Source organism: Theropithecus gelada, chromosome 19, assembly GCF_003255815.1.
Source record: "Theropithecus gelada isolate Dixy chromosome 19, Tgel_1.0, whole genome shotgun sequence".
NCBI lineage: Eukaryota > Metazoa > Chordata > Mammalia > Primates > Cercopithecidae > Theropithecus > Theropithecus gelada.
In genome coordinates this window covers 10,004,631-10,071,498 of record NC_037687.1, presented here as the reverse complement: position 1 = coordinate 10,071,498, position 66,868 = coordinate 10,004,631, and the positions used below count along the sequence as shown (strand labels likewise).

Below are 66,868 nucleotides of genomic sequence, written 5' to 3'. Positions count from 1 at the left end.
TTCATTTTGGGGGGCTACTGGGGACAAGCTACGGATCCCCTCCGATGCTAATACCTTGTCTGCCCCGCAGCCTGCCCTGTAGTAGCCGCTCTCAGGAATCCCCTGCAGATGCTGTTGGGGGCCCTGCAGCCCACCCAAGAGGCACTGAGGCCCACTCAGCAGGCAGCGAGGCCCTGGGTGAGTCCTGAAAACCCGAGAGCTATAAATATTTTGGGGGCCAATTTCCTGTCTTCCCTGCCTTTTGCCCTGCCCCCCCTTCTCCATCTTGCTTCCCCATTTAGACCCTCCGGGAGGAGTTGCACCACCCCCCTCCACTTGGGCTGAGTCACCCCCACCCCCAGCTTCCTCCTCTGCGGAATGCTGCCATCTGTCTCCCTTCCTGGCTTTGCTGTGGCTTAGAGCTGGCAACTCCCAGGGCTGGTCCAGAGCCAGGTGGGGCCTTGACTGAGACCCCCACAAAATGCCCGACCCCGCACAGGCCTCCTGAGCTCATCTGCGTGGCTTCTGACCCCTGCCCTTTGACCTCTGACCCTTCAGAGCCCCGGCGCTGTGCTTCCTGTCAGACCCAGAGGACCCCGCTCTGGAGAGACGCCGAAGATGGGACCCCTCTTTGCAACGCCTGTGGGATCAGGTCCTTAGAATGGAGGAGGGAATTGAGGTGGGGGTCCCCAAATCAGTCCAGGTGTAACCAGCGTGGCATATGGGGAAAGCAAAAAGCAAAACACCTACTTCTTGGGAAAAGTGGTTTCCTTGTGGCAGTTTCTGGGCCCCCACTGCATCCTAAATGGCAGTTTCTTGTCCCCCAACCCTAGGTACAAGAAATATGGCACTCGCTGCTCCAGCTGCTGGCTGGTGCCCAGGAAAAATGTCCAGCCCAAGAGGCTATGTGGCAGATGTGGAGTGTCCCTGGACCCCATTCAGGAAGGTTAAACCCACCTTCACCCTGCTGAACCGCTTCTTCTGCCTCCGTTTCACCAGTGGGAGAATGGGCAGAAGCAGCTCTCCTAGGAGGATCGGGGAAAGAGCCAGCTTGCCTCCTCTCTGCCATCTCCAGATTCAAGGATCCCAGGGGAAGACCCAGGCCTCAGGTGGCAGAGCCTGCTAGGGGTCACTGGCTCCTTCTCCAGGCAGCCTTGGCTGAGGCCCCCTCAGGAGACACTCTCAGGAAGGATGAGCATTGTTACAGCAGGGACAATAAAGTACAGAGATACTCGGAGAGAAAAAGCCTGTGATTTGGGATCCTGTCTCCTGTGCCCCTCTGCCAGCCTGGTAAGGTGGACAGGTGTTTTCTCGTTGGGGTTGTGAGGGGCATGCGCACACATGTACATGCACAGAGACTCAGTCTTATCCACAAGCAGCAGCCCCCACACGGGGAATTAGCCACATTTACCACAATATCCCATGCATGGAAACAGCCACTACCCGCAGACACACACAACAGACACAGAAAAACACACACAAGCCGGGTTCAGTGGCTCACGCCTGTAATCCCAACACTTTAGGACGCTGAGGCAGGAGGATTGCTTGAGGCCAAGAGTTTGAGACCAGCCTGGGCAACATAGTGAGGCCCTGTTATCTACAGAAGGAAAAAAAAAAGACACATGTCTGGCTGGGCGCAGTGGCTCATTCCTGTAATCCCAGCACTTTGGGAGGCGGATGCAGGTGGATCCGGAGTTTGAGACCAGCCTGGCCAACATGGTGAAACCCCGTCTCTACTAAATATACAGAAATTAGCCGGGCGTGGTGGCATGTGCCTGTAATCCAAGCTACTTGAGGCAGGAGAATCGCTTGAACCCGGGAGGTAGAGGTTGCAATGAGCTGAGATGGTGCCACTGCACTCCAGCCAGGGTGACAGAGCGAGACTCCGTGTCAAAAAAGACGCATGCAAGACAGCCGTGCATGCTGATGGACATATCAGCAGACACACATCGACAGGGATGTGCTGACACGTAGCTGTGTCACAGATATAGCCCGCACAGGACACATGCACAAAACACACCTAAAACACACAAGTAGATGGCACACACTGGCAGCATATGCCAATGGATCCTTCATCTGTCACCCAACCCGTGCCTGCAGTGTGTCACTCTCCTTACCCCCTGCTGTGTCCCCTACCCCCTTCCAAGATCTCCCTAACCCAGCCAAAGGGTGTCTCCCAGGCCTGAAGTCAAAAGCCACAAGTCAGAGGCAGCCTTCAGCAGGCGTGACACACAGGCCACCAGCACTCACTGGGAGGGAGGGAGAAGGGAGAGTCAAGACTGGGTGGTGGGCTGGGTGTGGTGGCTCATGCCTGTAATCCCAACACTTCTGAAGGCCAAGGTGGGAGAATCACTTGAGCCCAGGAGTTCGAGACCAGCCTGGGTAACATAGTGAAACCCCATGTCTACCAAAAAAATCAAAAAATGAGCCAAGGGTGGTGGTGCACACCTTTACTGCCAGCTACTCGGGACACTGAGGTGGGAGGATCACTTGAGCCCCTGGAGGTCAAGACTGCAGTGAACTGTGATTGTACCACTGTGCTCCAGCGTGAGTAATAGAAGGAGACTCAGGAAAAAAAAAAAAAAAAAAAGGTGGGTAGGGTAGGCATGGTCCTGTGGGCATGAGTGAGCCACAAAGCCACACACCCTTATGAGATCCTCTTTATCTCTCCTGGGCAGCCCTGAATGGGAGAACTGGAGAGTCCAGATTCCTCTGCCCTCAGATCCCTGAATTATTTTATCTTTTTTTTTTTTTTTTTTTTTTTTTTGAGACGGAGTCTTGCTCTGTCGCCCAGGCTGGAGTGCAGTGGCCGGATCTCAGCTCACTGCAAGCTCCGCCTCCCGGGTTTACGCCATTCTCCTGCCTCAGCCTCCTGAGTAGCTGGGACTACAGGCGCCCGCCACCACGCCCGGCTAGTTTTTTGTATTTTTTAGTAGAGATGGGGTTTCACCGTGTTAGCCAGGATGGTCTCGATCTCCTGACCTCGTGATCCGCCCGTCTTGGCCTCCCAAAGTGCTGGGATTACAGGCTTGAGCCACCGCGCCCAGCTGAATTATTTTATCTTACCCTTCCTTGGCCTGGAACACCCTCCCTCCACATCTCCCCATGGCTGACACCTTCTAATTGTTTGCGGAGGCCTGGCCCAAACATCACCTCTTCAGAGAAGATTTCTTGACTGCTCAGTCTAAAATAGACACCTCCCACCACTCAGGCCGGGCATGGTGGCTCACACCTGTAATTCCAGCACTTCGGGAGGCCAAGGCAGGCAGATCACCTGAGGTCAGGAGTTAGAGACTGGCTAACATGGTGAAACCCCACCTCTACTAAAAAACCAAAAAAATAGCCGGGCGTGGTGGCAGGCGCTTGTAGTATCAGCTACTTGGGAGGCTGAGGGAGGAGAATCGCTTGTTATCAAGACCAGTCTGGCTAACATGGTGAAACCCTGTCTCTACTAACAATACAAAAAAAATTAGCCGGACGTGGTGGCACATCCCTATAATCTATGTTATAACATAGACTATAGATGTTAGATGTTTTCTGATAACATCCCTATGTTATCAGAAAGAAAAAAATAAGATGTATGCCCAACCAGGCACAGTGGCTCATTCCTGTAATCCCAGCACTTTGGGAAACCGAGGCAGGCAGATCACCGGAGGTCAGAAGTTTGAGACCAGGCTGGCCAACATGGGGAAACCCTGTCTCTACTAAAGATACAAAAATTACCAAATTACCCAGGCGTGGCATGTGCCTGTAATCCCAGCTACTTGGGAGGCAGAGTTTACAGTGAGCCGAGATCGTGCCACTGCACTCCAGCCTCGGAGACAGAGACTCCATCTGAAAACAAAAACAAAAACAAAAAATTAATTAAAAAATAAAATAAGTCGGGCACAGTGGCTCACACCTGTAATCCCAGCACTTTGGGAAGCCGAGGTGGGTGGATCAGGAATTCGAGACCAGGCTGGCAAACATGGTGAAACCCCATCTCTGCTAAAGATACAAAAATTAGCCAAGCATAGTGGTGGGTGCCTGTAATCCCATCGGGAGGCTGAAGCAGGACAGAATTGCTTGAACTTGGGGGGCAGAGGCTGCAGTAAGCCAAGATCGCACCACTGCACTCCAGCCTGGGCCACAGACTGAGACTCCGTCTCAAAAAAAAAAAGAAAAAAGAAAAAGTAATTGCAGTTTTTGCCATTACTTTTTTTTTTTCTCTGAGACAGTCTCACTCTGTGGCCCAGGCTGGAGTGCAGTGGCGTGATCTCGGCTCACTGCAGCCTCCACTTCAGGGTTCAAGCAATTCTCCTGCCTCAGCTTCCCAAGCGGCTGAGACTACAGGGATGTACCACCATGTCCGGCTAATTTTTTTTGTATTGTTAGTAGAGACAGGGTTTCACCATGTTAGCCAGATTGGTCTTGAACTCCTGACCTTGTGATCTGCCCGCCTCGGCTTCCCAAAGTGCTGGGATTACAGGCATGAGCCACCATGCCCGGCCTTTGCCATTACTTTCAATGGCAAAAACAGCAATTACTTTTGCACCAACCTACTAAAATAAATCATCTGAAGGCTCTGTTTTTGTTTTTGTTTTTGTTTTGAGACGGAGTCTCACTCTGTCGCCCAGGCCGGAGTGCAGTGGCCGGATCTCAGCTCACTGCAAGCTCCGCCTCCCAGGTTCACGCCATTCTCCTGCCTCAGCCTCCGGAGTAGCTGGGACTACAGGTGCCCGCCACCTCGCCTGGCTAGTTTTTTTTTTTTTTTTTTTTGTATTTTTTAGTAGAGATGGGGTTTCACCGTGTTAGCCAGGATGGTCTCGATCTCCTGACCTCGTGATCCGCCCGTCTCGGCCTCCCAAAGTGCTGGGATTACAGGCTTGAGCCACCGCGCCCGTCAGTAGGAGTGGAGGGAGATCATTCAGCAGGGAGGGCACAGGCAGAAAAGGTGAGGTGGTGTGAGTGGCTGGGGCTGCCCCTGGCTGGTGACTTTTTGGGTTTTGTACCTGGCCCCTGGCTCACCATCGAGCATGGGCCTGCCCTCTTGTGCCATTTCCCCGTCTTATCTTTGCTCATTACGTGTTTGCATGGGGTTGGCTTCCTTCTCTAGGGCTCCGTGTTCCTACTTTTGAGGGAGGAGGGGCAGAGGAGGAGGCTGTGGGGAGGAGGCCCAGCTGTTGTGCCTTATGCTGTTGGGGATGAGGGGGGAAGGTGCCGTGTAGTGGGGGTTGCAGCTGATACCCTGTGTGTGTCTGTTCTGAATCATGATGGGCTGAGTGGAAAGGTAAGGTGGGGATAAACTGAGGCACTGTGGATGGACACAGGATGAAGGAGGCATTGAGGGTGGGGCAGGGGTGCACCCTTTAACAGGCAGGACATGCTGAGGGCTGACACCCATAGCATCGGCCAGTGCCTGTCCAGGAAGGTCTCACCCAAGTCTCAGGGCAGAGGCGCGATGGAGAGGGCCTCCACCCATCCTGGCAAGGCGGCCTCAGCTCTGCCAGTAACCAGGCCTGGGGGAAGCACCTAGCTCCCACCTCCAAGAGTGACCCGGATCAGAGGGCAGTGCTGGACGGAAGAGATAAGTAGGAGGAAGGAGTGAGGCCCCCACCCCTCTTCAAGGGTGTGAAGAGAGCTGAAAACAGGCACTGAGAGACGACGAGCTCTAGGTCACACTGAGAAAAGATAGCTGGCCGGGTGCAGTGGCTCATGCCTGTAATCCCAGCACTTTGGGAGACCGAGGCGGGTGAATCACGAGGTCAGGAGTTTGAGACTAGCCTGACCAACATGGTGAAACCCCGTCTCTACTAAAAATACAAAACTTAGCCAGGCGTGGTGGCCTGCACCTGTAATCCCAGCTACTTGGGAGGCTGAGGCAGGAGAATCGTTTGAACCCGGGAGGTGGAGGTTGCAGTGAGCTGACATTACACCATTGCTCTCCAGCCTGGGCGACAGAGAGACTCCGTCTCAAAAAAAAAAAAAAAGACAACTTAGATTGTGCCTGACACATAGTAGGTGTTCAAAAAAAGTTTTTGGATTTTTTTTGTTTGTTTTTAGAGACAGGGTCTTGTTCTGTCACCTGGGCTGGAGCACAATGACAGTATCATAGCTGGAAGTGGCCTTGACCTCCTGGGCTCGAAGGATCCTCCTGCCTCAGCCTCCCAAGTAGCTGAAACTATAGGCATGCACCACCAAGTCTGGCTAATTTTTGAAAAATAGGCCGGTTGCGGTGGCTCACAGCTGTAATCCCAGCACTTTGTGAGACCGAGGCGGGTAGATCGCCTGAGGTCAGAAGTTCGAGACCAGCCTGGCCAACATGGTGAAACCCCATCTCTACTAAATTAGCTGGGCTAATTTAGCATCTCTACTAAATTAGCTGGGCTAATTTAGCATCTCTACTAAATCTCTACAAAAATTAGCTGGGCATGGTGGTGCATGCCTATAGTCCCAGCTATTCAGGAGGCCAAGGCAAGGCAGGAGAATTGCTTGAACCCAGGAGGCAGAGGTTGCAGTGAGCCAAGATCACACCACAGCGCTCCAGCCTGGGTGACAGAATAAGACTCCATTTAAAAAAAATTTTTTTTTGGAAACGTATTTTTTGTAGGGTCTCACTATGTTGCCCAGGCTGGTCTGAAACTCGTGGGCACAAGGGATCCTCCCATCTGGGCCTCCCAAGAGTCCTGAGATTACAGGCCAGAGCCACCATGCCCAGCCCCCTCAAAAAACACTTTTTTTTTTGTTTTTTGGAGGCAGAGTCTAGTTCTGTTGCCCAGGCTGGAGTGTAATGGCAATATCTCCACCTCCTGTGTTCTAGCAATTCTCCTGCCTCAGCCTCACGAGTAGCTGGGACTACAGGGCAGGTGCCACTACCGCCAGCTAATTTTTTTTTTTTTTTTTTTTTTTGGAGACAGAGTCTCCCCAGGTTGGAGTGCAGTGGTGCGATCTCAGCTCTCTGCAACCTCTGCCTCTGGGGTTAAAGCAATTCTCCTGCCTCAGCCTCCCAAGTAGCTGGGACTACAGGCATGTGCCGCCACGCCCAGCTAATTTTTTGTATTTTTAGTAGAGACGGTGTTTCACCATGTTAGCCAGGATGGTCTCTATCTCCTGACCCCATGATCCGCCTGCCTCAGCCTCCCAAAGTGCTGGGATTACAGACGTGAGCCACTGTGCCTGGCCTTAATTTTTTGTATTTTTAGGAGAGAACGGGTTTCACCCTGTTGGCCAGTGTGGTCTCGAACTCCTGACCTCAAGTGACCCACCTGCCTTAGCTTCCCAAAGTGCTGGGATTACAAGTGAGAGCCACGGTGCCCGGCCCTGTCTAATATATATATATATATATATATATTAGACACTGCACCTCGGTTCACTGCAACCTCTGCCTCTGGGGTTAAAGCGATTCTCCTGCCTCAGCCTCCCGAGTAGCTGGGATTACAGGCGTGTGCCACCACTCCCAGCTAATTTTTTGTATTTTTAGTAGGGATGGGGTTTCACCATATTGGCCAGGATGGTCTAGATCTCATGACCTCGTGATCTGCCCGCCTCAGCCTTTCAAAATCCTGGGATGACAGGCGTGAGCCACCGCGACCTGCCCTGTCCAATTTTTGAAAAAAATACTATTTTGTAGAATGTCCCTATGTTGCCCAGGCTGGTCTGAAACTCTTGGGTGCAAAGGATCCTCCCACCTGGGCTTCCCACAAGTCCTGAGATTACAGGCCTGAGCCATCATCCCCGGCCCCCTCAAAAATCGCTTTTGGAATGAATAACCCGGGAGGTCACGATTGGAACCCTGGGCTTGTTCCACCTTGCAGAAACAGAGGCGGAGACCGGGAGTTCCTTTATAAAAACTTTATTGGGGGAATGGGTAGAAAATGGGGGTGACACCCTTGGAGTTGAAATACATAAATAAATGAATAAGTAAATAAATAAAGCAATAAATAAGCCCCCGTGTGCGTCTGGGGGGGCATCCCCCGGCCCGCGGGGAGAGCGGATCCGGCTCACGCCGAGGTCAGCTGAATGGCGAAGACCTCGCCCTCCGCCGGCGACTCGGCCGCGCCCCCCGCCGCCTCGGGTCCGCCCTCCGCGCCCGCCGCCCCGCCAGCGCCGCCGCCTGCGCCGTTGAGACACACGGCCTCGCCCGAGCTCTCGGCCTCCTGCACGTTGTACTCGCCCTTCTTGCAGGCGGTGGACTGCACGTAGAAGGCCAGGCCGGCCCCCGCGGCCAGCAGCGCCGCGCCCCCCGCCGCGCCTCCCACGGCGACCCACAGCCACGGACCTGCGGGGTGGAGACCCTCGCGGAGGGTGACCAAGCTCCGGGGGGGCTTCCCCCACCGTCCCCCGCCCCCTCACAGGTACGAGGTCAGTCCTTATGCCCCGGGGAGCTCACTGGCTGGCCTTGGGAGAAGGGAGAGACCCCACGCAGGAAGGCCACTCCCAGTGCCAGGGCGACCCAAGACTCAATTTACATCGCACTTCAGCCCATGGTGACATAAAATGGTGACCACACTTAGCCCCTTAGCGACAAGTCAACTCTCCCCATCCCCCAGAAAACGAGGATTGGCAGGACCAGGTCAGGTTCTCCCCACCCCAGAGAGAATCCAGCCCCAGGAGCTTCAGGAAGTGAGAGAAGGCGATCTTGACCCTTCCCTCCATCATCCAATGACTTTGGTCCCTCCCCAGTCTTCCCCACAGTGGAAGGTGAATTGGGTCAAGTATCCACCACGCAGAATCCACTCCAAGTTTTTAAGTCCTTTCCTGCAGTACTGACAGCCCTGGAGGGTCCCTCCCCTTGAATTCAGTCCCCCCGCCACCTTCATCTCCCACCCTCCAAAGTGTGATCAACAGCTCCACCCTTGACTTCTACTCTGTCCCACTTACGTCTCATCTACCTGGACTGAGAGGGAGGCAGGCGGGGTCGGCCGCCTCAGTTCCCAGGTCACGCCCCCTCGCAGATACCTCGCCCCGCCCCTCCCCAGCTGCCACTTACCTGCTACGCGCACCGTGATGCGCCGCGCGTGGCGCCCGTGCGCGTTGGTGGCTGCGCACTCGTACTCGCCGCCGTGGCTTCCCATGGCGCCTGCCACGCTCAGTGTGCTGTTGTTGCTCGACAGGCCGATGTTGAGGGCACCCGGAGGCGCGCGCCAGCTGATCTGGGCTGGAGGCCAGGCCTCCGCGCGGCAGGTCAAGGTGAAGTTTCCGCCTGGGCGCACGCCTCCAGGGGGCGAGGCAGCAAGTTCGGCCACCACCGGCCGGTCTGAAGGGCACAGAAGGTGAAGTGGGGCTTAGCGCCGGCCCAGCCACTGATCAAATGCCCTGCTCCGGCCCACCACGATCGATGTGAGACCACCGCGCCTCTGATGGGCACAAAAGGATCCTGCCTCCTATCAGAGCCTCCTTCCCCGACAATCAGGCTGCTGTTGCGGCTAAAATTCCTCGCCCTTCTTCACTGAAAGGAAGGAGGTGAAGCCCAGGCCAGTGTTCTAATCCAGGATTGAGGAGGGCTGTGCTCCTATTCCCTAGAATTTTCTTTTGTTTTTTTTCTAAGAAAGAGTCTCACTCTGTCTCCCAAGCTGGAGTACAGTGGAGGGATCTCGGCTCCCTGCAACCTCCGCCTCCCAGGCTCAAGCGATTCTCCTGCCTCAGTCTCCCAAGTAGCTGGACTACAGGCGCCCGCCACCACGACTGGATTTTTGTAGAGAGGGGTTTTCGCCATGTTGGCCAGGCTGGTCTCCAACTCCTGGCCTCAAGTGATTCATCCGCCTCAACCTTCCAAAGTGTTGGGATTACAGGCCTGAGCCACCGCACCTGGCTAGAATTTTCATTACCCCTGGTTTAGGCTGGAATTCCCTGTCCCCGAGAATGGGACTGGGAAAGGTGCCCTTGAATGCTCCCACCGCTGCGAGTCATTCTTCCGAGGCCGTGTCCCCTCCATCCAGTGCTGCCCCCACTCACATTCCACGCCCACGGTGACGGTCCGGGAGTCCGTGCCATGCGCATTGGTGGCCACACAGTGGTAAATGCCCGCGTCCTCTCGGGACACGCGCTGCTGCTCAGGCCACGGGGTGCCTTCCCGAGAGCAGAGCACTCCTGGGGAAGGGCGACCCCGGGCGGCGCAGGCCAGTGCCGAAGCCTCAGCCCCTTCCAGCCACGTCTGGTGACTTGGGCAAGTGGATTCATCCATCTCCGGTGGCGCTGCAAAGCAGCCATGGGGGATGTCAGGGAGTGCCCGGACCGTGGGGCACCCCCGCTCCCCACCCGCCTGGGCCTAGCTCACACTCCGCGTTCACGACGACTGTTTTGGCCACGGAGCCGTGGCGGTTGGTGGCATTGCAGATGTAGATACCGGGTGCCAGGACTCTAGGGATTCTGGGAGCTCTGGGACTAGGGTCTGGGGGTGCCAGCGGCAGCAGCACCCCCTCAGTGGCGCCCCCGGAGCCCACGCACTTCACGCTTGGCTGTGGCTTCCCATCGACCTCACAGGGAAACAGGTGCCCAGATCCTTCAACCCATGTCCAATTGCTGGGGCAGCTCGGCTCCTCAAACCTGGGGCCATCTGGGAAACAGGATTGCAGGGGCTCACACGCGGGCCAGGAAGTCCAGCCGGGGTTGTCCCACAGATCCTGCCTCACTCCGCGGTGCCCCTACTCACATTCCACCGTGATAGCCACATTTTTGGCCGCAGAGCCCCGAGGGTTGGTGGCTTCGCAGCGGTAAGTGCCTGCATGCTCCCGGGTCACATGCAACAGCCCCTCGATGACTGCCGCGAGCTCTCCAGAGCGCATGCAGAGCACATCAGGAGGCGGTACCCCGTGCGCCACACAACTCAGCGAGGCTTCTGTTCCCTCCAGCCAAGTAATGCGTTCTGGGCAGCCCACACTGTCCAGCGCTGGTGCGTCTGGAGGAGGGAGCGTATTGTTGGCTTTGGGGTTTGGGGGCAAGTCTGACGTCCCTAGATCTTCCTTGGCCTTTCAAGGTTTCCACTAAGGGTTGTTCCTGCACAACCCTTGGACGCCAATCCAAGGGGGTGTCACGCTAGTCCATCCATGCACTCTGTCTGGGAGCTCCCTGAGCCACCAGGGGCGCCTTTTTCGGTCTAAAAATTTTAACGTTCTGGACCTCCCGCCTTTCCAAGACTCCGCCCACATACCACGCCCTGGGCTAGGGACACGCCCACCCGGTCTCTTCCATCCTCCAAGATCTTTCCCCAACCCCACTAACCAGCCTCTTCCCTTTCCCCAAACCCCACCCAAAGGGACACCTCATACCCTACTCCTACTCTTCCCTGGAAGCTGGCCACCTCCCAGATCCTGAACCAGATAGAGATGCACCCTGCGCACCCCAACTCACACTCCACCGTCAGCGTCACGTCCTTGACCGCCTCGCCCTGATCATTGGCCGCCTTGCAGCGGTAAGTGCCTGAGAGCGCCCGAGTGATCGGACCTAGCAGGCCCAGAGCCAGCACGGCCCCGCCGTCGGAGCGCGCACAGTGCACTGAGGGTTCTGGGTTCCCGCGGGCCTCGCAGCGCAGCGTCTGCTCTGGGCCCTCGGGCCACGTCCAGCTCCTGGGGCAGTCCGAATCGTCCAGCCGGGGGGCGTCTGCGGGCAGGGCGTGGGGTTACAGAGGCTTAGACGTGGACCGTGAGAAATGGCCCCGCCTCCACGACATGGCCAGGGAGCAGGCGGGTCCTTGGAAATTACCAGGAGGTGTGGGGCGAGGGGTTATCACCAACTCACATAGGACTCGAAGCTCTGCGCTCCTGTTCTTGATCAGGGTCTCCCCGTCCACGTCTAGGGTGGCGTCGCAGAAGAAGTTGCGCCTGTCGTCGTTCTCGGTGGCATTTAGGTGAAGTTGGGCGGGCTGCCCCGGGACCGCGGCTGGAACTCCCTCCAGTGTGACCAGGGCTTGGGCCACGGCTGTGCAGGTTACTGTCACCATCTGCCCCTCCGAGACGCTGGGTTCGCTCAGGGTCAGGAGTGGTGCCGGGAAGCCTGGGGGCGGAGCATTTAGTCGGAGTATACTGACCACGTCCCTCCCGCCGATCAAGGCCCGCCTCTTATCTGCCTGAATCCTGGGGTGCTGATATGGAACTAGGGTACCGCGCCCCGCCTCTCAGGCTGTACAGGCTCCTCCACCCCAATGATTACGTCTCCGCCCCCACCTGCCCCGCCCCCTCGGGACACTCGGGTCTCGCCTGTTCTGGTACTGAGGTCCCACCCACTCTTCGCCCCGCCTTCGCGTTCCTCTGGTCCCACCTCCGAGCCGCGGAGACCCCGCCTCCCTCCTTACTGTAGATGGTCACGTTCTCCCGGGTCTCCCGATCTTCGCCCCCCAGGGTGACGTTGCAGACCAGCTGCCTGGCACCCTCCTGCTCTGCACTAGCTGTGGCTGTGGCAGTGGCCACGAGTGCGTCCCCGTCGAGGGTGACATCAGGACTCAGATTCTGGTCCCCCAGTGCGAGGTAGACCCTGGCCTCTGAGGCTGGAAACAGTCCGTCCAGAGCGCAGCTCACCGGCCTTTCCGAGCCAACTTCCAAGAGCCGGGGAGCAGTGAGGCGCGGGGGATCCGGAGACAGGGCTAGGGGTCGAAGAACCAAGTTTGAACGAACTGTGTTCCGAGCGCTCAATATGTCCTAAACACTTGACATGCACTATCTTATCGTATTATCATCCTCAAGGCACGGAGGGGGCAACAGCTCAGTCGGTGAGGGTTGAAGTCACTACCAGCATTCAGATGTATCTGCCTCTAAACCTCCTAAACACCGACCCGATCCCACTTGGTCCCCATCTCCTCCCCACACCCACTCACAGAAGGTTCGGAGCTCTCTGGGGGCCGAGCTGTTTTCAAACAGTCCCAGGCCGTGAGGCCGCAGGTCCAGCTCCGCGCGACACGAGAAATTGGCCCCATGGTCCTCCCTCCGAGCCAGTACCGTGGCTGTGAGCACCGCGCCCCGCGCTCGGGGTGGTTCGCCAGCGAAACTGCGGCGGATCAGTTCCTGGGCGCCCCGCAGCAGGGTCAGAGTGAGGCTCGCACGGGGCCCGGCGCCGGGGACCCTACAGCTCAGGGTGAAGTTCTCGCCCACCGGCTGCCAGGGAGGCAGCGGCATCAGCTCTACGCGATCTGGTCGCTCTGCAAGAGGGAAGAGTCCTCCGCTCTTGGAATGCCGGAACTTGGAACCCAGGGGAGGGGGTGGGATACAGAAGGTGGGGCCTGAAGGGGAGGACCCTGGGACCCAGGGGGCGGGGCCTGGGAGGGAGGGAAAGTAGTGGAGTACGCGCGTGGCCACCCAGAACTCACGGAAAGTGCGAATGAGCCCACGCGCCTGTAGTGTGCGCCGCGCGCAGCGGAAGAAGCAGACGGGCTGGGTCTCCGGCTCGCGAATGTCCACCAGCTGCCGCGCCAACCAACGCAAACCCCTCTGGGTCCCGTTTCGGCGCAGCGAGGTCTCCAGGCCACCGCGCTCCGGCCGAGGGCAGTTGGTGCTGCAATTCAGCCACAGCGAGCCCCCGCGCTCCACGAACGCCACGCGGGGCTGCAGGTCCGCCCAGAAGGGCTCCTGCGAGACCGCTGCCCAGGGAAACGCGGGCTCAGCCTGGGGAGCCAACTCCCTGACATCTTAGCGCCCCTATGTCGAGTCAAGGATTCTCGGAGGGCGGGGAGAAGGAGGAGAGGCTGCAGCCGGGGAAAGAACCCAGGCGTCCCGCGTCCTGCCCAGGCCTCCGGTTTAAAGGCGCGCTCCCAGAGTCTAAACCTCGAGGGTGTCTCTGGGACGTGGTAGCAGAGAGCCCTGGCCTCCAAAGCACCGATGGAGCGGCGGGAAAGCATGGGGGAGGGGGTAGAGGAGAGGAAAGGTGGGGTCTCCGATGAACACAGCAAGGCTGAGAGAAGGGGACCCCGGGTGGGGGATGGGAGATGAACAGATTCTCAGGGTCCTGGCAGAATGCCGGGATACGAGGAGAGTGCGTTTGCGGCAAGGGCAAAGGAGAGACGAGGTTGGGTCAAGGATCAGGAAGGACCCTACACCTGGTGAAGAACACGGAGCCGGGACGCAGGGCTGGGCTCATGGAAGGAACCGCGGGAACAGCTGAGGGACCCGGTTGCCAGGGCTCTGGGTGGAGCGGGAACAGCGCCTCTGAGTCACGGTAGTTGGAGAGATGGAGTCTTCGCGGACCGCGAGTGGGGAAGATGCCAGTTCGTGGACCATGGTGCACAGCAGAGCGTGAGAAGGTACCCGGGGAGGGGACAGGAGAGACACTGGGTCTCCAGGGCGAAGGGTTGGGTGCGGAAGAACACCTAGGATCTCGAAGCGGGTAGGGGCGATCGAGGAGTCGGGAAGCTGGGACTCGGGTGTGTGTTGGGGAGGAGGGGGAAGGGGAGAAGACTCAGGCTCCAGGTGGGGGCAGAGGCGTGGGAGCGAGACGAGGGCGGAGCTAGGAGGGACAGGAGGCCGTTTCCCAGGTCCAGGGACTCCGCCCCCGCCCTGTCCACCCCAAGCCAGAGCGGGACTCTTACCTGAGAGGCCGAAGAGCCCCAGGCCCAGAGCAGCCCAGAGGCCGAGTAGCGCCCGGCGCAGCCCTGGCGAAGGCCCTGGCATCGCCGCGGCGGGGAAAGCACAGGAGGCGAGGGGAGCGCGAGCCGAGGAGCTGGGCTAGAGGACGGCTCCGCGCGGCGCGGCGGGTGGGGTGTGGGGGAGGCAGAGTTGCGCTCGGGGATTGGTTTAACGTTGGTAACTTGGTTTCCAAGGAGGGGGCGGTGGCAGAGGCGGTGGAGGGGCGGGAGGCGAGCTTGCGCTAAGCTCCTGGCCTTAGTGAAGGCGAGCTGGCAGGAGCGAGCGACCCCCGGGGTCTACGTGGAGGCCGGCATGATGGCCCGGAGCCTTCTGGGGGCGACCACGCTCTCCCGCGTCATCCCCGGCCGCGACTCTGGGATCGGGGGATGCTGGGTTGCCCTTTCCAAACCGCTACCCCAGCCCTGGCTGAGATGCCATGATAATGAGTTGGACTCCGAGCTCCGCCCCCACATGTAGCTCCTCCCACCAGCCCCCCTTAGGGCGGGGATGCATTTGGGGACTAAGAGAGATTTGGGGGGCACTGGCTAGGGAAAGGACAGTTCTAGGGGAGGGTGTGGGGATGCCTCTCTCACTGATCCTTTTCCTTTTGACCCCGCAGAGCCACACCCCTAAGCCCCCCTCCAGGTCAGCCCCGGCACGCGACGGAGGGGGCGGGACGAAAGTACCAGCGAGCCGAGGACACGTGTGCGTGCGCGCAGCGTTCGCGGGCGTCTAAATTAGAATCCGCTCGGCTCCGGATCTGTATTTACCCAGGGTGCAGCGGGCACGTGTCTACTCAGCGTGTGTGAGCTCGAGCCACCCTGGAGCGCCCCTGAGTCCGCCTTCTGCTCGGTGGGCGGGGGCCCTGGACCTCCATGCAAGAACGAGGGACCAAAGGTGAGGCTTTTGCTCCGCATCCGGGCCCCAAGCTTTGACACCCCCCAACTCCATGTGCTCATCTGGCCGGGTGACTACCAGGACATCTTCAGAATTCGAGTTTGTGATATTCCATGTAGACATCTGATCACCCCTTCCCGGCTGCCACTACATGGATACCTCTTCTGCGTATCCATGTCCCTCAATATGTCCACGGGACCCTCCCCTCCCCACCATTCGTGGTCTCACCCCAGCATGGTAAGTTATTTTGGAGATGAATTATCGCTCCACAGTTGTTTGGCCTCCAGGAAAGCACAGGGTCTGAAGGTGGGGCTAGGATAGGAAACTTAACATCCAATCAGAGCTGCCGCGTGGTGGCGGCGGCGCCAATCAGGAAAGCCATACCATGAACCCCACCCTGCCCCTGCCTGTGGCCCTCCCGGGCCCGCGCTGATCCCACTCGATGATGCCAGCAGAAGGGGAGGTTTCTGTGACACCTGCTGGGGATACACAAAGTCTGGGGCTTCGGGACCCCAGGTGGGCCCTGAGTGAGGAAACCTCAGGTGCCCTCAGGGAGACAAGGTACTTGGAGAAAGTGATCGCAAAAAAAAAAAAAAAAAAAGTTCCTCCGAAGAATGGCAGTAATGTGGACCCCTAGGTCACAGGACAGAGGCTGGTTAAGGAAGTCTTTATTGATTCTGGAGGGTCCCCCCGCCAATATTTATTTTTATTTTTATTTTATTTTTGGAGATAGGGTCTTGCTCTGTACCCCAGGCTGGAGTGCAGTGGCACCATCAAGGCTCACTGCAACCTCGACTTTCAGGGCTCAAGCGATCCTCCCAACTTAGCCTCCCGGGTAGCTGGGACCACAGGTGCGGGCCGCCACACCCGGCTAATTTTTGTATTTTTTGCGTAGACGGGGTCTCACTATGTTGTCCAGGCTGGTCTCGAACTCCTGGGCTCAAGCGATTCTCCTGCCTCAGCCTCCCAAAGTGCTGGGATTGCAGGCGTCAGCCACCATGTCTGGCCGATTCCCCAAATGGTTCCATATTCCTCTTTTGCCTTGCTCAGCCGGCATAGAACATCCCCCTTTATGCCTGGGATTTCATAGGTAGGCACTTGCACAGGTACACAGAGCCCACAGCGAGGAGGATTCCCACAAGGGCAGCGATGGAAACGGAGGCCAAAGCTGTGGGCGCGGGGCTCCAAGCTGGGAGCAGGAGGTGAGAATTAGGAACGGAACACAGGGAGGTCTGTCGACCTGCGTGGAGCTCACGCTTGGTCTGTGCGCCCTCTCGGGGTCATAACTCTCTCTGCCCCCTTCCTCCTAGTCCCCAGGGTTACAGGGGTGCCTCACCGAGCATCAGTGTAACGGGTGCCGAGCTGTTGCGGACCACCAGGCCTTCGAGATTGAGGCGCGTGTGGCAGATCACGGGCTGCCAGAAGTCGCGGGGTCCAGCAGGAAACTCGTAGGTCAAGGTCACGTTGGCCAGATCCTGGTGGGTGTAGCGCTCCAGGCTTTCGGAATAGATGACCCGGCCGCCAAGCCTCAGGGTCACCACCAAGTAGCCCACCGGGAACACGTGCGTCACGTGGCAGCGCAAAGTGTATTGCCTGCCCTTTAAGACCGGAGGCTCCAAAATCACGCTGTGGGGCGGTTCTAAGGCAAGGGGGAGCCTCTGCGTGAGGGCCGCGGTCGCTCCCTAAAGAGCCGACTGTCAACTACCCTCCCCCCACCTCTTCCAGCCCCCTCCCCTCACCCCAGCCGGGACCGAGCCCCTGTCCCTCACTGTAGGCGGTGATCCTGGTGGTGGCCCAGCGTGTTTTTCCTGCGCAGGTGACGAGGCAGTGCGCGTGGGAGCTCCAGGCCCTCACGTCGAGCAGCTGGTAATACACCCAACCCGGCCCTCTGAGCGTCTTGCCCTGCCGCAGCCGAGTGCGGAGGCTGGAATTCTGCGGCTGGGGACAGCTGTTGCTGCAATTGAGCCACACTGACCTCCCCGGCGGCACAGCCACAAACTCCGGGTTCATGCGCACCCAGAAGGGCACTGAGGTCCCCGAGGGCGCGAGAGGGCTACCCTTGGGGCCTTGCGCCCGCTTAATCCGGCGTCCCAGCGCACACCCAACTCCCGGGTAGGCGGCCGCCAAAAAAAGCAGCAGCGACAGGGGGAACAGCGACCCCATGGCAAAAAGCCCAGACTAAGGGGCCCCGTGCCAGAGAGCCAGGGCCGGCTCTAGAGATAAGAAGGCCCGCAGCCCCGCCTCCTCGACTCCACCCTAGAGAGAGAGGGGAGGCCCCAACGGAGGGCCGGGGAGTCCTGCAAAAATTGCCCTCCCTCGGTCAAGAATGAGATTCCAGGCCTCATTGAAAACCAAATTTTTTTTCTGGAGAGGAGTCTTTAGTTTTCACTAGAGACCAGAAGGTCATAGAATCGTCCCAGATTTGGACCAGAACCTCAGGGTATGGCCATTAACCCACAATGTTTTCTTGGGAGAGGAAGTGGGAGGATCTGGCTGTGGCTGCTTAGAAAGGACTCCAGCTGGATATGACACCTCCCCTCAACTCACACAAGGCTGAGGCAGATAAGAAAGCTTTATTAACACAAAGGAAGTCTGGGCAATGTTGCAAGACCCTGTCTCTTAAAAAAAAAAAAAAAAAAATCAAATTTGCCTTGTGTGGTGGTGTAAGCCTATGGTCCCAGCTACTCAGGAGGCTGAGATGGGAGGATCACTTGAGCCCAGGAGGTCAAGGCTGCAGTGAACCATGATTGCACCACTGCACTCCAGCCTGGGTGACAGGGAGACCTTGTCTACACACACATACACACACACACACGCATGAGGCTTCCAAAGCTGGAAGGGAGTCCTCCAATACCTTGGCCCCCTTCCCCACTGCTTGCAGGACCCTGATCACTGCAGGAAACTGGAGCTGCAGAGTGCAAGCTCCCAGTGAAATGCAAACAGGACAAGAGGACAAGGCATAGGTTGGGCATAGTCCCTGGGCACTCATGTCCAGGAATGACCACTGAGTGTCATTGTGAACACTGGCAGAAATGTATGTGGGTGGGGAGTTGGCTAACAAAGGTGTCAGTTCTGGGGGGAAGGGAGGAATAAGGCCTCACTGGGTAATCCCTGAACCTGTAACCACTACTAGTCTATACAGTGCTTTTGTGCGGATAGAAAAATCACTCCTTCTGGGGAAAGGCAGGTTGGCCAATGAGAAGTCCCAGCCCCATTTGATCTTTTCACCAGGCACCCTCCTGCAGTGTACAACCTGTACAACTGTACCTGGTGACCTTGAATGTGATTAGGACTGGGAGCTCCGTGAGGCCAGAGACCTATGTTCATTTAGCCTACATAAAAGACACTCAATAAATAGCTGGTAAAATAACAAATGAATAAATACATATCATCAAGGGTTGGGGTCAGTAGACAGCAGTGCCCAAGCTGGCATCCTTCAGGAAGCGTGGGCCTTTGTGTTTTGATGCTACACATGTCTGTGGAGGGCCACTTCTTCCGTAAGTCTGTGGGGTCTCAGCATACCCAGCAGGCAGCAAGTTTCAGCATTTCCCGGCTGTATGTCCTCATGGTGGGGGTATGTCTCCCCCACCACTTCCCCTCTCGTCAGGCTAGACTTTGACATCCATCAATCAGGTCTCGAGTCTTGCTCCTTCCTCTTGGCTTAGTCATGTGACTACAGATCAGATGCGTGGCCTAGTGTTTTAGGTGTGCAGGTACCATGGCCCCAAATGTTGTCTGCATCTGACTGAGGACAATGCCCTGTCCTCTGGCATCCCAGGGCCAGTGGGTGTAGCTGCATGGCATACATCTTCTACTCTGTTCAGTGTGGCACCACTGCCACCGATATGGGAGGGCCGAGGAAGAGGCCCTGTCCTGGGATAGGTTCAGGGAGGCGTGGCTTGCGTGTTTGGTTTCATGGGGGTGCCGTTTTGAGCCTGTTGTAGTCTGTATTTCCTGATCTTCCGCTGGCGGTTGTAGAGGTAGGTGGCGACGCCTGCAGTACCCAGGATGACTGCGGCTGCTACCACAGGGATGATGACCACCTCATACCGGGGGGCTGTGGGGAGGATACAATGGGGGGTGAGGATTGCATCGGGTTCATGGCCCCTTCCCCCACCCAGCTGTGCACGCCGGCTCACTCACAGAGCACATTCACGGTCACCTCGCGGGTGACCTCCCCTCGAGTGCTCCTGGCCTGACAGAGGTAGGTGCCCTCAAGATCCCGAGTGACAGTCACTGATTGCCCAATGGGCAGTGGGAAAGTGCCATCCTTTAGACACTTGAGCTGGGGCAAGGGGTTCCCCCAAGCCTGGCACATTGGAGTCTGCTGGGAATTTTCTGGCCACGTCCAGTTTCCCGGACAATCCTTCTCGTCCAGTCGGGGTCCATCTGGAAAAACACAACAAGATGCCATGGAGGTGGGTAGGGGCAGGACTTGGAGGGCAAGACCTGATGGGACTTCAGGGATTGGGCTTTGGGGGATAGGGGTCATTGACCAGAAGCCCCACTCACACAGGACACGGAGCTCCCGGGTCTGGTTCTTGTGTACAAGCTGGCCGGCTACCTCCAGGGTTGCAGAGCAGGAGAAGCTGCGCCCGTTGTCCTCTGGGGTGGCTTTCAGCAGGAACTGGGCCCTCGGGCCCGGTGGCTGGGCTGGAACCCCATTCAGCATCACCTTGGCTCTAGGGTGGGCTTCACACTCCACTATCACCTCGGTCCCTTCTGAGACCTCTGGCTTGGTCAGATTCACGTTGGGTGCCGGAAAGCCTGGGATGAGCACACAGTGAGCCCCGTCCCGGATTCAGGTCACACCCCCGAGAAGCCCCGCTCCACCCCTGCCTCTTCTTACTGTATATGGTCACTGTCTGCCGTGTCTCCTGGGTCTGGGTCCCCAGCATTACTGCACACAACAGCTGCTGGGTGCCCTCCTCCTCTGCGGTCACCTTGACTGAGGCCTTGGCCGAGAGGGAGTTGTCGCCATAGGTGATTGTGGGATTCAACTTCTGGTCCCCCAGTGCCAGGTAGACCTGAGCCTCTGAGACTGGGAACAGCCCGTCCAGGGAACAGACCACGGTCCCCTGCGTGTCCACCTCTAGGACCTGGGGGCTGACAAGTTGTGGGGGAGTCGCTGGCAGGTCTAGGGAGAGAAGGAAGGTGTGAGCAGATGGGGATGGACATCCTGAAACCCTTCTCTGGGGCATTTCATTCCCCCTCCTGTGAGATCCTCTTCCAGGGTGACTCAGCAGCCTAGAACACACGCATCCCTTAGCCGGGGCCACACCCGTCTCAAAAGATCCTGCGGCCACAGGCACCCCATTGCAGGATACCCCACCTCCACCCTCTCCCTGCTGGCTTCTTCAATCCTTACCAAAGGTTTGGAGCTGGTGAGGAGCTGAGGTGTTCTCAAACAGCTTCAGCACATAGGGCCGCAGGTCCAGTTCAGTGCGGCACGAGAAATTGGCTCCGTGGTCATCTCTGCCCACGGGCACTGTGGTTGTGACCTCGGCGGGCTCCCCCACCGCTGACTGCCGGCTCAGCTCCTTCTCCCCACGGAGCAGCACCACAGTGAGGTTGGCCCGGGGTGCCCCACCCTCCACCTGGCAGCGTAGGGTAAGGTTCTTGCCCACCGGCTGCCAAGGGGGAAGGGGTGCCAGTTCCACCCGTTCTGGAGTCCCTGCAGGAAAACAGAGGTGGGGGTGTCTGGTGAACTGGACCTTGCTGCCTGCCTAACAGACAAACCGCACCTGCCTGGGAGCCCCACCTCTTCGGTATCTCCCCCAAACACTCCCAGACACCTAAGCAGATAGGAATGTCAAGTGAAAGCTGGTAAAAGGGACCTGAGTGTTTGTGAAGGGGATCAAAAATTCCTTATTCATGACAGCAGCATCTTAGAGTGAAAAGTGGAAAAGAACTTCAAAGTCAATTGCTAGGTGTCTGGTCAAATAAATCCAGCAGCCCAATGCACTAGACTGGGCAAACAGTAGCTCGATCTCGACTCACTGCAACCTCCGCCTCTGGGGTTCAGGCGATTCTCCTGCTTCAGCCTCCTGAGTAGCTCAGATTACAGGCACATATCACCATACCTGGTTAATTTTTGTATTTTTATTTTTAACCAATTAATTAATTTTTTAAACTGAGTCTCCTTCTGTCGCCCAGGCTGGAGGGCGATAGCGCAATCTTGGCTCACTGCAACCTCTGCCTCCTGGGTTCAAGCGATTCTCCTGCCTCAGCCTCCTGAGTAGCTGGGATAACAGGCATGCGCCACCACACCCAGCTAATTTTTGTATTTTTAGTAGAAATGTGGTTTCAGCATGTTGCCCAGGCTGGTCTCCAATTCCTGACCTCAAATGATCTGCCCACCCTGGCCTCCCAAAGTGCTGGGATTACAGGTGAGAGCAAATACACCTGGTCTAGACATTCTTTAAAACAAAACAAAACAAAACAAAACAAAACAAAACAAAACAAAAAACCTGTTAGCCAGGTGTGATGGCTCAGGCCGTAATCCTAGCACTTTGTGAGGCCAAAGCAAGAGGCTCACTTGAGGCCAGGAGTTTAAGACAAGCCTGGGCAACATAGGGAGACCCCCATCTCAAAGAAAAATAAAAAATAAACAGGTTGGCAGGGCGCGGTGGCTCATGCCTTTAATCCCAGAATTTTGGGAGGCCAAGGCGGGTGGATCACGAGGCCAGGAGTTCGAGACCAGACTGACCAACATAGTGAAACCCCATCTAAGCGATGAATTTCATGGTATTCTAAATCATATCTCAAGAAAGCAAGGCTGGAGCATGGTGGCTCACACCTGTAATTCCAGTACTTTGGGAGGCCAAGGCGGGATCATTTGAGGCCAGGAGTTCAAGGCTAGCTTGGGCAACATTGCGAGACCTCATTTCTCAAAAAAAATAAAAAATAAAAAATAAGCTGTGCTTCAGCCGGGCGCGGTGGCTCATGCCTGTAATCCCAGCACTTTGGGAGGCTGGAGCGGATGGATCACCTGAAGTCAGGAGTTCAAGACCAGTCTGGCCAGGCCAGGCGTGGTGGCTCACATCTGTAATCCCAACTCTTTGGGAGGCTGAGGCGGGCGGATCACGAGGTCAGGAGATCAAGACCACCTTGGCTAACACGGTGAAACCCCATCTCTACTAAAAATACAAAAAATTAGCTGGGCGTGGTGGTGGGCGCCTGTAGTCCCAGCTACTCGGGAGGCTGAGACAGGAGAATAGTGTGAAGCCGAGAGGCGGAGCTTGCAGTGAGCTGAGATCGTGCCACTGTACTCCAGCCTGGGTGACAGAGGGAGACTCCATCTCAAAAAAAAAAAAAAAAAAAAGGGGCCACACAGTGGCTCATGCCTGTAATCCCAACACTTTGGGAGGCCGAGGTGGGTGGATCACCTGAGTTCGGGAGTTCGAGACCAGCCTGACCAAAATGGAGAAACACCATCTCTACTAAAACCACAAAGTTAGCCTTGCGTGGTGGCGCACGCCTGTAATCCCAGCTACTCAGGAGGCTGAGGCAGGAGAATTGCTTGAACCTGGGGGGCAGAGGTTGTGGTGAGCCAAGATCGTGCCATTGCACTCCAGCCTGGGCAACAAGAGTGAAACTCCGTCTCAAAACAAACACCAAAAAAAAAAAAAAAAAAAAACAAGCTGGGCTTTCTGGCGGCCCACACCTGTAGTCCCAGCTACTCAGGAGGCTAAGGGTGGGAGGAGAATTTCTTGAACCTGGGAGTTGGAGGCTGCAGTCAGCTATGATTGTACCACTGTACTCCAGCCTGGGTGACAAAGTGAGACCCTGTGTCTAAAAATAAAACAGAAAGCTGTTAAGCTGTTAAAAAATATATATATATATGGTCAAGAAAACTCTGACTTCCAGCTCTTCTTTCTTACCACCTCCTACAGACTCTTACAGAACTTCAGGTACCCTCAAACCTCAGCCCCTAGAGGAAACCCAGCTCAGCTGCCTGGTGCAGAGGGGAGGGAGTCTCTCCTGCTCTCACCTCTCCTGACTCTGACCTTCAGTCCTTTACCAAATCCTGGTCACTGAAGTATTCAAATACTTGTCTGTCCTTCCCTTCTTGGATACGGTCACTGCCCACAACATGGGCCGCGTGGACAAGGACCATAGCCAACTGCTGTTTGGCTTCCGGTAAATCCAGCCTTCAGCTATCTAATCCCTGGCCTGCTCACAAACCCTCCAAGACTCCCTATCACCCCGAGAAGGGAAGTCCCAGCTCCTCCACCTGGCATTCAAGGCACTGCCAACCTCACCCCTCCTCCCATCAATCAACTTTTTTTTTTTTAGGGGTAGGGTCTCTCTCTGTCATCCCGGCTGGAATGCAGTGGTGTAATCATAGCTGACTGTAACCTCACATTCCTGGGCTTGACCAGGCTCAGTGACTCACATCTGTAATCCCAGCACTTTGGGAAGCCGAGGCAGGAGGATCACTTGAGGTCAGGCGTTCAAGACTAGCCTGGCTAACATGGTAAAACCCTATCTCTACTAAAAATACAAAAAAATTAGCTGGGCATGATGGTGGGCACCTGTAATCCCAGCAACTCGGGAGGCTGAGGCAGGAGAATCGGTTGAACCCAGGAGGCGGAGGCTGCAGTGAGCCAAGATGGCACCACTGCACTCCAGCCTGGGCCACAGAGAGAGAATCCATCTCAAAAAAACAAAAACAAAAAAATACCTGGGCTCAAATGATCCTCTCACTTGAGCCTCCAGAGTAGTTGAGAGTCCAAGCATATGCCACTGTACGCTGCCAATTTTTTAATTTTTTCTTAGAGACAGGGTCTCACTATGTTGCCCAGACTGGTCTCGAACTCCTGGGCTCAATCAATCCTCTTGCTTTGGCCTCCCAAAGCACTGGGATTACAGGTGTGAGCCACTGCACCTGGCCCACACTAACCTAACCTACCTCCTCCTCCTCCTGCCCCCATCAAGATTCCTCCCTGCTCCAAACTTTTGCCCAGGCTATTCCCCCTGCCCAGAATGCCTGTCTTTATGAACTCCTACACATCCTTCAAAGCCCAGCTAGTGGTCACCTCCTCTAAGAATTACACCTCTAACCTATTTGGAGAAGATTGAGCCATCCAGGGAGGCTTCTTTATGTTTACACCAGGGGTGGTGCGAGACTAAGCTACAGTCTCTCTCAGGTAACACCCTCCCACACACCTTTTACTCCTTTGCTACCTGTGCCAGCCATCTGCTCCATTTCACAGAGGTAAAAACTCAGGCAAAGTGGGGCACCGACAGTCATAGAGGGAGAAATGTGGCAGAGCCAGGTCTCAAACCTGGAATTCTACGCTCTCAGCTATCAGGCAGAGGCAGGAGCGGTGGCTCAAGACTGTAATCCCAGCACTTTGGGAGGCTGAGGCGGGTGGATCACCAGAGATCTGGAATTCGAGACCAGTCTGGTCAACTTGGTGAAACCCTGTCTCTACTAAAAATACAAAAATTAGCCAGGCATGGTGGCGGGTGCCTGTAATCCCAGCTACTAGAGAGGATGAGGCAGGAGAATTGCTTGAACCTGGGAGATGGAGGTTGCAGTGATCCAGCCTGGGCAACATAGCAAGACTCTGTCTCAAATAAAAACAAAAACAAAAACAAAAAAACAACTTATCAGAGATGCAGAAAAGACCTTCAAAGAGGTTTCCCTGGGGGTTTCAGAAGCTGCTTGGAATGTTCAGGGACTTCCCTCACCTGGGAAGGTCAGCATCTGCTCACCCACCCTCCAAATCAGGAGCAAAGCTGATCATTTACCCAGAGGCTTCCTTGTCCTGACACAATGATAGGAGAATGTCCTTTGTCCCTCACCGTGTCATTTTACCCATCAGAGGAGGTCTCACCTGATTGCAAAGTAAACACAGAAGCCATGTCCCCCACACTGTTAAAGGCCTTGCTAGGACTAGAACCCAAGGCTAATCCCAAAGCCACTTGGCCAGTTTTTATTTTTTAGAGACAGGGTCTCTCTCAGTCACCCAGGCTGGAGTGCAGTGGTGTCATCACGGCTCACTGCAGCCTGGACATCCCGGGCTCAGGCGATCCTCCCACCTCAGCCTCCTGAGTATCTGGGACTACAAGTATGCCACCCACGCTTGGCTAGGTTTTTTATTTTTTGTAGCTATGGGGTCTTGCTGTGTTGCCCAGGCTGGTGTCCAACTCCTGGCCTCCAAGCAATCCTCCTACTTCGGCCTCCTAAATTGCTGGGATTATAGGCATATAGAGCCACTGTGCCTGGCCTGCCCAGTGCTCTTCTGTTTTTTCTTCTTTGATTTTTTTTTTTTTTTGAGACGGAGTCTCACTCTGTTGCCCAGGCTGGAGTGCAGTGGCCGGATCTCAGGTCACTGCAAGCTCCGCCTCCCGGGTTCACACCATTCTCCTGCCTCAGCCTCCTGAGTAGCTGGGACTACAGGCGCCCGTCACCACGCCCGGCTAGTTTTTTGTATTTTTTAGTAGAGACGGGGTTTCACCGTGTTAGCCAGGATGGTGTCGATCTCCTGACCTCGTGATCCGCCCGTCTCGGCCTCCCAAAGTGCTGAGATTACAGGCTTGAGCCACCGCGCCCGGCCCTTGTTTTGTTTTCATTTGAATTCCTTATTTTGGCCTTGGTAACTAATTCCCACCATTCAAAGTCCCCAAAGTAGGAAGAACGCAAAGAGAATTCTCAGCTGGGTGCGGTGGCTAATGCCTGTAATCCCAGCCTTTGGGAGGCCGAGGCAGGCAGATCACAAGGTCAGGAGATCGAGACCAGCCTGGCCAACATGATGAAACTCCGTCTCTACTAAAAATACAAAAATTAGCCAGGCGTGGTGGTGGGCGCCTGTAATTCCAGCTACTTGGGAGGCTGAGGCAGGAGAATCGCTTGAACCCAGGAGGGAGAGGTTGCAGTGAGCCGGGATCACGTCATTGCACTCCAGGCTGGGGACACTGCAAGACTCCGTCTCAAAAAGACAACAACAACAAAAAAGAATTCTCGATCGGGCGCAGTGGCTCACGTTGTAATCCCAGCACTTTGGGAGGCCGAGGCGGGTGGATCACCTGAGGTTGGGGTTCAAGACCAGCCTGACCAACATGGAGAAACCCTGTCTCTACTAAAATTACAAAATTTGCCAGGCGTGGTGGCTCGTGCCTATAATCCCAGCTACTTGGGAGGCTGAGGCAGGAGAATCACTTAAACTCGGGAGGCAGGGGTTGCAGTGAGCAGAGATCGTGCCATTGCACTCCAGCATGGGCAACAAGAGTGAAACTCTGTCTCAAAAAAAAAAAAAAATGAATTCTTCACACCCAAATCCTCTCCCACAGCCTCGCAGCCTGTCTTCTCATAGCCAACTAATATTGTCATTTCTCCCACTTCCTTTTAGGACTATTTTATACATAAATACAGCCACCCCGAAACTGCCCCTTTGCCACTCCCTAATGTGAGGGTGGCATGCCATTCATATTCAACATACCTTCTTTCGTTTCTTTTCTTTTTTTTTTTTGAGACAGAGTTTCACTCTTCTTGCCCAAGCTGGAGTGCAATGGCGCAATCTCGGCTCACCGCAACCTCTGCCTCCCAGGTTCAAGAGATTCTCCTGCCTCAGTCTCCCAAGTAGCTGGGATTACAAGTATGTGCCACCATGCCTGGCTAATTTTTTTTTTTGTATTTTTAGTAGAGACGGGGTTTCTCCATGTTGGTCAGGCTGGTCTCGAACTACTGACCTCAGGTGATCCGCCCATCTCAGCCTCCCAGAGTGCTGGGATTACAGGCATAAGCCACTGCGCCCAGCCACCTTCTTTCATTTTGACTTTACAATACACCCCAGAGCTTATTCTTTTTCGGTTCACAGGAACTTCCTGATTCTTCTACACGGTCGCATGCTATTCTGTGGTATGGCCAAGCCATGCTTTCTCTCTCTAGCCTTTCCCATTTGCCCTTTGTACAAAGTGGCGGTGAATAGTGCCATAACTCCCACCACTTCCCTTGTAGGTAGGGACACCTATAGACCTCTTTCCAGGACTGGGTTTTTTTTTTTTTTTTTTTTGCTGTTTTTTTGTTTTTGTTTTTGAGACAGGGTCTCACTCTGTCTTCCATGCTGGAGTGCAGTGGCATGATCATAGCTCACTGCAGCCTCCATCTCCCTGGGCTCAGGTGATCCTCCCACCTCAGCCTCAGGAGTACCTGGGATTACAGATTTATGCCACCATGCCTAGCTAATTTTTTTTTTTTTTTTGAGACACAGTCTCACTCTGTCACCCAGGCTGGCTAGAGTGCAGTGGCATGATCTCAGCTCACTGCAACCTCCGCCTCCTGGGTTCAAGTGATTCTCCTGCTTCAGCCTCCCGGGGATGGACTATAGGCACACTCCACCATGCCTGGCTGATTTTTTTGTTTTTTTGGTTTTTTGGTTTTTTTTTTTTGAGACAGAGTCTTGCTCTGTCGTCCAGGCTGGAGTGCAGTGGCCGGATCTTGGCTCACTGCAAGCTCCGCCTCCCTGGTTCACGCCATTCTCCTGCCTCAGCCTCCTGAGTAGCTGGGACTATAGGCGCCCGCCGCTTTGCCCGGCTAGTTTTTTTGTATTTTTGTTTTGTAGAGATGGGGTTTCACCGTGTTAGCCAGGATGGTCTCGATCTCCTGACCTCGTGATCCACCCACCTCAGCCTCCCAAAGTGCTGGGATTACAGGCATGAGCCACCGTGCCTGGCCTAAAGGGACTTTCTAAGGATGTCCCCACCTGCCCTTCAAGGAGCCCCCCTTGACCCTACCAGCAAGTAACAAAGATTCCCCCAGGCCACTGCAGGTGCCCCTCTACGTCTCTCCCACTCCAGTCTGCCTAGTCCAGCCCTCCGGGCTCAGTTACTCACAGTACACGGTGAGGAAGGTTTTAGCTGATGACTGCCCATCAGGGCAGTTTGAATAGCACATTGGTTGACTATCCTCCTGCACATTGCTCAGTTCATACATCTTCCAGTTGTTTCCACCTGGGAGTATCTCCTTTTTAGGCAACGGAGTCTCCATGCCCAACAAGATGGGCTGGTCACAGGAGGCACTGCAATTCACTTTCACGGAGCCTCCCCGGGGCAGGATGACTTCTGGGGGGAACACAGATGTCTGGGCATTGCTAGGTCCTAGAAGAAACGAGGTAAGAGGTGACAGGCATTACAAATCAGGTTCATCAATGGGAATGTGCGCCCAGCCTGCGCCGGGTGCTGGAGGCACAGCCTCAACAAGACAATACTTTGCCTTCGATGTGGAAGTTAAAGAGAAAATTCATGAGCAGGCCAGGCATGGTGGCTCACGCCTGTAATCCCAGCACTTTGGGAGCCAAGGTGGGCAGATCACTTGAGGTCAGGAATTTGAGATCAGCCTGGCCAACATGGCGAAACCTCGTCTCCACTAAAAATACAAAAATTAGCCGGTCATGGTGGGATGTGCCTGTAGTCCCAGCTATTTGGGAGGCTGAGGCACAAGAATCACTTGAACCCGGGAGGCGGAGGTTACAGTGAGCCAAGATTGTGCCACTGTACTCCAGACTGAGCAACAGAACGAGGCTCTGTCTCAAAAAAAAAAAAAAAATTATGAGCAAACAAGATAATTAATAACTGATGTTAATATGAGCTTTGACAAAAACAAAACAGGGTGATAGAATAGACAGTGCCTTGGTGACAGGGTAATATTTCAGCAGAGATCGAAATGATGAGAAAGGGCTGGCTGTCCAGAGAAAAGGGAAGTAAGTTCCAGGCAAGTACAGAGGTCCTCGGGCAGGGTGGCTGGAGCTAAGTGAGCAAGGATGAAGAGCGGGAGATCAATTAAGGAAGATCCCATGGGCACTGAAGGCCATGCTAAAGATGTGTGCTGGTATTTATTATTATTATTATTTTTGAGATGGAGTCTCGCTTTGTCACTCAGACTGGAGTGCAGTGGCGCGATATCAGCTCACTGCAACCTCCGCCTCCCAGGTTCAAGTGATTCTCCTGCCTCAGCCTCCAGAGTATCTGGCACTAAGGCAAGCACCACCACACCTGGCTAATTTTTGTATTTTTAGTAGAGACGGGGTTTCGCCACGTTGGCCAGGCTGCTTTCAAACTCCTGGCCTCAAGTGATCTGCCCACCTCAGCCTCCCAAAGTGCTGGGATTACAAGGTGTGAGACACCGTGCCCGGCCACATGTGTTCTTTATACTTAGGGCAATAGGGAGCCATAGGAGGATTTTAGCCATCGGTTTTTTTGTTTTTTTAACAGGTCTCCCTCTGTCACCCAGCCTGGAATACAGTGGTACAATCATAGCTCACTGTAACCTTGAACTCCTGGGCTCAAGTGATCCTCCCACCTCAGCCTCCCAAGTAGCTGGGACTACAGGACACCACCATACCTGGCTAATATTTGAAAAACATTTTTGTAGACATGGGGTCTCCCTATGTTGCTAAGGCTGATCTCAAACTCTTCGCCTCAAGCGATCCTCCAACCTAAGCCTCCCAAAATGCCAGGATTACAGGTGTGAGTCACTGTGTCCAACCAGATTTTAACGTGAAGTTGGTGCCCTCCTCCCTCCCAAGAAGTAAGGTGGAGAGAGTCAGCCCTCCAGGAATCAGACTGGCTCCTCACTCCCTGAGACACGTAGCTTCCCCCTCTTTGGGCCTCAATTTCCCCATCTGTAAGGTGTGTGAGTATAGCCACCCTGTTCCTTGCTAATACAAGTAACTCAGCACAGGGCAGGTAGCAACTGGCTACCTTGCAGGTAAGGGTAGGTAAGAAAGGGGCTGCCGGGAGTGGTGGCTCACACCTGTAATCCCAGCACTTTGGGAGGCCGAGGCGGGCGGATCACGAGGTCAGGAGATCAAGGCCATCCTGGCTAACACCGTGAAACCCTGTCTCTGCTAAAAATACAAAAAAATTAGCCGGGCGTGGTGGCGGGCGCCTGTAGTCCCAGCTACTCCGGAGGCTGAGACAGGAGAATGGCGTGAACCCAGGAGGCAGAGCTTGCAGTGAGCCGAGATAGTGCCACTGCACTCCAGCCTGCGGGATGAGCAAGACTCCATCTGAAAAAAAAGGAGAAAAGAAAGAGAGAAAGAGAAAGAAAGAAAGAAAGAAAGGAAGGAAGGAAGGAAGAAAGGGCTTACAGGGTGGGCACTGTGGCTCATGCATGTAATCCCAGCACTTTGGGAGGCTGAGGTGGGCAGATCATGAGGTCAGGAGATCAAGACCATCCTGGCTAACACAGTGTTTAGCCGGGCGTGGTGGCACACGCCTGTAGTCCCAGCTACTCAGGGAGGCTGAGGCAGAAGAATCGCTTGAACCTGAGAGGTAGAGGTTGCAGTGAGCCCAGACCGCGCCACTGCACTCCAGCCTAGGCGACAGAGTGAGACTCTGTTTCAAAAAAAGGAAGGAAGGAAGGAAAGAAGGAAGGGAGGGAGGGAGGGATGGATGGATGGAGGGATGGAGGGAGAGCAGGCGGCAGGGTGGGCCTATTTGGATTAGGTCCCTCAGATTCTGCTGCCTCCAAAGGTGGGAAAAAATGTCTGAGCCCAGCACTGCCCCACTTCAAAGATTCTTGTCTAGGATTTGTTCTATCTTGGATAGGGGTGTGAGAACATTGACTCCATATATTTTCCAAGGAAGATTCTGGGACCATTCCCATTTCATAAAGGGAAATGGTTACTCAGTTAGAAAGCAGTGCGATCTGAGTCTGAGTCTGGATCAGAACGCTTTGTTTTTTGAGACCAAATCTCTCTATGTCTCCCAGGCTGGAGTGCAGTGGCACCATCTCAGCTCACTGCAACCTCCGCCTCCTGGGTTTAAGGGATTTTCCTGCCTCAGCTTCCCGAGTAGCTGGGATCACGGGTGCCCACTGCCATGCCAGCTAATTTTTGTATTTTTAGTAGAGACCGGCTTTTGCCACGTTGGCCAGGCTGGTCTCCAACTCCTGACCTTAAGTGATTCACCCGTCTGGGCCTCCTAAAATGTCAGGATTACAGGCATGAACCACCACGCTGGCCTGGATCTGAGGCTTTGTTGAGCTGTTAACCAAGCTGTCAATCTCTCACCTTCCTGGTTCCCCAAACTTACACCACCTTGAAAGATCCTCTGACCCCTTCCCTCTGCCCTAGCTAGGCTGGAGCTGGGGGAGGGTGTGCTGGCGCCTCCCACTTCTCAGCCTTGGGCCACGGATAAGTCAGCTCTGGAATTCCCCTGAGTAGAAGCAGCCCTGGACTTCCCCAGGGGCAGAGAGGATGAGGAACAGAATATACATCTTGAAGTGGGTGGGGGTCCCTTAAGCCTTGTTGGGTTGGCACACAGCCAAGTTCCCAAACCATCATGATTGAGTCCTGGGGCCAGGTGCTGTGCTGGGCCAAGATACCCTGCCAGGTGGCTGCTATGACGTTTCCCGTTTTACAGCTGAGAAACTGAAGTTTAAGAGACCCAATCTAGCCAAGCAAGGCGGTGGCTCACCCTAGAGCCCAGGAGTTCAAGACCGGCCTGGGCAACAAAATGAGGTCTGCCCCTCCCCTCCATCTCCAACCCCCTTTTTCAAAGCTGCAATGTATAGCCCGAGGCCACACGTGGAGGTGATGCAGGGTCTGGATTCGAACCCACTGACTGTTGCCTTTCAATCGCTGTCTCTAGCCTGCCTTCCCATAAACAGCTACCTAAGTATGCATGACCTGACCTGGGAACCGGTCCTCCGGGAGTTTTGCGGAGCTGGCCCGATGGCAATCCCCACTCCTGACTCACCTAGGAGCAGAGCCCCGAGCAGGACCACGAGTGTGGGCAGCGCGGGCTGGGGGCCGCTGGGAGCCATAGCGAGGCCGAGGTTGCAGCTCTGAGTAGCAGAGGAGCTCAGCGTCGAGTGGGACGCAGTGGGGCGCGCGGTCCTTTATAGCGCTAGCCACCTGGGGGCTAAGGGGCGGTGCTGCTTTCCCGGAAACCTCGCGCCTTCCCCTCCGGAACAAATGCTGCTGTATTTCCGGACTGAGAGGGTGCCAGGGCCGAGCAGGGTCGTCCTCCCTCTTTGGCCGCTGCAGCTCCGGAATTTCCGAGCTAAAGCAATCGGGCGGCGGTGGCGGGGCGATGACCCCAGGGGCTGCTCCCGGTCCACAGGCCTCCCGTTCCCCCGCCAGGCTAAGCTTGAATCACGGTCTACACCGCGCTAAGCGGTTTATTAAGTACTGTTAAATACTGCCAACTACCCCGGAGAGTGGGGACTGTTACTGTGTCCATTTCACAAAGCAGTAAACTGAGACTCCAGGCTGCGAAGGGATCCGAACTCAAGTCCTCTCTCTCCAGTTTACGCAGGCCTCTTTAATCGAGTGGATGAGCCCCTTGCCTGGGTGGGGGACCAGGAATCTTCCCCGGGCTCCCTCCACTGAGGGGTGCCCCTCCCCCTAGGGTCACGTCCCCACCCAGCTGACACGGGCATTTCTCAAGAAGCGGCCAGAGCAGAGCCAGGCAACTCCCGGCTAACGCGAACCGTGGGAGTAACGATGCGCGGTCTCAACACGTCCGGGGAAATCGGTGTCCTCTCTCTACACCCGTGGGCACTCACACCCCCGCGGCCTCCTCGCTTCCCCTTTCGGCCTTGGCCGCGGGAGCGTCTTTACAGCTCCCAGAAAAAGGAAGGAAGCTGCGTGATCCCCACGCGCCAAGCCCTTCCGCTGGCGTCCCAGGCTCCGCGGGGAAACTGAGGCGGCTAGCTTGGATCTTGACGAGGGAGGAGAGGGGGGCGCTCGAAACCCCTGCCTGTCGCTGGGAAACTGAGGCAGCAGCCCCCAGGCGCCGAGGCGAGGCAGGGAGAAGGGGCGCTCGAACCCCTTCCTGCAGCTGGGAAACAAGGCAGCCCTCAGGCTCCGAGGTGAGGCAGGGAGAGGGGGTGCTCGAACCCCTGCCCTCCGCGCGAGGCTCCCGCAACCCAGGCGCGTGCATTAAATATGAGTGGGTGTTTGCTTGGCCACCGCCTGTGCGTGTGACCCCAAGACTCGACATCCACCACGTCGAGGCTGGGGACTCTGAAGTCTCCAAGCGCCGAGCCGCGCCGCCTAAGGCTTTCCTGTTGTGGGGCGCGCGCGGCGTCGCCGTGGAGATCTCAGAGGGGCCAGGGAGGTCGCGCAGCAGAAAGGGAAGCGAAGGGGCCCGGGACGCGCAGGCCCTTCCTATCGGGGAAGGGGGCTGCGAGTCACTGGCCATCCAGGGACGCATATTTTCCCCGCCTCGGTCATTCCCAAGGAATTTCCACGGGGATATTTTTTTCTTGGGGGGCTGAGGGGTACTGAATTCCCGCCCCGGAACGGCCTGAGCAAAGTCACAGAGTGGGACTGGGGACGTCCCTGGTCCTCAGACGGCCTGGGAAAATCCTGCGCCACGGGTTCTTCCTCGGGCGGGTTCTACGAACTCGCGCCCCAGCCCGAGGTGCGCGGGCGGCGAGCTCCCCCGCGCGGTCCAAGTCCCACTTGCAGCCACAATGGCGCCGTTCTTTTCTCAACATGTGGCTCAATGTTTATTAAGCGCCTACTGTGTGCTTGGCATCCTTTCAGGTACTGGGGACGCAAGAATGAACAGAGTCAGACAAAAATCCAGCTGGGCGCGGTGGCTCCCGTCTGTGATCCCAGCCTTTTGGGAGGCCGAGATGGGAGGATCCCTTGAGCCCAGGAGTTCAAGACCAGCCTGGGCAACATAGGGAGACCCCGTCTTTACACAAAATACAAAAATTAGCCGAGTGTGGTGGTGCACCCCTGTAATTCCACCTACTTGGGAGGCTGAGGCAGGAGAATCTCTTGAACCCGGCAGGCGGAGGTTGCAGTGAGCCAAGATCCATGCACTGCACTCCAGCCTGGGTGACAGAGTGAGACTCTGCCTCAAAAAAAAAAAAAAAAAAAAAAAAAAAGGAACATCCAGGAGACAAGCGTGGCTGGAGCAGGCTTAGCAAAGGAAGAGACTGGAGGAGAGGAGCAGGCAGGGAGATGACAGGGCAGATAAGTGAAAGTGCCTGTCACCTGGGGAGGACTTTGTTGTTTTGTCTGTTTCTGAACCCCAGTCTCATTCTGTCACCTGGGCTGGAGTGCAGTGGCGTGATCTCGGCTCACTGCAACCTCTGCCTCTCAGGTTCAAGTGATTCTCCCTCCTCAGCCTACCGACTAGCTGGGGCTACAGGGGTGCGTCACCATGCCTAATTTTTGTATTTTTAGTAGAGATGGGGTTTCGCCAGGTTGGTCTCTAGCTCCTGACCTCTGGTGATCCACCCACCTTGGCCTCCCAAAGTGCTGGGATAACAGACTTGAGCCACCATGCCCGGCCAGGACTTTGGTTTTTATGCCCAGTGAGGTGGGAGCTATGGAGGGTTGTGAGCGGAGGAAGGACCTTGCCCTGACTCAAGTGTTCACAGGGGCCCAGTTGAGGCTTCAAGAGCTGCAACTAGGAAATGGGAGAGGTGGTGACTGTTGTAGTCCAGATGAATAATGGGGCCTGGACTGGGCAGTGTGCTTGGAGAAAGGGCTGAATTTGACATCCGTTTTGGAGACTGGGCCAACTGGAGGTGCTGGGACAAGGGGGATAACTCCTTGATCAGGGTCCGAGCCTTTTTGAGATGGGAGTGGGATGGCCTTGGTGGGGGGCAGGCTGGCAGAGGGAGGAGGCACCTACCAGTCCTCTGCTCCTTTAAGCTTTTTCTCAGGGAAAACGGAAGCAGAGATTCCCCAGACCTTTGCTTCTATCTCCAGGAAGGGCAGGGCTTCCTCCCGGGTGCCAGGCAGTCTCAGGCAGGCCAAAGAATGGCCTCAGACCAGAGGCTGCCTACCGAGGGCAGAAGCCATCCCAGGGTGTCCCGTGCAACCGCCTTGCATTTCCCTCAGCCTGTAATGCTCTTCTCTTCATCCCCAACAAGGCTGGCTCCTCCTGTCTTGTGGCCTGAGCTTTCTGCTAAAATAATATCCCCCTACTCCATCCTGGGCCACATCCTGGGCGTTCCTTTACACTCACCTTAATATTTGAATTGCTGAACTCTTCACTTGCTGAATTTCTTTTTTATTTTTTTGAGACAGAGTCTCGCTCTGTCACCCTGGCTAGAGTGCAGTGACACGATCTTGGCTTGCCACAACCCCTGCCTCCTAGGTTTAAGTGATTCTCCTGCCTCAGCCTCCCAAGTAGCTGGGATTACAGGCGTATGCCACCAGGCCCAGCTAATTTTTGTGTTTTTAGTAGAGACAGAGTTACACCATGTTGGCCAGCCTGGTCTCGAACTCCTCACCTCAAGCGATCCACCCACCTTGGCCTCCCAAAGGGCTGGGCTGGGATTCCAGACATGAGTCACTGCTCCCGGCCTATTTAGATTTTTTTTTTTCTTTTTCTTTTCTTTTTTTTTTTTTTTTTTTTTTTGAGACGGAGTCTCACTCTGTCGCCCAGGCTGGAGCGCAGTGGCCGGATCTCAGCTCACTGCAAGCTCCGCCTCCCGGGTTTACGCCATTCTCCTGCCTCAGCCTCCCGAGTAGCTGGGACTACAGGCGCCCACCACCTCACCCGGCTAGTTTTTTGTATTTTTTAGTAGAGACAGGGTTTCACCATGTTAGCCAGGATGGTCTCGATCTCCTGACCTCGTGATCCGCCCGTCTCGGCCTCCCACAGTGCTGGGATTACAGGCTTGAGCCACCGCGCCCGGCCTTCTTTTTTTTTTTTTTTAGACAAAGTCTTGCTCTGTTGCCCAGGCTGGAGTGCAGAGGTGTGATCTTGGCTCGGCTCACTGCAACCTCCCAGGTTCGAGAAATTCTGCCTCAGCCTCCCAAGTAGCTGGGATTATAGCTGCCCACCACCATGCTATTTTTTTTTTTTTTTTTTTCTGAGATGGAGTCTTGCTCTGTGACCCAGGCTGGAGTGCAGTGGCACGATCTCGGCTCACTGCAATCTCCACCTCCCAGGTTCAAGTGATTCTCCTGCCTTAGCCTCCCAAGTAGCTGGGACTACAGGTGCGTGTCACCACGCACAGCTAATTTTTTGTATGTTTAGTAGAGACAGGGTTTCACCGTGTTAGCCAGGATGGTCTTGAACTTCTGATCTCATGATTTGCCCGCCTCAGCCTCCCGAAGTGCTGGGATTGCAGGCCTGAGTCACCGCACCCAACCAACTTTTGTATTTTTATTTTACTTTTTATTTTATTTATGTATATTTTTGCGACGCAGTCTTGCTCTGTCTGTCACCCAGGCTGGAGTGCAGTGGTGCAATCTTGGCTCACTGCAACCTCCACTTCCCAGGTTCAAGCAATTCTCTTGCCTCAGCCTCCCAGGTAGCTGAGATTACAGGTATGCGCCACCACAACCAGCTAATTTTTGTATTTTTAGTAGAGACGAGGTTTTACCATGTTGGCCTGGCAGGTCTAGAACTCCTGACCTCAGGTGATCCACCCACCTTGGCCTCCAGAACGCGTGAGCGCCACTGTGCCTGGCAGACCTTATCTTTGATTACAGATTTCTTCTGGGGAATAGCTTAGTCTGTGGTTTTGTTTTTCAAAACTCTGCTTCAGCAAAGATGTGGGGGGAAAAAAAGGCTACGGAAACTCATCTGATTCCGGTTATGATGATGGAAGACAGCCACCAGGAAACTCTCCCGGAAGAATGGGCCGGATCAATAATCTGAGTGGTCCCAGTCCTCCAATGGCTGATGAATGAGGAAGGTAAATATCTGTTCTAAGAAGCAGACAACTGGACATGCACATTCATAGCAGAAGGAAACCATCAAGAGGTAGAGGGAAGGTGGGGTGCAGTGGCTCACCCCTGTAATCCCAGCCCTTTTGGAGACCGAGGTGGGAAGATTACTTGAGGTCAGGAGTTCAAGACCAGCCTGGGCAACACAGCGAGAGCCCGTCTCTACAAAAAAAAATAAAAAATACAATTTAAGGCCGGGTGCAATGCCTCACACTTGTAATCCCAGCACTTTGGGAGGCCAAGGCAGGCAAATCACCTGAGGTCAGGAGTTCGAGACCAACCCGGCCAACATGGTGAAACCCCGTCTCTACTAAAAATACAAAAATTAGCCGGGCATGGGGACGCGCACCTGTAATCCCAGCTACTCAGGAAGCTGAGGCAGAAGAATTGCTCGAACCTGGGAAGCAGAGGTTGCAGTGAGTCAAAATCACGCCACGGGACTCCAACCTGGGCAACAGAGTGAGACTCTGTCTCAAAAAAAAAATAATAAAATAAAATTTAAAAAGTGGAGGGCTGATCATGCTGGACAAGCAAATAAAATGTGTATGTCTAAACAACAGTTGCTGACCAGGCAGCTGTCATCCCAGCACTTTGGGAGGCCGAGGTGGGTGGATCACTTGAGGTCAGGAGTTTGAGACCAGCCTGCCCAAACTGGTGAAACCTCATCTCTAGTAAAAATACAAAAATTAGCTGGTCATGGAGGCACAAGCCTGTAATCTCAGCTACTTGGGAGGCTGGGGCATGAGAATCTCTTGAACCCAGAGGTGGCAGAGAGCTGAGATCATGCCATTGTACTCCAGTCTGGGCAACAGAGCGAGATCCATCTCAAACAAATAAAACACACAAGGATTGCTCTGTCTTCACAAATGAATGAGGTCATGCTGGAAATTTCTTCTGCAGGGACTGGCCTGACTCACATTCAGTTCTCTAAATAAATGCACATTTATCTCATTATCATTTTCGTGTAGTTAAGCATTAACAGGTTGTTGTTGTTTTTGTTTTGTTTTGAGATGGAGTCTCGCTCTGTCACCCAGGCTGGAGTGCAGTGGCACAATCTTGGCTCACTGCAGCCTCCGCCTCCTGGGTTCATGCCATTCTCCTGCCTCAGCCTCCCGAGTAGCTGAGACTACGGGCACCCACCACCACACCCAGCTAATTTTTTGTATTTTTAGTGCAGACGGGGTTTCAACGTGTTAGACAGGATGGTCTTGATCTCCTGACCTCGTGATCCACCCGCCTCGGCCTCCCAGAGTGCTGGGATTACAGGCGTGAGCCACCGTGCCCAGCCAGCATTAACATAGTTTTAATAAATATTTTTTGGAGCCAGGCTTGGTGGCTCATGCCTGTAATCCCAGCACTTTGGGAGGCCGAGGTGGGCGGATCATGAGGTCAAGAGTTCGAGATCAGCCTGACCAACATGATGAAACCCCGTCTCTACTAAAAATACAAAAATTAGCCAGGAGTGGTGGCAGACACCTATGATCCCAGCTACTCGGGAGGTTGAGGCAGGAGACTTGCTTGAATCGGGGAGGCAGAGATTGCAGTGAGCTGAGATTGCACCACTGCACTCCAGCCTGGGTGACAGAGCGAGATTCTGTCTCAAAACAACAACAACAACAACAACAAACAGAAAAACAAACAAACAAAAGCTGTGTATTCTGTACTCTTAGTGTCACCTTCTCCAAATTCTGAAATACAGCTCCTTATTTATTTATTTATTTATTTATTTAGAGATGGAGTCTCGCTCTGTTGCCCAGGCTGGAGTGCAGTGGCCCAATATCACCTTGCTGCAACCTCCGCCTCCAGGGTTTAAACGATTCTCCTGCCTCAGCCTCCCGTAGCTGAGAATACAGGCACCCAGCACCACGCCCAGCTAATTCTTTTGTATTTTTAGTAGAGATGGGGTTTCACTGTGTTGGTCAGGCTGTTCTCAAACTCTTGACCTCAAGTGTTCCACCTGCCTCGGCCTTCCAAAGTGCTGGGATTACAGGCGTGAGCCACTGCTCCCAGCCACAAAAAAAGATTTTAAAAATAGAAAGGAGAGGGCCAGGCTCAGTGGCTCATGCCTGTAATCTCAGCACTTTGGGAGGCTGAGGCGGGCAGATCACCTGAGGTTGGGAATCCGAGACCAGCCTGACCAACATGGTGAAACCCTGTCTCTGCTAACAATACAAAATTAGCAAGGTATTGTGGAGCATGCCTGTAATCCCAGCCAGAAGAATTGCCTGAACCCGGGAGGCGGAGGTTGAGATTAGCCGAGATTGCGCCGTTGCACTCCAGCCTGGGCAAGAAGAGCAAAACTCTGTCAAAAAAAAAAAAAAAAAAAAATAGGCCAGGTTCGGTGGCTCACGCTTGTAATCCCAGCACTTTGGGGGGCTGAGGCGGGCGGATCACCTGAGGTCAGGAGTTCGAGACCAGCCTGACCAATATGGTGAAACCCTGTCTCTACTAAAAACACAAAAATTAGCCAGGTGTAGTGGTGGCTGCCTGTAATCCCAGCTACTCTGGAGGCTGAGGCAGGAGAATCACTTGAATCCAGGAGGCGGAAGTTGCAAGTGTGCCAAGATCGAGCCACTGCACTCCAGCCTGGGCAAGAGAGTGAGACTCTGTCTGGAAAAAAAAAAAAAAAGAAAAAGAAAAAAATGAAAAAAATGAAAAAAAAGGAGAAATTTGGACACAGAAACAGACACATACCGACAGGGACAACGTCATGTAAAGATGAAGGTGGAGACTGAAGCAGTGTGGCTACAAGCCAAGGAATGTCAAAGATTGTCAGCAAAGCAAACCGCCAGAGGCTAGGAGAGGGATCTGGAAGAGACTCCCTTAGAAGGAGCTAATCCTGTTCTTCATCTTGGATTTCCAACCTCCAGAAACAGGAGAGAATAAATTTCTGTTGACTAACCCCCCCAACCCCCACAGTTTGTGGCACTCCTACAGCAGCCCTAACAAACTCGTATACCCCACCTATTTAATTAACTAATTAGTTCTAATTAATTCATTAATTCCTTCATTCATTATTCATTTTTTTTCGAGACCAAGTCTTGCACTGTCACCCCAGGCTTGAGGGCAGTGGTGTGACCTCGGCTCACTGCAACCTTCGCCTCCCAGGTTCAAGTGATTCTCCTGCCTCAGCCTCCCAAGTAGCTGGGATTATAGACACCTGCCTCCATGTCCCATCAATTTTTGTATTTTTAGTAGAGACGGGGTTTAACCATATTGGCCAGGCCTGTCTTGAACTCCTGTCCTCTAGTGATCCACCTGCCTTGGCCTCCCAAAGTGCTGGGATTACAGGCATGAGCCACTGCTCCCGGCCTATTTTTTATAGAGACGAGGTCTTGCTGTGTTGCCCAGGCTGGTCTCAAACTCCTGGCCACAGCCTTCCAAGTAGCTGGGACTGCAGGTGCATGCCACCATGTCCAACTATGCCAATTATTTTAAAGCACATTCTAGGCAGTGTGTGATATTTGTCTTTTCTTTTCTTTCTTCTTTTTTTTGAGTCAGGGTCTTGATCTATTGCCCAGGCTGGATTGCAGTGGTGCGATCTCAGCTCACTGCAGCCTCCACCCCCAGGGCTCAAGCGATCCTCCTGCCTCAGCCTCCAAAGTAGCTGGGACCACAGGCACACCACCATACCCAGCTAACTGTTCTATTTTTAGTAGAGATAGGGTCTCACTATGTTGCCCAGGCTGGTCTCAAACTCCTGTGCTCCCGCCTCAACCTCCCAAAAGTGCTGGGATTACAGGCATGAGCCACCAGGCCCGTCTGTATCATTTTTTTTCTGATGCCTGTTTTTATCCTCAATCTGGCTGAGGGATTCCGGTGTGGGGGAATACGTTCTGACCCACTTCTTTTGAAAATCTGTCTGGGCAGCAGTTGGTGTCACCATGTTTCCTGACAGGTATGACGCAGACTGAACCACATTTATACTCCTGGCTGCAACTCTCCAGGCTGGGCCAGGCACTGTCAGGCCAACAGCTGGGTGTTACTCTAGGCCTTGATGCCCCAACAAGACTGGCAAGAGGAACAGTAGTGAGGCGGCATTTTCTGCTGAGCTTCGGCACGCCTTTAACTGTGTGGGTTTTTTTTTTTTTTTTTTGAGACAGTCTTGCTCTGTCGCCAGGCTGGAGTGCAGTGGTACGGTCTCGGCTCCTGCAACCTCCGCCTCCCGGGTTTAAGTGATTCTCCTGCCTCAGCCTCCTGAGTAGCTGGGACTACAGGCGCCCACTACCACGCCCAGCTAATGTTTTGTACTTTTAGTAGAGACTGGGTTTCACCATGTTGGCCAGGATGGTCTTGATCTCTTGACGTCGTGATCCACCCACCTAGGCCTTCCAAAGTGCTGGGATTATAGGCGTGAGCCACTGCACCTGGCCTTAATTGTTTTTTTTTTTTTTTGTGCTGTTGTTTTTGAGACTGAATCTCACTCTGTCACCCAGGCTGGAGTGTAGTGGCGTGATCTTGGCTCACTGCAAGCTCTGCCTCCCGGGTTCATGCCATTCTCCTGCCTCAACCTCCTGAGTAGCTGGGACTACAGGTGCCCGCCACCACGCCCGACTAATTTTTTGTATTTTTAGTACAGACAGGGTTTTACCATGTTAGCCGGGATGGTCTCGATCTCCTGACCTCGTGATCCACCAGCCTCAGCCTCCCAAAGTGCTGGGATTACAGGCGTGAGACACCACGCTCGGCCAACTGGTTTTAATAGCTTTTTCTTTTTTATTTAGTCAAATCTGCTGCTTCAAGGATCAAAGTCTATGTCCACTGAGGGTGTTTGGAGAATGTGTTGCAATCTCCGAAGGCAATCTCAAGAGAGGAATTCCAGAGATGTTTTCAGTCAGGGGTGGCCCAGCAGCTAGGGATGGCTGTGTGGCCGCTTAGCCTGGCCGGGCCCACACAGGCAGAAGGCAGTCCTGATTGACTTTATTTTATTTATAGATGGAGTCTCCCTCTGTCATCCAGGCTGGAGCACAGTGGCACTATCTTGGCTCACTGCAACCTCTGCCTCCTGGATTCCAGTAATTCTCCTGCCTCAGCCTCCTGAGTAGCTGGGATTACAGGCGCCCACCACCACTCCCGGCTTGGCCAGGGTGGTCTCAAACTCCTGACCTCCGGTGATCCACCTGGCTGAGCCTCCCAAAGTTCTGGGATTATAGGCGTGAGTCACCGCACCCAGCTGGTTGACTTTAAATAAATCGATCACATTGTCTGCATTATAGTCTGTTATGGCTGTTAAGAAAAATTAACTTGGCAGGCAAACAACCTCAGTAAAATCAAAAATTGGGATGCTGTTTTTTTTTTTTATGACAGTGTCTCACTTTGTCACCCATGCTGGAGTGTGGTGGCTCGATCTCTGCTCACTGCAACCTCTGCTTCCTGGGCTCAGGTGATCCTCCCACCTCAACCTCCCAAGTAGCTGGGACCACAGGTAGACACCACCATGCCCACTTAATTTTTGTATTTTTTGCAGAGACAGGGTTGCACCATGTTGCCCAGGCTGGTCTGGAACTCCTGGGCTCAAGTGCTCCTCCCACCTTGACCTCCCAAAGTGCTAAAGTTACAGGTGTGAGTCACCACGCCCAGCTGGTGTTTTTAAACATAGGCTTATCTGCTCACTTACAGCGAGACATTTACTTTTCTGACTGTGCTTACAGGAAGTCACTCTGAAAACTCAGGTTTACACATGACATCTAATTGCACAATCAAGCACACGCTCTCAGGCTGCATGAAGTACCGTCGCAGACAGGACTGCAAACACTCCCGGGGTGGGAATGGCTGGCAGCAGTGCTCAGGAGAAGGATGTGACAGGAGTCAGCTCCTAGGAAGTGCTGGCGCCCACGCACCTGTGAGCTCCGGGAGTCTGACTCACCGGGTAAGTGAATTCTTGTAATTTCCACAAACAGCCCTGGGGTTCCCTCAAACCAGACTGTGAGCCTCTTGAGATGGCGGATCCTCAGCGGTGTCCAGAACCCGGGAAGGAGCCCAACGTGCCCAATGCAGTTATTAAAAATGACACTGAGAAGTTATCTGTTTATCCTCCTTGATTCAAAAATACAATTTATTTTAAAAACAAAGAGAGAATGGATGCAGGAGCCCGCCTGGGCTCTCTGTGGAGTCGCCCCTTCCCAATGGCAATGGCCACTCCCTGTGGCCTGAGTTTCCTCCCTGGAATGAGGGGGTCCAGGTGGCACCGTTCTCGAAGGGTGGACGTGGGCCTGAGGCTCCCAAGTCAGCCACGGGCTCTGCCTGGCTCAGAAGAGGTGCTTCACATCACGAGTGGTACTGGGTGGCCACCAGGCCCTGGGTAGCGTGGGGTGGGGGTCAGGGGAAGTTGCTGTAGGGCAGGTTGAAGGGGTAGAGGGGTTTGTAACGCGAGTCCTGCCAGAGCAGCTTGTCCTCCAGGAAGGCGATGGTGGGCAGCGTCAGGACCAGCGTCTGGTGCTTGAGCATGCTGTGCACATTTAGGCCTGGGGGCGGGGTGGGGGACAGTCAGGGCGGGGCTGCCTCTCTCCTCATCCCACCCACATCGGAGTCCCTTTGTGCTTACAGAAGAGAGACCTTCACCGTGGTCTAGTGGTCTAGTGTGACTTTGTGAGCCCAGCAGCCCGGGGCCAGACCCTGCCCGGCCGCTTGTTGCCTGTAAGCCTCTGGCCAAGGAGCTGCTCCCAGATCATCATCTGCTGGCCGAGTCCCTCAGAATGCCAGGCTCGGCCCTGTGCCTGGCCGGGACTCCTGGCTCCCATTCCGGTGAGGGAGACCCAGGGCAAACGATGGGAGGGCAGGGGAGTGACGGGGCGGGTCATGCAGGGCCTGATGTGCCACCCTGAGGACTTGGGCTTTCATCCTGAGAGAGCTGGGAAAGCTGGCCAGGGCTGTGGGTTGAGGGACAGGACCTGACTCAGGCTCACGTCGCCATCTGGTGGCCGTGAAAGGAACAGACTGTGGCTTTGGCAGAGGTGACCTTGGAGCCTTTTTTTTTTTTTTTTTTTTTTTTGAGGCAAGAGTCTCGCTCTCTCCCCCAGGTTTGGGTGCAGTGGTGCGATCATGACTCACTGAAGCCTTGGCCCCCGGAGCTCAAGCTATCCGCCTAGCTCAGCCCCCTGAGTAGCTGGGACTACAGGTGCACACCACCATGCCTAACTTTTTTATTTCTAGTACAGATGGGAGCCTCACTATATTGGCCAGACTATCTTGGCCTCCCAAAGTACTGGGATTACAAGCATGAGCCACCATCCCCAGCCAAGCACCTCTTTAGGAAAGATTATTGCTTTGGGCAAGCTGAGAGTTGGGTCTGGGCGCGTGCTCACTGCCCAAGGCCACTCAGTGACCAGACGCTGGATTTGAACTGCTGTGATTCTAACAGTGGAGACTGCACGTGCACACGCTGGGGGCCTGGGCCTTAGCTCACCAACAGCCGGGATCAGGTTGAAGGTCTTGAGCCTAGAGGTGGCCTCCACGATGCTCTGTGGCATCTCCTCGTATGTCCTGTAAGAGAGGACAGGGAGTGGGGGTTGAACCCTCAGAGTACAGAGCTCAGGCCCCCTGCCCCTGCTCTGCCCTGTGTCCTCACAAGTCCACGAGGAGCACGGAGTCCCCCCAGCGGCGGTAGCGCGCCAGCTCCGTCAGGTACTGTGGGTCTCCGGTGGGCAGCTCTAGGGAGTCCATAATGTGCAGGTCATCCTGGTGAAAGGAAAGGATGGTTTGAGCCTTGGGTCCAGAGCAGCCCCACCTCTAGCAGCTGTCTGGGCCCCCCATGGCTATACCTGGGCCAGCTTGATGCTCAGTGCCACTTTGAGGCCCAGGGCCCGCACCTTCATGGGCAGCATGTAGTAGTAACTCGTGGGGCCCCGGGGGCCATGGGCAACACCTCCTGTGGGGACAGAGGCGTGTGAGCAGGGAGGGGCCACTGCAGAGCTTGGAGGTCAGCAATCTGCTGCAGTGGCTGGCATGGGGTGACAGGAGAGAGGGGGCACTGCCAGGAATCAGGCAGAGAGGGTGGGGCCTCAGGGGAGGCTGGATCAGGGACAACATGGGACCAGTGACTTTGCTTCACTGGGCTTCAGTTTCCCCAGCTGTCACACTCTGAGACAGGGCTGGCGAAGGTGGCTCATACCAGCACTTTGGGAGGCTGAGGACGGAGATCACTTGAGCCCAGGAGCTCAAGGCTGCAGTGAGCTATGATTGCGCCACTGCACTACAGCCTGGGCAATAGAGTGAGATCCTGCCTCAAAAGCAAACAATAAAAAAAACAAATCACCTTGAGATCGGACAGTTCCTGCCTCATAGGACACCAGGAGTTATGGTGTGGATTCCATAGAGTGGCTAGAGGGTGAACTTAACTCAAGCATAGCTGTTAATGCTGAAATTATCAGGAGGTTCGAACTTTCAGGTCTAGGGGGAGAGGGAGGCATCAGGCACACTTTCCAGTGGAGCTAGCAGTATGATTTGGGAGCAATAACAGTTGGGGAGACCCCTGCAAGCACCATGTGTTGGTGTCCGCCCTCGCCTGGGCCTTGGATATGCAGCAGAGAAGACGACAGACATGGTCCCTGCTCTCATGCCATTCACATTTCGGCAGGGCAGAAAAGAGGCTCAGCTGTAGAAGAAATCAGGGTAGCCCTGGGGGATGTGGAAGGAAAGGAGATCAAGGGGGGCTTCCTGGAGGAGGTGTGGCCCAGAACCCTGAAAGGTGAGGAGGGCTGGCCGGGTAAACAGGTGACGGGGTGGCTGGCACCACCCTGAATCATCTTGTTAGCATCCAAGAAAATAAAAAGTTAAAAACAAACCAACAACTACAACCAAAAAAGAAAAAAGAGAGTCATCTCTGCCTGGTCAGAGAGGGAAAGGAGGGGATGAGGGGGCAAGGTGTGCAGCCACCAGGGCCCATGATGACAAGGAGGAGTTCAGGTTCCACGCAAAGGCTGAGGGAGGTGGGAGATTTAGGAAGAGCTCTCCGGGTGCTGTGGGAAGTGTGGGTCAGGAGAGGATGACAGGAGGTGAGGTCAAGAGGGGCTGTGGCCACGGGCTGAAGAGGGAGGGCATGAGAGAAGGAGGAGTGGATGGCTCCCAGATCTGTCCCCCAACATGGGTAGTGAGGTCCAAGGACCTCAGTTCCAATGTCACCAGCCCAGTGGTTCCATGAGGTGGAGGGAACAGGGCTGACACGATACCACGCCAGATGTGCGCAGCTGTGTGTGAGTAAACACCCAGGTCCTTCCCTGGCTCCCCCACCCCTCTCCGCCCCCTCCACCCTGTCCCCAGTTACCTCCTCGCCAGAGTGGAGAGCGGATGCTGCCATGCCGGGCCCGCCCGGTGCCTTTCTGTGGCCAAGGCTTCCGGCCACCACCCCGTACCTCGGCCCTCGTCTTGGTCTTGGCATAGCTCTGGAGGCACAAAGTGAGGAGGGGGTCAGGTCCACGAGGCAGGTGTCAGGGAGCCGGGCAGATCAGTCCTGCCATGGGGAAGTCAGGCAGGAGGCACCATGATGATGGGCTCTCTCAGGCCAAGCACAGAGAGCTTGGGGACCGAGCGGGAGGGTAAAGAAGTCAGAGCTCCTGCCCCATGCCAGCCTCACAAAGGCAGGGGCTCTGCCGCCGGGCATGCAGGGGGTGCTCGGTATTTTCTGAACTATTGATTTTTTCTTTTTTTTTGAGACAGTCTCACTCCATCAACCCAGGCTGTGGAGTGCAAGTGGTGCGACCTCGGCTCACTGCAACCTCTGATTCCTGGATTCAAGCGATTCTCCAGCCTCAGCCTCCCAAGTAGCTGAGATTACAGGTGCCCGTCACCATGCCAGGCTAATTTTTTTTTTTTGAGATGGAGTCTTGCTGTGTCACCCAGGCCGGAGTGCAGTGGCGTGATCGCGGCTCACTGCAACCTCCACTTCCCGGGTTCAAGCAATTCTCCTGTCTCAGCCTCCAGAGTAGCTCGGACAACAGGCGCCCGCCACCACGCCCAACTAATATTTGTATTTTTAGTTATTAGTAAATACTAATATTTAGTATTTTTAGTAGAGACGGGGTTTCACCATATTGGTCAGGCTGGTCTTGAACTCCTGACCTTGTGATCCACCCACCTCGGTCTCCCAAAGTACTGGGATTACAGGCGTGAGCCACCGCGCCTGGGCCCGGCTAATTTTGTGTATTTTTAGTAGAGATGGGGTTTTGCCACATTGACTAGGCTGTTCTGGAACTCCCGGCCTCAAGTGATCCACCTGCCTTGGCCTCCCAAAGTGCTGGGATTACAGGTGTGAGCCACTGTACCGGCCTATTTTTGAACAATTTTAATGTGGTTGTAGCTGCAAGGAGGGAATGACGCAGACAGGGAGAATCAGGAAAGAGGAGCAGGGCAAGGAAATCAGGAAGAGCTTGGAATAGCAGACTGATGACTTTATTCCTAGGGTGATGGCGAGCCAGGGAAGGTGTGACAGGGGAAGGACTGGCCAGACCTCTGGGGTGGATGGATAAGACCCCAACTGGTAATGGATTCTTCAATGTTCTTGGCATAAAACCCAGACTCCTCCCCACTGCTCCCACTGGCCTCTGTGGCAACACTGGGTTCCTTGTGGTCCCTGCCATGGGGCCTTTGCACGCCCCGTTCCTGTTCTCTCCACCCTAGCCCCACTGCCTCTTTGATCTGGTTAGCTTCTCAGCAGACCCAAGGTTCAACATCCCGTTCTCTGGGACATGCTCATAATTATACATTACGTATGACCATCTAACTCACCTTCACTTCTCCCATGACACTGTGACCTTCCATTAGAATCGGAACTTTGCCCATCTTTTTTGGGGGGTTGTGGGGGAAGGGGTAGAGACTGGGTCTTGCTGTTTCCCAGGCTGATCTTTCCTGGCCCCAAGCAACCCACCCACCTCAGCCTCCACTGCTGGGATTACAGGCCTGAGCCACTGCACCCAGCCCAACCTTGCCTGTTTTGTCCTTGTGGTCCCTGCTATATCCTCTCTCACCCACCACAATGCCCACATCAGTGAGTGATCAGAAAACAACTGAAAATGAGCTGGGCATGATGGCTCACACCTGTAATCCCAGCACTTTGGGAGGCCGAGGCAGGTAGGTTCCTTGAGGTCAGGAGTTTGAGACCAGCCTGGCCAACATGGTGAAACTCCGTCTCTACTAAAAATACAAAAATTAGCCCACGTGGTGGCGGGCACCTGTAATCCCAGCTACTCAGGAGGCAGAGGCAGGGGAATCACTTGAACCCAGGAAGCGGAGGTTGCAGTGAACTGAGATCGTGCCACTGCACTCCAGCCTGGGTGACAGAGTGAGACTCCATCTCCATCTCAAAAAAAAAAAAAGAGAACTAAAAATGGACCCATCAGTGAGTGGCTCAGGAAACAGATGAGGCCCCAGCTGAGCAGTCCGGAGAAAACCCAGTGATGGGCTTCCTCTGGGTCCCGTCCCCAACCTCCCCAGGAAGCTCCTCCTTCCTGCCACCTTGCTCCATTTAGTCACTCACAATCCTCTTGAAGTTCTTCTGCCACATGGCAACCTGGTGCAGGATGTCCAGCCTGCAGGGAGGAAGGACACATGAGAAGCCCAACTCTGCTTCAAAAGCCTCCACCTCCAATACAGGAAAACCCAGGATTCTCCCTTCCGCCTCCGGGGCCCTGTGTGATTTGCTTCTGCCCCTCACTGACCCCATCTTGAAATTCTGCCTCAAGACCTTGGCACTTGCTCTTCCCTCTGTCTGAAACACTGTCCTGGATGGTTCCTTCTCAGCCTACAGGTGTCAGCCCCGATAACTGCTGAGAGGCGCCTCCTAAAGAAAGAGCCACCCTGACCAGGTGCAGTGGCTCATGCCTGTAATCCTGGCACTTTGGGAGGCCAAGGCAGGTGGATCACTTGTGGCCATGAGTTTAAGACCAGCCTGGGCAACATGGAGAAGCGATGTCTCTCCAAAATATACAAAAATTAGCTGGGCACAGTGGTACATATCTGTCATTCCAGCTACGCGGGAGGCTGAGGCATGAGAATTACTAGAACCCAAGAGGCAGAGGTTGAAGTGAGCCGAGAGCGAGAGTGCCACTGCACTCCAGCCTGGGCGACAAGAGCCAAACTTCGTCTCAAAAAAAAAAAAAAAAAAAAAAACACGCCACCCCTTCTTCCTTGTTTTTCCTACCATTACTTTTTTCCTGCTATTACACTTGACTTATTGCCACCTTCTTCGGGGACTGGTTTGCCTCTCTAGTTCTATACCATTCCATACAGTCACATACTCAACATCTGAAACGTGCCCAGTGCTCCATGCTAAAATGTGATTTTGACATAGTTTTAAATACAGGTATTTAAATGTATTTACATTATTGAAATCAATTTCACCTGTTTTTTTTTTTTTTTTTTGAGATGGAGTCCATCTCTGTTGCCCAGGCTGGAGTGCAGTGGTATGATCTCGGCTCACTGCAACCTCTATCTCCCCGGGTGCAAGTGATTCTCATGCCTCAGCCTCCAGAGTAGCTGGGACTACAGGCTTGCACTATGATGTCAGGCTAATGTTTGTATTTTTAGTAGAGACGGGGTTTCACCATGTTGGCCAGGCTGGTCTCCAACTCCTGGCTTTAAGTGATCCGCCCGCCTCGGCCTCCCAATGTGCTGGGATCACAGATGTGAGCCACAGTACGCAGCCCCTACATTTTCTTTCCTTATTTTTTTTGAGACGGAGTCTCGCTTTGTGGTCCAGGATGGAGTGCAGTGGCACGATCTTGGCTCACTGCAAGCTCCGCCTCCTGGGTTCACGCCATTCTCCTGCCTCAGCCTCCCGAGTAACTACAGGCGCCCGCCACCACGCCTGGCTAATTTCTTTTTTTTTTTTTTGAGACGGAGTCTCGCTCTGTCGCCCAGGCTGGAGTGCAGTGGCGCGATCTCCGCTCACTGCAAGCTCCGCCTCCCGGGTTCACGCCATTCTCCCGCCTCAGCCTCCGAGTAGCTGGGACTACAGGCGCCCGCCACCACGCCCGGCTAGTTTTTTGTATTTTTAGTAGAGACGGGGTTTCACCATGTTAGCCAGGATGGTCTCGATCTCCTGACCTCGTGATCCACCCGCCNGGTTTCACCATGTTAGCCAGGATGGTCTCGATCTCCTGACCTCGTGATCCACCCGCCTCGGCCTCCCAAAGTGCTGGAATTACAGGCGTGAGCCACCGCGCCCAGCGTGGCCCCTACATTTTCTTAGAGATGTTATGAACAGCAGGTTAACTAAAATGCAAACAGCCTCTTCCAGGCACCTAGGAATGTTTAGTCTCTTTAGTGCTCTTATTTGCAAAAAACAATTAATAAAGATTATCAGCATTTCTATAAAACTTATTATGTGCCAGAATTAAGTCATTTACTCATCACAGCAACCTCCCCAGAGCTGACAAAATAGGGGCACTGAGGCACAAGAGGTGAAGGCAGGATTTGAACCTAATCAGTCGGGCTCCAGAGTTCCATCTCCCTAACCCTTAGAGGATGTCACCTCTCAGGCTTCAATCTCACACAGCGATACAGCAGGGGAAACTGTCATCATCCCCCCCTTTGACAGGTGGAGAAAAGGAGGCTGTAGAAATCCAGCACTTTTCCAACGGTACAAGCCCAAAGTCATCCTGACTCCTGAACTCCCGCTCTTCATCCCTCTGCCACTCAGTTCACCATTACAGTCTTCGCTCACCTGGGCGCGGTGGCGAAAACATCGGGGTGCAGGTCTGCCAGGCCCACGCGCTCCTGCTCGAAGCCTCGCAGGGACTCGACCCAGGCCTGCACCGGGCGTCGATGAGCGGGTACCGGGAGCTCGACTTTGCGCAGCACGGGCTCCGGGAGACCTGGAGCGATGGCGGGGGTCAGGGGTTAGGGTCAAGGGTCAAACCTCTCTGTCGCTGCCCCTCCTGGAGCCACCCCGGTTGCCTTACCCTCGCTCGCCACCGCCACCTGCTCCGGGTTCTCGGTCGGACGCGCTGCCTCTTCCGCCAGCGAACTCAGGCCCTGCAAGGGGTGGGCGAAAGTGAGAGACGACCCCTGGACACCCCCAAATTTCATCCTTCGACCACGCCTCCAGCCCCTGGCCTCACCCGGCAGCCTGTAGGCCGAAGCCAGGCGCGCGCCCCGGCCCGGACCAACTGCAGCATCGCCTCGCAGCCTCCCACGCCGCGGGAGGTCAAGGCCACTGGAGCTTCGCGCGGCGCCGATGGATGACGTCACGCACGCGACGCCGCCTGATCCGCCGCGACTCACCCCTGGAAAGCTGAGTGTGCAAAACCGAAGATGGAGGGGGTCCGACCTGGCGTGCCCAGACCTCCACCCCAGTACTAATCCCCAGACCCAATTTTCACTCCCGCCTCAAGGACCCTCCACAACATTAGGTAACCGGACCTCACAGCAAGAAGCCCCAGCTTCCGTAGGCCTAGCCTACTTTGGGTCCCGCCTCCTACGAGCGGTGCAGGAACTCAGCCAATGAGACCTCTCTGGCCCAATTCAGCCAATAACTGCTAAGCCTGAAGGAGCGGCCCCCGCCCATAAGTGGGCAGTTCTGGAGCGAGCAACTAAAGAATACAACCAATAACGCTTAAGCTTTTACTGGTGGTCACGCCCACCGGGCCACGCCTTCATTCCGCCTCCAAGGCGCTTGGAGATGGTTTTTCTTTATCCAGTTAATGTCGTTTGTTTTTTTATTTGTTTAAAGGAAGGGCCTTATTGCCCACAGAAATCCTTCAGGATTGGGCCTGCCAGACCATGCCTCCCAGTTTAGATTCCCCATGGCATGGCTATGTCCCCCCGAAACCCCTCAGATTAGTTATTTGTGTCCCCTACCCCCTAGACCAGGGTCCTGTACACGCTCAGACTTTCCAGGGCTCTCCAAGGACAGAACAAAAGTGGGGAGTCCACAGATCCTGGACTGCCTCCCTTGTCACCCCCTAACAAATCCGAATGCTCATTTTTACTTTCTTTGTTTTGGTTTTTAGAGACAAGGTCTTGCTCTGTCGCCCAGGCTGGAGTGCAATGGGCGAGAACATGGCTCACTGCAGCCTCGACCTGCAGAGCTCAAGGGATCCTCCTGCCTCAGTCTCCCGAGTAGCTGGTCTACAGGTGCGCACGCCCGGCTAATTTTTGTACTGTATTTTTTTTTATTTTGTATTTGTATTTTGAGACGGAGTATCGCTCTGTCGCCCAGGACGGAGTGCAGTGGTGCGATCTCGGCCTCCCGGGTTCAAGCGATTCCCTGCCTCAGCTTACCAAGTAGCTGAGACTACGGGCGCCCGTCACCACGCCCGGCTAATTTTTTGTATTTTTAGTAGAGACGGGGTTTCACCGTGTTAGCCAGGATGGTTTCATTCTCCTGACCTCATGATCCGCCCGCCTTGGCCTCCCAAAGTGCTGGGATTACAGGCATCAGCCACTATGCCCGGCCCTAATTTTCGTATTTTTAGTAGAGACAGGGTTGCACCATGCTGGCCAGGCCAGTCTTGAACTGCTGACCTCAGGTGATCCACCCACCTCGGCCTCCCAAAGTGCTGGGATTACAGGCCTGAGCCACCGCGCCCGGCCTAATTTGTGTGTGTATGTGTGTGTGTGTTTTTTGTTTTTTTGTTTTTTGTAGAGATGGCGGGGGATGGGTCTCCCAATGTTGCCCAGGCTGGTCTTGAACTGGGCTCAAGCAATTCTCCTGCATTGGTCCCCCAAAGTGCTGGGATTACAGGCATCAGCTACTACCGCGGCCCACCCATTTTCAGGTCCTTTTTTTTTTTTTTTTTTTTTTGAGACGGAGTCTAGCTCTGTCGCCCAGGCTGGAGTGCAGTGGCGCGATCTTGGCTCACTGCAAGCTCCACCTCCCCAGGTTCACGCCATTCTCCTGCCTCAGCCTCCTGAGTAGCTGGGACTACAGGCGCCCGCCACCACGCCCGGCTAATTTTTTGTATTTTTAGTAGAGACGGGATATCACCGTGTTAGCCAGCATGGTCTCGATTTACTGATCTCGTGATCCACTGTCCTTGGCCTCCCAAAGTGCTGGGATTACAGGCGTGAGCCACCACGCCCAGCCTAGGTTCTTTACCATGTTCCCGGTAGACCTCCAGGGGGCGCCACCGGATCATAGCAGGCTTCCCTACCCGTCCAGAGCTGTCTACTTGGAGGTCAGCGCGTTCTGGACAGAGCACAGCTGTTGACAACCTGGTCTGTAAAGCAACCTCATTTTCCTCTGCTGGAAAAGGAGGTTATGAGATTTCAGTGACATAATGGAGGCAAAGCTTCCCATGCTTGGTACAAGGTGAAAACTCAATAAATAGCATTATTATTATTATTATTAATATTATTTTTTTGAGACAGAATCTCACTCTGTTGCCCAGGCTGGAGTGCAGTGGCACGATCTTGGCTCACTGCAACCTCCGTCTCCTGGGTTCAAGCGATTCTCCTGCCTCAGCCTCCTGAGTAGCTGGGATTACAGGCGCCCACCACTACACCCAGCTAATTTTTTTTTTTTTTTTGTATTTTTAGTAGAGACAGGGTTTCACCATGTTGGCCAGGCTGGTCTCGAACTCCCGACCTCAGGTGACCCACCCGCCTTGGCCTCCCAAAGTGCTGGGATGACAGGCATGAGCCACCCCACCTGGTCTCTACCAAAAATTTAAAAATTAGCTGGGTGTGATGGTATATGCCTGTGGTCCCAGCTAATGAGGAGGCTAAGACAGAAGGATCACCTGAACCCAAGAGATTGAGGCTGCAGTGAGCCATGTTCATGCCACTGTACTCCAGCCTGAGTGACAGAGTAAGATCCTGTCTCAAAAAAAAAAAAAAAAAAAAAAAGTGGCTGGGTGCGGTGGCTCATGCCTGTAATCCCAGCACTTTGGGAGGCCAAAGTGGGCATATCATGAGGTCAGGAGTTCGAGACCAGCCTGGCCAACATGGTGAAACCTTGTCTCTACTAAAAATACAAAAAAATTAGCTGGGCGTAGTGGCAGGCGCCTGTAATCCCAGCTACTCAGGAAGCTGACTCAGAGGAATCACTTGAACCCGGGAGGCAGAGGTTGCAGTGGGCTGAGATCCCGCACCACACTCCAGCCCGTGTGACGAGTGAGACTCCGTCTCAAAAAAAGAAAAAGAAAAAAAAAAGTATAGTGTATTTCTTTTTTTTTTTTTTTTTTTTTGAGACGGAGTCTCTCTCTGTCTCCCAGGCTGGAGTGCAGTGGCACGATCTTGGCTCACTGCAAGCTCCACCTCCCTGGGTTCACGCCATTCTCCTGCCTCAGCCTCCTGAGTAGCGGGGACTACAGGCACCTGCCACCACGCCCAGCTAATTTTTTGTATTTTTAGTAGAGACGGGGTTTCACCATGTTAGCCAGGATGGTCTCGATCTCCTGACCTCGTGATCAGACGTGAGCCACCGCACCTGGCCAGTATAGTGTATTTCATTGTGTATTTTATCCCTGCAAGAATAACTGAATGTGGCTGGGTGCGGTGGCTCACTCCTGTAATCCTAGCACTTTGGGAGGCCGAGGTGGGTGGATCACCTGAGGTCAGGGGTTCAAAACCATCCTGGCCAATATGGCAAAACCCCATCTCTACTAAAAATACAAAATTAGCGGAGCATGGTGGCGTGTGCCTGTAATCCCAGCTACTTGGGAGACTGAGGCAAGAGAACTGCTTGAACTTGGGAGGCGGAGGTTGCAGTGAGCTGATATCACACCATTGCACTCCAGCTTGGGCAACAAGAGTGAAACTCCGTCTCAAAATAAATAAATAAATAACTGTGGATACATGTTTAAGACTCTATGTATTTTACAATTTTAAAGGGTCTTTTAATCCTTTATTTTGTTGCTGTTGTTTTTGAGACAGGATCTCACCCAGTCTGTAGTGCAGTGTAACGATTATAGTTCACTGTAGTCTTGAATTCCTGGCCCGAGATGACCCTCTGCTGCAGCCACCTAAGTAGCTGAGGCTACAGGCATGTGCCACCATGCCCAGAATTTTTTTTTTTTTTTTTGTAGAGATGGAGGTCTTGCTTTGTTGTCCAGGCTGGTCTTGAACTCCTGTTCTCAGGTGATGCTCCCTAACTGGCTAATGTTTGTATTGTCAGTAGAGACGAGGTTTCACCATGTGGGTCAGGCTGGCCTCAGACTTCTGACCTCAGGTGATCCACCCTCCTCAACCTCCCAAAGTGCTGAGATTACAGGCATGAGCCACCGCGCCTGGCCTATTGTATATTTTCATTGGTCTTTCATATACCTGGTAGAGAAAATTTCAAAAACTACAAAAAGATTACTAGGGTGAAAATTCTGTCTACTCTTATCTGTGCCCCCTACCCCCAGTTCTTCTCCTGGAAGCCAGCACTACAATCAACCTCCTGTGTGTCTACTCCAAAATCCGGTGTATGATTTTACAGGCAGCTTTGCAAGTCCGTTCCGCACCAGAGGATTTAGATTTTACGAGGCAAATGATGGAACAGTACTTAGTTTTTTAATTTTATCTTGTTTCATGGAGACAGGGTCTCGCCATGTTGCCCAGGCAGATCTCAGACTTCTGGGCTCAAGCGATCTGCCTGCGTTGGTCTCCCAAAGTGCTGTGATTATGGGTGTCAGTCACCTTGCCTGGCTTTTTTTTTTTTGAGACGGAGTCTCGCTCTGTCGCCCAGGCTGGAGTGCAGTGGTGTTATCTCAGCTCACTGAAACCTCTGTGCTGGTGTGCGACTGTAGTCCCAGCTTCTCAGGAGGCTAAGATGGGAGCATAGCTTGAATCCGGGAGGCGGAGGTTGCAGTGAGCCGAGATTGCGCCACTGCACTCCAGCCCAGGTGAGAGATCGAGATGCCGTCTCAAAAAAATAAAAAATAAAAAAGCAAATCTTCACTCCTGACCCTTCTGACCCTCTTCTCTTGCCCTATATTAATACTTTTCTTCTCCTTCTCCTTCTCCTTCTCCTTCTTCTTCTTCTCCTTCTTCTTCTTCTTTTCTTTTTTTTGAGACAGTGTTCCACTCTGCCACCCAGGCTGGAGTGCAATGTCAAGATCTCAGTTCACTGCAGCCTCTGCCTCCGGGGCTCAAGTGATCCTCCCACCTCGGCCTTTTGAGTAGCTGGGACTACACGCATGTGCTACCACACTCGGCTATTTAAAAAATATATTTTTTTTGTAGACATGAGGTCTCACCACATTGCTCAGGCTGGTCTCAGACTCCTCGGCTCCAGCAGTCCTCCTGCCTTAGCCTCCCAAAGTGCTGGGATTACAGATGTGAGTCACCACATCTGGCCTAATGGTTATCTTCTTCTTCTTCTTCTTTTGAGATGGAGTCTCGCTCTGTCGCCCAAGCTGGAGTGCAGTGGCACGATATCCACTTACTGCAAGCTCTGCCTCCTGGGTTCACGCCATTCTTCTGCCTCAGCCTCCCTGAGTAGCTGGGACTACAGGCGCCCACCACCACACCCAGCTAATTTTTTGGTATTTTTTAGTAGAGACAGGGTTTCACCATGTTAGCCAGGATGGTCTCGATCTCCTGACCTCGTGATCCGCTCGCCTCAGTCCCCCAAAGTGCTGGGATTACAGGTGTGAGCCACCACGCCCGGCCTTTTTTTTTCCTTTTTGTGAGACGGAGTCTCGCTCTGTTGCCCAGGCTGGAGTGCAGTGGCGTGATCTCAGCTCACTGCAAGCTCAGCCTCCCGGGTTCACGCCATTCTCCTGCCTCAGCCTCCCGAGTAGCTGGGACTACAGGCACCCGCCACCTCACCCAGCTAGTTTTTTGTATTTTTTAGTAGAGATGGGGTTTCACCATGTTAGCCAGGATGGTCTCGATCTCCTGACCTCATGATCCTCCTGTCTCGGCCTCCCAAAGTGCTGGGATTACAGGCTTGAGCCACCATGCCTGGCCTTTTCTTTTCTTTTAGACAGAGTTTTGCTTTTATTGTCCAGGCTGGAGTGCAATGGCGCAATCTCAGTTCACTGCAACCTCTGGCTCCCGGGTTCAAGCGATTCTCCTGCCTTAGCCTCCCAAGTAGCTGGGATTACAGGCACCCACCACCACACTCGGCTAATTTTTTGTATTTTTAATAGAGACGGAGTTTCACCATGTTGGCCAGGCTGATCTCAAACTCCTGACCTTGTGATCTGCCCACCTCAGCGTCCCAAAGTGCTGGGATTGCAGGCACGAGCCACTGCGCCTGGCTAAAAATGCTTTTTGTCTGCCTCTCCCATTAGAGTGTAAACTCCTCCAAGGCTGGAATTTTCCTCTATCCTATTACCTGCTGTAGCCTCAGCACTTGGCATAGTGCCTGGACCACAGTACATGCTCAATAAATGTTTCTTTAGTTCTTCTCTTTTTCTTTTTAGAGACAGGGTCTCACTCTGTCACTTAGGCTGGTGTGCAGTGGCATGATCATAGTTCACTGCAGGCTCCAACTCCTGGGCTCAAGTAATCCTCCTGCCTCAGCCTCCCGAGTAACTGGGACCACAGGCTTGCACCACCACACCCAGCTAATAAATGTTTCCTGAGTGAATTCCTTCATTCATCCTATTGCAGGGGTATTGCTAACAACAGAGGACTTTCTCTCTATGTCCCTGAGTCTGAAGTCTCTGTCCACCTGAGGTCACTGGGCACATAAGGTGCCCATACATGATAATTCATTCAGTAACACCAGTTTGAATCCAGGCATTGCCACTAATTGGCTGGATGGCCTTGGCCAAGTGGCGAGCTCTTTTGGAGCTGTGGCCTCCTAATCTGTAAGTGAAATACACACAAGCCCTCCCTACAGGGCTGTGTTGAGAATGAATTCTTCCTTCCACCTTCACTCCTCATCACCTGTTACCCATCCCCTAGAGGTAGGCTGTAAACATCTGAGTCAGGTCACTTCCCTTTTCTGCTCAGAACCCTCAGTGCCTTCATTTCACTTAGCACTAAAACCAAAGTCTTCATGCAACCTTCAAGTCCCCGCGGGACCTGCCCTCACCTTCCATTCTGTTCCATTCCTCCATGGCTTTGGCCGCCCTGGCCTCCTCACGGGAACCCAGAACCCACCAATCACATTCCATTTCCCCCTGAATACCTATTTTTGTTTCTTTTATTATTTTATTCTTTTAAAAAAACATGATGAGGGCCAGGCATAGTGGCTCACGCCTGTAATCCCAGCACTTAGAGAGGCCGAGGTGGGCAGATGACTTGAGGTCAGGAGTTCGAGACCAGCCTGGCCAACATGGTGAAACCTTGTCTCTCTAAAAATACAAAGATTAGGCCAGGCGCGGTGGTTCAAGCCTGTAATCCCAGCACTTTGGGAGGCCGAGACGGGCGGATCACGAGGTCAGGAGATCAAGACCATCCTGGCTAACATGGTGAAACCCTGTCTCTACTAAAAAAAATACAAAAAACTAGCCGGGTGAGGTGGCGGGTGCCTGTAGTCCCAGCTACTCGGGAGGCTGAGGCAGGAGAATGGCGTAAACCCGGGAGGCGGAACTTGCTGTGAGCCAAGATCCGGCCACTGCACTCCAGCCTGGGCAACAGAGCGAGACTCTGTCTCAAAAAAAAAAAAAAAAAATAGCCAGGTGTGGTGGTGGGTGCCTATAATCCCAGCTACTTGGGAGGCTGAGGCAGGAGAATTGCTTGAACCTGGGAGGCGGAGGTTGTAGCGAGCTGTGATTATGCCACTGCATTCTAGCCTGGGTGACAGTGAGACCCTGTCTCAAACAAAACAAAACAAAACAAAACATGATGGAGTCTCACTATGCTGCCCAGGCTGGTCTCCAACTCCTGGCCTCTAGTGACTCACCACTTTAGCCTCTCAAAGTTCTGGGATTACAGGCTTGAGCCACCATGCCCAGCCTCCCTGAATATCTGTACGTCTCACTCTTTCATCTCCTTTGGCTCTTTACTGAAATGCCACCTTCTCAGGTGACAGTGCGTCTAAACTTATCCTTCCCTTCCTACTCCAGCTTTTGTTTTTTTATCCTTTAGAGGCAGAGCCTCTGTCTGTTGCCCAGGCTGGAGTGCAGTGGCAGGATCATAGGTCATTGCAGCCTTTACCTCCTGGGGTCAAGTCATCCTCACACTCAGCCTCCTGAGTAGCTGGGACTACGGGCACATGCCACCACACTGGGCTAACTTTTTTTATTTTTGGTAGAGACAGAGACCCACTATGCTGGCCAGGCTGGTCTCAAATTCCTGGCCTCAAGTTGTCCTCCAGCCTCGGCCTCCCAAAATGCTGGAATTACAGGCATGAGCCACCGCACCTGGTCCCCACCCCAGTTTACACAGCATTCCCCAACTGGCATATTGATTATGAGTCTTTTTTTTTTTTGAGGTGGAGTTTCACTCTTGTTGCCCAGGCTGGAGTGCAATGGCATGATCTCTGCTCACTGCAAGCTCCGCCTCCCGGGTTCAAGTGATTCTCCTACCTCAGTCTCCCGAGTAGCTGGGACTACAGATGCACGCCACCACGCCCAGCTAATTTTTGTATTTTTAGTAGAGACAGGGTTTCACCATGTTGGCCAGGATGGTCTTGATCTCTTGACCTCATGATCCTCCCACCTCGGCCTCCCAAAGTGCTGGGATTACAGGCGTGAGCCACTGCACCCTGCCTTTTCGTATTTTTAGTAGAGACAGGGTTTCACCATGTTGTACAGGCTGGTCTCGAACACCTGGCCTCAAGTGATCTGCCCGCCTTGGCCTCCCTAAGTGCTGGGATTACAAGCGTAAGCCACCATGTCCAGCCCCCAATTATGAGTCTTAATGAAAGGGCAGTAACGACCAGGAGATCTGCATACCAAAAGGCTCAAAGTTTGACTATTTTGAGCCAAGCCTGGGGAGAGGTCAAAGGTCGATGCAACCAGCCCTCTCCCGTGGATCAAAGGCTCAACTGCAGGTGACCTCTGTCCTTGGTAGTGTGGGACCAGCATCAACTCTGCAACCCAGAGAGGGTCTTTGCTGGCCATGGGTATCACACATTAGATGCGGGAGGGCCACCCAACATCTGGCCTCAACTTTTCCTCCATTACTAAACAAGGGTTCTCACGAAGGCCAGGGGTCAGGGCTGCAATACTGGGGGGCAGCCCCCCAAAAAGAAGGTACAGGGCCTGAGGTCGGTGGCTCAAGTGATGCACCCACCTCAGCCTCCCAAAGTGTAGGGATTACAGGCGTGAGCCACCGCACCCAGTCAATTTTCCTCATCTTTAAAATGGGATTGGCTGGGCGTAATGGCTCACGCCTGCAATCCCAGCACTTTGGGAGGCCGAGAAGCGTGGATCATTTAAGGTCAGGAGTTTGAGACCAACCTGGCCAACATGATGAAACCCCGTCTCTACTAAAAATACAAAAATTAGCCAGGCACGGTGGTGGGCGCCTGTAATTCCAGCTACTCAGGAGGCTGAAGCATGAGAATCGCTTGAACCCGGGAGGCAGAGGTTGCAGTGAGCCAAGATCGTGCCACTGTACTCCAGCCTAGGTGACAGAGCAAGACTCCATCTCAAAAAAAAAAAAAAAAAAAAAAAAAAGAAAACGGTACAGGTCATGGATGGATGATACAGATCTGTTGGTGGCGGGTGACAGGTGGTCTCCTATACTGGGGAGAACGGCCTAAAGCGCCCCTCCCCCATCCACTGTCCAAACATCTGCTGTGTGTTTGTTTTCAGCTCAGCTTGTGTGTAACTGACAAACCCCGTGAGGGGGCAGAGCCTCCCACGGAGAGCCTCCCCACAGTGGGACCGATTTGCATGGATATTTTCACTCCCTTCACTTCCCTGAGCAACCAGGACAGGGGTGAAGGGTAGAAAAAAGCCACAGAACTAGCCCTCCAGGCAGGTGTTGGCGAGAACCAGAGAGTCCGACCTCCTTGAGGGCCTGAGACCCTGGGCGCGTCACATTGACTCTCCAGACCTCAGTTTCCTCCTCTGTAAAATGGGGGTATAGTCGCCCATACCCACATGGTTTGTGCAGGGCTTAAGCCTGCATGCTCTGGCATCGTCTGGTCCCTGTGCTGTTCTCCCTGCATGGCTCAGGGCCGACCTCTCACAGGACATCTCCCTTGCCCGCTGGCTTCTGGACACATTTAGCCAATGGGAGGCGCTGGGGGCAGATTGTCCAAGAGGAAGGCGGGAGAAACCGAAGCCAAGATATTTCTTTTCTTTCCTTTTCTTTTTTTTTTTTTTTTGAAACGGAGTTTTGCTCTTGTCGCCCAGGCTGGAGTGCCATGGTGTGATCTCAGCTCACTGCAACCTCCACCTCCTGGGTTCAAGCGATTCTTCTGCCTCAGCCTCCCAAGTAGCTGGGATTACAGGCACGCACCACCATTTCCGGCTGATTTGGTATTTTGGGTAGAGACTGGGTTTCAGCCGGGCGCGGTGGCTCAAGCCTGTAATCCCAGCACTTTGGGAGGCCGAGGCGGGCAGATCACAAGGTCAGGAGATCGAGACCATCCTGGCTAACACCGTGAAACCCCGTCTCTACTAAAAAATACAAAAAACTAGCTGGGCTTGGTGGCGGGCGCCTGTAGTCCCAGCTACTCGGGAGGCTGAGGCAGGAGAATGGCGTGAACCCGGGGGGCGGAGCTTGCAGTGAGCCGAGATCGCGCCACTGCACTCCAGCCTGGGGCACAGAGCAAGACTCTGTCTCAAAAAAAAAAAAAAAAAAAAAGAAAAAAGAAAAAAAAAAAGAGAGACTGGGTTTCATCATGTTGGTCAGACTGGTCTTGAACTCCTGACCTCAGGTGATTCACCCGCCTCAGCTGCCCAAAGTTCTGGGATTACAGGCATGAGTCACCGCACCCGGCCTCTTTTTTTTTCCAGGGATAGGGTCTTACTCTGTCACCCAGGCTGTAGTGCAGTGTCACAATTGTAGCTCACTGCAGCCTCGACCTCCTGGACTGACGTGATCCTTCTGCCTCAACCTCCTGCATAGCTGGAACCACAGGTGCGTGCCACCATACATGGATTTTTTTTTTTTTTTAAACGATTTTAAAAATAGAGATGGGGTCTCCCATATTACCCAGGCTGGTCTCAAACCCATGGCTTCAAGCGATCCTCCCACCTTTGCCTCTCAAAGTGCTGGGATTACAGTCGTGAACCACTGCACCCAGCCCAAGATATTTCTCCCCATATGCCTCTGGTAGCACCTCCCATTAGACATCATCTTCCTATATGATAATTTCTATTTAAATTTTTTACAAGGTCTGCCATATCCTTTATTTTTATTATTTTATTTTTTAAGAGATGAGGTTCAGCTATGTTGCCCAGGCTGGAGTCCAACTCCTGGGCTCAAGCGATCCTCCTGCCTCAGCCTCCCAAGTGGCTGGGACTACAGGCATACACCACCATGCTTGGTTTATGCTATTTTTGTTTGTTTTTTGAAATGGAGTTTTGCTCTTGTTGCCCAGGCTAGAGTGCAATGGCACGATCTCGGCTCATCGCAACCTCCGTCTCCCAGGTTCAAGCGATTCTCCTGCCTCAGTCTCCCTAGTAGCTGGGATTACAAGCATGTGCCAGCACGGCTGGCTAATTTTGTATTTTTAGTAGAGAGGGGGTTTCTCCATGTTGATCAGGCTGGTCTCGAACTCCCAACCTCAGGTGATCCACCCGCCTCAGCCTCCCAAAGTGCTGGGATTACAGACGTGAGCCACTGCGCCGGCCTATGCTAAATTTAAAATGATCTCACCATCCTTTTTGTTTTGTTTTACAAAGTATTACTCTTTCGCTCAGGCTGGAGTGCAGTGGCGCAATCTCAGCTCACTGCAACCTCCGCCTCCTGGGTTCAGGCAATTCTCCTGCCTCAGCCTCCCAAGTAACTGGGATTACAGGCTCCTGCCACTATGCCCAGTTAATTTTTTGTATTTTTAGTAGAGACAGGGTTTCACCATGTTGGCTAGACTGGTCTCGAACTCCTGACCTCGTGATTTGTCCGCCTTGGCCTCCCAAAGTGCTGGAATTACAGGCATGTGCCACCGTGCCTGGCCGTCCTTCGATTTTTTATCTTTGTGTTAAATTGACCCATATATTAAATCCCCTCTATTGGAGATACTTCTGTTTCCTGGTTAGACCCTCACTGATGTAAAGCTACTGTCAGGAGGCCAGGCAGAGTGGTTCACGCTTGTAATCTCGGTGCCCTTGGGAGACCAAGGTGGGAGGATTGCTTGAGCCCAGGAGTTCAAGTCCAGCTCGGGCAACATAGTGAGACCAACCTAATCCTCTACAAAAAAATTAAAAGTTAGCTAGGCATGGTGACTTGGGCCTGTAGTCCCAGCTACTGGGTAGGCTGAAGTGGGCAGATTGTTTGCGCTCACGAGCTTGAGACTACAGTGAGCTATAATTGCGCCACTGCACTCCAGCCTGGGTGACAGAGCAAGACCTTATCTCCAAAAAGATAAAAAATGAAAATAAATAAATCACTTCTCGGCCTTTTGGCCAAGATGAAGAAAACAAACAAACAAACAAACAAATAATAAGGCTGCTGTGAGGATTTTTTAAACAGAAGTATTGCTTTTTTGGTGCAATTTAGATACAATAAAAATCTTCCTGGTTGGGCATGGTGGCTCATGCCTGTAATCCCAGAACTTTGGGAGGCCGAGGCGGGTGGATCATAAAGTCACAAGTTCAAGACCAGCCTGGCCAAGATGGTGACACCCCATCTCTACTAAAAATACAAAAATTAGCCAGGGGTGGTGGTGGTGGACACCTGTAATCCCAGCTACTCTGAAGACTGAGGCAGAAGAATCGCTTGAACCCGGGAGGCAGAGGTTGCTTTGGATTGTGTCACTGCACACTAGCCTAGGCGACAGAGCAAGACTCCGTCTCAAAAAAAAAAAAGAAACTCTTCTCTTTTTAGCATACAGTTGTGCACATTTCAACAAACATATATAGTCACGTAACCAAAACCACAATCAAGATGCAGAATGGTTCCATTGCCCCCACCCCCCAAAAAATAATTCCCCCATCCCCCCCGACTTTTTTTTTTTTTTTTTTAAAGACATGGTCTCACTCTGTTGCTCAGGCTGGAGTGCAGTGGTGCGATCATAGGTGACAGTAGTGTCAAACTGCTGGGCTCAGGCAATCCTTCTGCCTCAGCCTCCGGAATAGCTAGTACAGGCACGTGCCACTGTAACTGGCTCATTTTTTTTTTTTTTTTTTTTGTAGAGACTGGGTCTCGCTCTGTAGCCCAGGATGGTGTTGAACTCCTGGGTTCAAGTGATTCTCTCACCTCAGCCTCTGAAAGTGCTGGGATTACAGACGTGAGCCACTGCACCCGGCCCCACCGTGCCCTTTTGCAGTCAACCTCTCCTGTCCCAATATTTCACCGTCCCTATAGTTTTTCTTTTCCTAGAACATTATAGAAATAGAGTCATACAGTATTCGACCTTTGCGTTGAACTTCTTTCCCTCATCCTAATGCATTTGAGAGTTCTGCATGTGGCTAGGTATCACTAATTCCTTATTTCTGACTTTTTTTTTTTGAGATGGAGTTTCATATGTTCTTGTCACTTAGTCTGGAGTGCAGTGGTGCAATCTTGGCTCACTGCAACCTCTACCTCCTGGGTTCAAGCAATTCTCCTGCCTCAGCCTCCTGAGTAGCTGAGATTACAGGTGTGTACCACCACATCCAGTTAATTTTTTCATTTTAGTAGAGATGGGGTTTCGCCATGCTGGCCAGGCTAGGCTTGAACTCCTGACCTCAGGTGACCCACCTGCCTCAGCCTCCCAAAGTGCTGAGATTACAGGCATGGTCTTCCTTTGTGAGGACGGACGGCAGTTTCTCTCTCCTTTCTCTAGCTGAGGGAAATGCTGTGAGATATTGAGGGTGAGTCAATATTTGTAAAACGCTTAGGGCAGTAACTGGCACGTTATACACATGTCAGCTGTCATGAACGTGCTGGGGCGGGAGGGGCTTGCTGAGAAGTTAGCCGTTTTGAGGTTCCCCTTTCCCCTAATTGTTCATCCTGCCTTCAGCAGGAAGAGAGCCCACTCCTTCCCCCAGTTTGAAGGGCCACGACTGCTTCTGGTGCAGACGTGGCAGAGGCTGGCCTCCAGTGGGAGCCTCCCCACCCCATCACTGAAGCTGAAAGTGGGCTCTGAGCCCATGGAGGAGATGAAGCTGCCGCAATTCCCTCTCCTGCCAAGATCAACATCTGGGAAGCTTCTCTGTAGCCTGGGGGCCCTTCCCCCAGCGCTGGGGTGATGATGAGAAAGTTGGGATCCATCTCAGACACTTCCCAGGCAGTTCCTCCTGCCAGAGATGAGAGCCAGGGGGGTTGGGGGGACAGTGGAGGCCCAGGGAGGATGGAGAACAGGCCTGGGCTTCATGTATTTCAGGGCCATGATGGGCAACCACAAGATCTGGTGTCAAGGGCTTGGGCCTCCTGGATTTGGGGGAGTTCACAATATCTGGGGTGAAGGTGGGAATGGGGGTCAGAGGGCATCCCTTCTCCTGGATTATGGAGAACATTCCACATCTCACTGTTGACCAGTGTAGTCCTGGGTGGTAACCATTGCCTGTCTGTTCCTACCTGCTGGGGCAGAGATGGGGGTGGTGGCACAGGAGTGGGGTGGAGACTCCGAATGAACAAGAGGACAGAGAGCCAGGGCTGCTGGATTGAGAGGAGCTGGATGGCTCTAGTTCAAATCTCACCTCTCCTGTGTGCCTCAGTTTTCTTCTTCTTCTTCTTTTTTTTTTTTTTTTTTTTTTTTGAGACAGAGTCTCGCTCTGTCGCCCAGGCTGGAGTGCAGTGGCATGATCTTGGCTCACTGCAACCTCCACCTCCTGGGTTCAAGCGGTTCTTGTGCCTCAGTCTCTCAAGTAGCTGGGGTTACATGCGCGCATCACCATATCTGGCTAATTTTTGTATTTTTAGTTAGAGACGGGGTTTCCCCATGTCGGCCAGACTGGTCTTGAACTCCTGACCTCAGGTGATCCGCCTGCCTTGGTCTCCCAAAGTGCTTGGATTAGAGGCGTTCGCCACCGCGCCCAGTCACCTTTCCTCATCTTTAAAATGGGATTGGCTGGGCGTTCTTACAGGCGTGAGCCACTTTGGGAGGCCGAGGCTTAGGTACATGGCATGGATCACTTCAGGTCAGGAGTTTGAGATCAGCCTGGCCAACATGGTGAAATCCCGTCTCCACTAAAAATATAAAAATTAGCTAGGCATGGTGGCACACTCCTGTAATCCCAGCTACTTGGGAGGCTGAGGCAGGCGAATCACTTGAACCCAGGAGGCAGAGGTTGCAGTGAGCCAAGATCATGCCACTGCCACTCCAGCCTGGGCGACAGAACAAGACTCCATCTCAAAAAAAAAAAAAAAAAAAAAAAAAAACATACCAGGCACAGGCACGGTGGCTTACACCTGTAATCCCAGCACTTTGGGAGGCCAGGGTGGGCATATCAGCTGAGGTCAGGAGTTCTAGAGCAGCCTGGCTAACATAGTGAAACCCCGTTTCTACTAAAAATACAAAAAATTACCCAGGCGTGGTGGCGAGTGCCTGTAATCCCAGCTACTCGGGAGGCTGAGGCAGGAGAATCCCTTGAACCTGGAAGGTGGAGGTTGCAGTGAGCCGAGATCGTGCCACTGCACTCTAGCCTGAGTGACAGAGCGAGACTCCATCTCAAAAAACAAACAAACAAACAAATGATGATTATCATAGTACCCACTTCCCCAGGTTGTGAGGACTCACAGCACCACATCGAGCACACAGTCGGTGGCTGTGTGTGTTAGCCATTATTGTCACTGACCCTATAATTAGTGGAAGCTAGTTCAAGCCTCTTCCTTCTCCTCTATTTCCCCTGCTGGGAGTTCTCCAAGAAAAGGGCCCTGTTTCCTTCCTCCTCCACTGTTCTCTCACTCAGGCCCCCCCCCACCACCGGGGTCGGCCAAGCT

General features: G+C 53.8%; 5 protein-coding genes across 7 annotated transcripts in view; 1 reads left to right on the top strand and 4 right to left on the bottom strand.

Moving 5' to 3' along the window:
• Window positions 1-1,224, top strand: part of ZGLP1 (zinc finger, GATA-like protein 1) — a 6,021-nt gene extending 4,797 nt beyond the window's left edge. Inside the window, exons 2-4 of the mRNA XM_025368400.1 lie at window positions 71-177; window positions 538-631; window positions 813-1,224. Coding sequence (XP_025224185.1) covers window positions 71-177; window positions 538-631; window positions 813-930 — 319 coding nt within the window. The 3' untranslated portion in view covers window positions 931-1,224. The remainder of the gene's footprint in view (window positions 1-70; window positions 178-537; window positions 632-812) is intronic.
• Window positions 1,225-7,794: 6,570 nt separating this feature from the next.
• Window positions 7,795-15,171, bottom strand: ICAM5 (intercellular adhesion molecule 5). The gene is made up of 12 exons (XM_025368391.1): window positions 15,135-15,171; window positions 14,471-14,662; window positions 13,256-13,525; window positions 12,767-13,087; window positions 12,248-12,535; window positions 11,695-11,949; window positions 11,308-11,556; window positions 10,610-10,855; window positions 10,235-10,513; window positions 9,913-10,152; window positions 8,948-9,214; window positions 7,795-8,236 (listed from the first exon to the last, which is right to left on the bottom strand). The coding sequence occupies exons 2-12, from the start codon at window positions 14,550-14,552 to the stop codon at window positions 7,959-7,961; spliced, it is 2,775 nt and encodes a 924-aa protein (XP_025224176.1). The 5' UTR covers window positions 14,553-14,662; window positions 15,135-15,171; the 3' UTR covers window positions 7,795-7,958.
• Window positions 15,172-15,993: 822 nt separating this feature from the next.
• ICAM4 (intercellular adhesion molecule 4 (Landsteiner-Wiener blood group)) lies at window positions 15,994-17,613 on the bottom strand. The gene is made up of 3 exons (XM_025368401.1): window positions 17,174-17,613; window positions 16,741-17,043; window positions 15,994-16,593 (listed from the first exon to the last, which is right to left on the bottom strand). The coding sequence occupies exons 1-3, from the start codon at window positions 17,565-17,567 to the stop codon at window positions 16,475-16,477; spliced, it is 816 nt and encodes a 271-aa protein (XP_025224186.1). The 5' UTR covers window positions 17,568-17,613; the 3' UTR covers window positions 15,994-16,474.
• A 348-nt stretch (window positions 17,614-17,961) lies between these two features.
• Window positions 17,962-32,989, bottom strand: ICAM1 (intercellular adhesion molecule 1). Its single transcript, XM_025368396.1, has 7 exons — window positions 32,115-32,989; window positions 28,248-28,511; window positions 20,773-21,078; window positions 20,254-20,541; window positions 19,917-20,171; window positions 19,548-19,793; window positions 17,962-19,461 (listed from the first exon to the last, which is right to left on the bottom strand). The coding sequence occupies exons 1-7, from the start codon at window positions 32,179-32,181 to the stop codon at window positions 19,289-19,291; spliced, it is 1,599 nt and encodes a 532-aa protein (XP_025224181.1). The 5' UTR covers window positions 32,182-32,989; the 3' UTR covers window positions 17,962-19,288.
• Window positions 32,990-43,093: 10,104 nt separating this feature from the next.
• MRPL4 (mitochondrial ribosomal protein L4) lies at window positions 43,094-51,492 on the bottom strand. Of its 3 annotated transcripts, XM_025368399.1 has the most exons (10): window positions 51,422-51,492; window positions 51,121-51,293; window positions 50,962-51,034; window positions 50,724-50,874; window positions 48,537-48,588; window positions 46,329-46,446; window positions 44,827-44,933; window positions 44,634-44,743; window positions 44,472-44,548; window positions 43,094-43,530 (listed from the first exon to the last, which is right to left on the bottom strand). In XM_025368399.1, the coding sequence occupies exons 2-10, from the start codon at window positions 51,175-51,177 to the stop codon at window positions 43,385-43,387; spliced, it is 891 nt and encodes a 296-aa protein (XP_025224184.1). In that variant the 5' UTR covers window positions 51,178-51,293; window positions 51,422-51,492; the 3' UTR covers window positions 43,094-43,384. The 3 variants fall into 3 exon arrangements, with proteins under 3 accessions (XP_025224184.1, XP_025224182.1, XP_025224183.1); XM_025368398.1 differs by lacking the exon at window positions 43,094-43,530 and having other exon boundaries at window positions 44,187-44,548; XM_025368397.1 differs by having other exon boundaries at window positions 43,094-44,548; window positions 51,121-51,467.
• Between the last annotated feature and the right edge of the window lie 15,376 nt (window positions 51,493-66,868).

What these genes read in the sequence shown, in the direction of transcription:
- ICAM5 (XM_025368391.1), bottom strand. Translation starts at nt 14,552, where the DNA reads ATGCCAGGGCCTTCGCCAGGGCTGCGCCGGGCGCTACTCGGCCTCTGG. An exon ending in GGAGAACGTGACCATCTACA is followed by an intron (nt 11,950 to 12,247) that starts GTAAGGAGGGAG and finishes CTCCGCCCCCAG; the next exon opens with GCTTCCCGGCACCACTCCTG. An exon ending in CGTCACCGTGGGCGTGGAAT is followed by an intron (nt 9,215 to 9,912) that starts GTGAGTGGGGGC and finishes TGTGCCCTTCAG; the next exon opens with ACCGGCCGGTGGTGGCCGAA.
- ICAM4 (XM_025368401.1), bottom strand. Translation starts at nt 17,567, where the DNA reads ATGGGGTCGCTGTTCCCCCTGTCGCTGCTGCTTTTTTTGGCGGCCGCC. An exon ending in CACCAGGATCACCGCCTACA is followed by an intron (nt 17,044 to 17,173) that starts GTGAGGGACAGG and finishes CCCTTGCCTTAG; the next exon opens with AACCGCCCCACAGCGTGATT. An exon ending in ACCCGTTACACTGATGCTCG is followed by an intron (nt 16,594 to 16,740) that starts GTGAGGCACCCC and finishes TCCTGCTCCCAG; the next exon opens with CTTGGAGCCCCGCGCCCACA.
- ICAM1 (XM_025368396.1), bottom strand. Translation starts at nt 32,181, where the DNA reads ATGGCTCCCAGCGGCCCCCAGCCCGCGCTGCCCACACTCGTGGTCCTG. An exon ending in GCTCGGGGCTCTGCTCCTAG is followed by an intron (nt 28,512 to 32,114) that starts GTGAGTCAGGAG and finishes CGTTTCTTCTAG; the next exon opens with GACCTAGCAATGCCCAGACA. An exon ending in CCGGGAGCTCCGTGTCCTGT is followed by an intron (nt 19,794 to 19,916) that starts GTGAGTGGGGCT and finishes GTGTTTTTCCAG; the next exon opens with ATGGACCCCGACTGGACGAG.
- MRPL4 (XM_025368398.1), bottom strand. Translation starts at nt 51,177, where the DNA reads ATGCTGCAGTTGGTCCGGGCCGGGGCGCGCGCCTGGCTTCGGCCTACA. An exon ending in GGTGGCGGTGGCGAGCGAGG is followed by an intron (nt 50,875 to 50,961) that starts GTAAGGCAACCG and finishes CCATCGCTCCAG; the next exon opens with GTCTCCCGGAGCCCGTGCTG. An exon ending in TCCGTGCTCCTCGTGGACTT is followed by an intron (nt 44,549 to 44,633) that starts GTGAGGACACAG and finishes CCTCTCTTACAG; the next exon opens with GACATACGAGGAGATGCCAC.